Raw genomic sequence first — 60,948 nt, 5'->3', positions numbered from 1 at the left:
GGACTGCCCCAGGAGAACCGGAGCGATCGCTCCGAGAACCGAGGCAGACGAATTACCTCCCTCCTGGGAATCGGATGACTCAGCCATTGGGCGACCGCCTGGGCCGATCCCCCTCCCGCAGGCCCGCAGGAGCGAGCGAGCGCTCACGGTGGTCCCCAAGAGACATCGGTGCTGATGGGGAATGAACCCCGATGTCACTACTCCCCCTCGACGAAACTCCTGGGGAAGCCGCCCTCCGTGAACCCGCTGCGTCCAGTTTGGCCGGATTATTCTGTCATGACACGAGTGGAGTGACAGGACGCAAACGCAGAGTTCAAAATATAAATAACATTTAATAATAAAACGGGAACAAAACACGAGGAGTACAGGTAATCAAAACACAGGAACATCAAAATGTGACACGGGGAACAGACAGGGTAGTAATGACAATAATCTGGCACGGGCTGACAGAACAAAGGCATATAAATACAAAGACAATTAAACATATGACAGGTGTGGTGTTTTGGCATAATGAGTCAATGAGAGTCCAGGTGAAACGGATAAGTGCAACATACAAAACATGTCACGGACTAGCCGTGACAATTTGATGTCCTCGCTTGGTGTCCAGGGGCCGGATTCACAAAACATTCTTAAGAAGAAAAATCTTCTTAACTGCCATTTTTATCTTAAATTCAAGCTTAAGAAAAAAGTTAAGAATATTTTGTATTCTCAAAAAAGCTTCTTAGGAATGTTCTTATTTGTTTCCTTAAGTATGTTCTTAAGAAAAAACTTAAGAAGAATACCAATTCAAAAAATAAACTCTCTTAAATAACATCTTAAAGTTAGGATAACCTTACAGTAGTCTTAAATCTCAAAATGTAAGATATTTTATAAGTTAATGGGATTGTTTTAAATGTGATGATGTATTTTGTATGGCAATTTAATCAGTTTACTTCACATAGATTAGTTTAAAGAGGAATTCCAAACTCATATAATGAAGTTTAATGGCTTACTCAGAATATGTCATGAATCACAAATAAGTATTAGTGATAATATTAGCAAAAATGTAACTTCCCCCGTAATCAGTGTTGGGAGTAACGCATTACAAAATATAATATATTACAGTAATATATTAGTTTTTGCTGTAACGCAGTAATATAACGCATTACTAATAAAATTTTGGTAATATTTTACTCGTTACAGTCTTAGTAACGAGCGCGTTACAACAATTCATTTCAAAATTAGACTGTGGTATTTTAATTTTTTTATTCTTGACCAATGCGCGCGACCAGCATCCACACATGAAAAAGCTGCGTGTAATAGTTATGGCTGCGTCCCAGGCCGCATACTTCTATGCTGTATGGTGGGCGAAAAGCACTACTTCTCGTGCTCTTTGCCTACTATGTAGTGTGGAGGTGGGCGGTTTGGGACGCAGCGTATGTCTGTTTCCACGTGCTGTATGCAACATGTTAATTTTTACTTTAACTTTGTATTTGAAATGCGTTTTGTACGCGGTGCGCGTCAAATATAGACATGTGGAAGTCCGCGGCCGTAAGCATTGACTAAAGTGGTCGCAATCAGGTCCGGTAGCGCCGCAAACGCATAATTTTGCGAATAAGAGCACTAAGTAAAAGCAACAGAACGTTTCTATCGGTGTCCTGTGCTGCTTGAACCTCAGAAGTAAAGAGACTTTTACAAATGTTGCCAGTAAAATCCATGTCACACCAGCAATGACAAGGTAAGCTTTGCTATGATTACAGTGCTAGGCTATTCCTATGCTATCTACAGTTTTATTACAAACAGCAACCTAAACTACAACATAACATTAGTGAAGACTTAAAGGGATACTTCACCGATTTAGCATTCAGCTTTGTATCTGTAGAAACCCGGCAGTATTACTGAATGACCATGTTTCCCTCCATCATTTCCCCCTGAGAGGAGAGATATCTGCATTTTGGTTCTGCAAAAAAGTCCTCCGATGATGCAAAAATCGTCATATTACATCATCGGAGGACTTTTTTGCAGAACCAAAATGCAGATATCTCTCCTCTCAGGGGGAAATGAGGGAGGGAAACATGGTCATTCAGTAATACTGCCGGGTTTCTACAGATACAAAGCTGAATGCTAAATCGGTGAAGTATCCCTTTAAACATGGTTATCTAAATATAATTTAGTACATTTAAACATCACTGTTTAAAGTTTTACCAGCCTTTGTATGGGAGCCTATATTCATTGTTTGGCAAAAGCAGTGTTCCTCTGTTTGTCTGTGTTTTATATGTTAGCCTACATGTAATCCTTATATTGTACTGAAATGAGCTGTATTCCTTGAGGCCTGATCCTCCAATAGCACTTTTTGATAAGTTGTGTCAATCCAGTGCATGCCAGGTTTGTGCTGTGAATCTGAATTAAAAGTGATCAAAAGAATAGAAATGAAAAGAGGTTGCGTGTCTTACCATGTTATTAGGCTATAGGTTGCATTATAGTGGGCTCTATTGTGTTTGGTATGTGTACCATAATTTACCAGACTTTTACCAGATCATTTGTCTATGTTTTTGATTCTGACAGTGATTGTTACTGTATTTTGCCATAAATCTTCACTTTGCCTATTCAAAGCTCGACGGCCAACACATAACTTCTAGATTTATAAGCAGCAACAAACTACATTTTAACATTTTATAATGCCTAGTCATACTTCTGTTCTTTTGATGAAAGTAACTCAAAAGTAATGCAAAAGTAGTGTAACTCATTACAGTTCAGAGACAGTAATATTGTAATGTAACTAATTACTTTCAAATGACAGTAATTTGTAATATATAATGTATTACACTTTGGAAGTAACTTGCCCAACACTGCCCGTAATAGCCTACATTCATTGTGAAATTACTTAACAGCTAAAAGTCGCTCTAAGCTGGAGGTGAACCGGTAATCGCGCTCTGTCATGTGAGTCGAGTACCCCGAAACCGCGGACACGCTTCACCCTCCGCGTCCGTCTCTTGATGCGTAAGCGCGGGTCGCGGGAAATGAAGCCGTGGGCATGGAGAGTGAAGCACGCACACCTAGAGCGCTCGACCCGCATGACGGACCGATTGGGTTACAACAGCGAATAACATCCTGTAGTTGTCTTAATGCATCACTCGTTTGTATCACGTTATCATCGCAAGGTAGTCAAAAGATTAATAGATACGTTTATTGTTACCTCATTAGCAGGGTATCTTAATTCATTTAAAAGCTTGTCATTTTATTCTTAAGACACAAATTTAAGATATTCTTAAGAAAAAAATTGAGAACTTCTTAAGAAGTGTCAACAATTTTTATCGGTACGTGTGCACACAGCTAAAAGCTATGCAACTAAACTGGTAGCTGTATATTGCCCTCGTCAAACAGTATGAACCACTGTAAACAAACCACCACAGTGAATTTTCTTAGTTTTTTAACTAGGTGCAACTCTGAGTTAAGATTTTTCACGAATATGGCCCCTGATCCTTAACACAATGTGACCATCAATAAGAAATGTGTGATATACCTTTTAGTAGCTGTTGGTGTTTCTTCACTGAAGTTTGGTGAAACACCGATGGAGCACTCACTATTCATGGACACAATGCTAGTTACAGGTGATCCTGATCTCTCACTAATGACACAAAAACAAAAAGAAATAAAAATATTTTACTACATAATAATCTGTTGAGCAGGCATTATAAGCAGACAACAGTGCATGTGTAAGGGATTTACTGCATACAGAAGGTGGACACTACAGCAACACTTATTCACTTATGTGAATCTACACACAACTGATGCACAACTCTGCTTTAAGTGACATCACAAAAAATAAATTATGCCTAGCCCTTAACGCAGTCTAAATGTGACCAGTAATAAGAAACACATGAAATACCTTTTAGTAGCTGTTGGTGTTTCTTCAGTGGAGTTTGGTCCATCATCTTTGGAGCAGTCATTCTTCATAAAATCAGAGCTGGATGCAGGTGATCCTGATCTCTCACTAATGATGCAAAAACAGAGAGAAAAATACTTTACCACATGAGAAATCTGAAATACATTTGGAAAAAATTCAGAAGGCAAAAACTTGCTCTGGCAGACTACTCTACATAGTTACAAGGGTGATACTTAAAGATGTTTAAAAGACCTTTTTAAGACTTTTTAAGACCATTATGAGTAAAATTTAAGACCAACACGACACATTACTAGAAGCATTCAAATTATCTCAGAAATTCTTAAAACGTTCTATTTTTATTGATTCAGTAATAGAAAAATAGAAAATACACAGTATTAAAACAGATATTTAAAATACATGGATACATTATGCTTAACCCTATTAGACCGCGAGTGTTGGCGCCAACAAATTCTACCTATAGTCCTTTAGAAAGAGACTTCTGACAATGGAAGTCCAAAACGCTCGGCCTTCACGTGATTCATTGTAGCTGACGCTGAGATGTCAGTAGAAGCATAATATATTTATGTGATTTGTATTTATTATATATTGCATGTAAGAATTGGGTCATTGTATTTGGATTGTGTAATTTATGTAAATTGATCATGTTTAACTTGTTCTTGTGCCGGAAGACGTGTTCACGTGACCTCTCATTATTTAACCCGGATGATTGCGCATATATGTGAATAAGTTGAACTGAATTTTACTGCTGGTTATCAGGCGCACACGGTAATGAACTATTTATGTATTCATTGTATTTTAAGGATTGAGTGTGGTTTTGTTGTGATGTTATTTGTAAAACTGAGACTTTAGTTTGTTCCTGGAAGCTCATACTGAGCCATTAAAATGCATTGAGTTAGAGGCAAAGAGCTGTGATTTTTCTTAATTAATAGTAAAGAAATGCATTGATTTACAATATTTATATATCACACTAATATGTGTAAGTAGTATTTTTATAAAATTATATCAACAATGGTTTTTGACAAATAAAAACCACTAATATGAGGTCAGTTAATATGGTCAGCTGCTGGTTTGTGCCCAGTTTTACACTGCCTCATACAACTTTAAAGCTTTAAAAAGCATCACACCCACTGTGTAGTATGTAAGCTTAAAGGGTCAGTTTCCCAGACAATTAGACTAGTAAGTGTAATGTAAGAACGGTCCAAACTGAAAAACAACTTGCACTGACATATCTTAAAATACATCAAAATGCACACAAATAATGTTTTTGGTAAGGCATGTTTGTTACTTAAAACTAGTTATATTTCATAATTAAACTAAGGCCTAGTGCTGGTTTAAGCTAATCCCTGTCGGGAAAACCACCCCATAATGTTTATGCATGTTTATAATGTACAACTGACTCTGTGCTGTGTAGGCCTATCTTCTGCCTGTTTGATTTATAAATATACAAAGAACAAAAGATCACTTTCAATTATTATTAATCCCTAAAAGCATTAATACATGCATTTTACTAATACAAGTTATTAATAAATTAATTTATTGCATTTAATTGAATAAACCAGCAGAATCACAGGGCCAAAAACACTCCAGCCATACGTTTTATGCATAATTATACAACAGTTCTTTCTGGTTCTCGAATCTGATTGGCTAAGAGCTATGCGATATTGCACTGATAACGGCACAGTAACTGCTTCACCTTTCATATCATTCCGCCACCTACTCGTCATTTTAGTATTAGTGAATGAATGGAGGTTCTTATTAGGCTCATCTCTGACTGGAAAAACTGCACGCACAGACGCTCTGCTTTTAAACACTCTCCGTGTGTCTCATTAGTTCACTAGCTTGTGAATCAGTCTGTGAATCCCAATCGGAAGTACTTATCCCATCAAAGATCAGCGCTCTTGGATGTAACTTTAAACTTAAGTGGAGTATTGTCACATCGTGTGGACGATTAACACTTGGAAAAAGGAATGAAAACAATTATTCTCTGACGCGATCTCTCTCCTCAGAACGCGAAAACACCGTAAAACTGCAAGGTAAGCACTGCTACTTTTAAATTGGACAATTGATAATTTATTTTATCGTGACGTGACTATTAAAACACGTTATGAGATATCGCCACTGATATATTTATAAGCAGCATGCAAAAAACATCTGTGACACTTATGAAAAACTGTTTTATATAGTACTGAGAAGAACAAAGTTTAATAATAAGCGAGTGCTCGTATCGCGTTAAGATTAAATGGGAAAGCAACGTTATATAAATATAGTTTTATTAACTTTTACCTCGCGCCAAAACAATAACAACACAAAATATGAATAAGAAAACAAGTAATAGTTTCAGGACAACAAATACTGCTAATTTGATCTCAATTTTGACCATCAAACACAGACCGCGGGCCAACACCAGAGCCAGGGAATCCCTGTCAGAGATGTAGCCCAGAGAGGGCGGTGGTCAGCGGGGCGAGTGAACACTGACGTCCGCTCATTGCTCTGGATCTCGAGTACCGAATCTTGCTAAGCAGACGTTCAAACTGGCGCTATCTTTACTAATCGACTGCAGATTTAAATATAATACATATATATTCTCGACTTAACTAATCTTAAAACTACACTTTGTGACCAATAAATTGTTATATTTAAAAACGGCAAATCCGTTCGAAATCCGAAATCAGTTATTATGATATTCAAGGCAGCCGAAAGTGTTACCTGTCATTCTGGCCTTCAAATGCGTGGCGGAAGAAAGTAGTTCCCAAACAAAGAGGCTTTTAAAATAACTCCGTTGTTGTTTTCCTGTTTTCGTTTTTCAAACGTGTGCCGTCGAACTGTTGTATAAAAGCAATATCGCTCTCGGAGTCATGTGATATAGCTCTATATCATCACGGCTGTGATTAGGCCAGAGGCACGAGGCCGTTATATCACACTCCTACTCGAGCGATATTGCTTAAATATGCACTATATACCGCCATCACGTTTAATAGCCTCTCTAATTACACAATAACGGATTAATCTGCATTAAGAAAACGAAATTTACTATTAAAAGGTTGTTCGTGGTTTGTTATGTGTTTCTAACGTTATCCACTAAGACCGTTTCTCAATCCGAAGGCTGTAGCCTCCAAAGGCTCACATTTCTAGGCTGTATATGCCATAAAGATAATAATGACTATGTTTACATGCTGTAAATATTCGGGTTATGGTCAGGTTAAGGTCGGGTTTCGGGTTTCTGAAACATTCGGAATAAACCGTTTACATGCGTGATCAGAGAGAGTTACCCCTGTATACATGGAATTGGCAATATCCTGATGTAAACTGTGATTAAAAGGTAAATGCGGCGATTTTGCGTGGCTCACTAGCGCGCTATGCGGTTTTACCGCCTTCATTTACTAAAATAAAATTATTATTTAAATCCAGAACAAGCTGCACCGATGTAGAAGCAGGGTAGGCTAAGTTACACGTCTTTCCTTTTTTGAGAAAAAGATTAACAAGCTATACTAGCCTTCAGCTAAATATATTTTTGAATTTTTTTTTTATTGAAGAACACTTTCTTAACAAGAAGTTTTTTAAGTGCAAATTTACAGAACATCGGTAAATACAGAACACAACAGTGTCTTAAAGAAATTAAAATTAGACCGTATTTATGTACCTATAAATGTACAAAACGAATGCAATAGCTTACAGAAGGCAATGAATATTTATTTATGGCATTTTCAATCATATTAACATCTATAAAGTTTGAAAACGAATAAATCATTATTTTGGCTAAATTAAGGTGGATGGATAATTTTTATAATTGTCATCCTTTCAGAACAAGCTTATATGCTATCTATAATAACTTACATTATATCCTGAGTGTTACTTGGCCGAAAATATGTAGAAATACATGCAAGTAAAAAAGTACAGAACAAATAGATAAAACTCTTTGGAACAAGAGTGTGGTAGGGACACCCCCATAGGCTATGTTATTTTAATTTTATTTTTGAGTACATTTTTAACAAAGTCATGTAGAAAACATTTATAAGCGCACTAAACAAAGTTCTTGTTCAATATTACTTATTAATTAAAATTATAACAATAATAAGCATTGTTGCATGAAAAATAAATACATAATCCACCCTAAAGTAGTTCACCCAAAAATGATCCCCATTGACTTGACCATAGTAATTTTTATTCCAATGAAAAGTCCTACCATGAAAAAATGGGCACCATTATTTGAGTTAACTACGCCTTCATTTTCAAAACCTGGCTATGTTCATGCTGCATCTTTTGAATGATCCAGAATTCATGCAACAACAATCTTACCTCTGTTCCTCTGTTGCACTCATCTCGGAGGTAAAGTTCAGAACTGATATATGTGTTGATGAGGAAAGTCATGACCTGGAGATCACAATGTTAGTGCTAAATACAAAAATGGCCTCACCTCACAATGATAAATTATGGTAAAAAAAGAAAATGAGTCACAAATAAGCAACAGAAAATCTAAAATAATTAAAAATAGGCTACAGTAGCCTACATGTCTACACAAATATATTGGCCTGCAGCATCACCAAACTAGGTCTTCCCTTCAGATCATTTATTTATTTCAGTTATGCAGTAGCCTATACTGTTTGGTTTAACAAAACATAATGTAACGTTGATTCCTGTATAGACACAATTCATCTTTCAACATTAACAGATACAGTTTTAAGGATATAAACTACAATTTTTAAACTGTACGTCGGGGTAATGGTTATATTTAATTCATCCCACTATAAAAGACAGTACTGACATAATTTGCATATCTTTACTGTTAAATCAGTTTTTGTTTCCTGGCTGATTTTTTTCACAACTTCACTTCTTTAAACGAATTGTGGTTTCTGCCAAGCTTCCGCTGTGTGAGAATGGAGATGTGTTACTTTATATTTGCCCATATAAAGCGAAAATGGCCGCTCCTTGCATTCGGCTACAGATAATATAAAAACTACAGCGCGAAATGTTCAGTTTTCTCGATTATGGAGGAAACCGACAAGTGACATCCGAAACACCTCAATTTCTGAGGCCCGAAGCTCAGGGAGCGTTTGATGGAGTGACAAGAACAGAAAGCTGTAGTCCCTGTCAGTTCTCTACTAATCTTTGGCCAACCCAACCTATATTATTTTAGATTTTATCTGTTTATTGTCACTTCATGTAGTGAGGGTCTATTTATTTACTTCGGAAAAGACCTCCCACAAAACTGACTTAAAATATATGAACACAAATATACTTTACACCCATATTACATTTTATAACATTAATTTGACCATTAATCTAACCAATCTAACAAAATCTGCTCATTTACTTATATACGTTAAATTGGTTTTGTCTTTCTGTTGCAGTAGTAATGTTTGCGGAGAAAAAAACGAAATACTTTCGGTTTCAGTTTATCACAACATATAAGTAAAAAATTAACGATGTGTATTCCAAATTTGTATTAATTTTGTTTTGCCTTATGGGGTTTGTTGTAATTTATGACAGCTTCGTCACTTTTAAATCGATCAAACCTATTTTAAACCGTAAACCATTTAGGTTTGAATTCGATTACTACACGTGAGTAGCTGTAGCCTCAATGATCACGACACAATTCTAATCACACTAACATAAAGAAATTACGATTCCATATACATCTGTAATTATTTAAGTACTGAACTTACTTTTTAGTAGAAGCATCGTTAGAAAATGTTGGGGCTTTCTCTTTTGTAAAAAATAATCTGCGCGGCGGGTAATAAAATACTAGTCGTAAATACCAGAGGTGGGGGACAAGTCCCTTAAGGGGTGCCCCTCTTAATATCATTAAAACCATGCATGTTATAAATAATATAGAGATATATACTATAAACAATTGTGTAAGTAGTAAAACAATATAAATGCAAACGGGGCAAAAATGGGTTTTAATTTTTTTAACATTTGATTGCCTCCCTCGATCCCTTGCCTCTCAGTGGTTTAGTCCGCTGCATGATTTCTTCCGTTATCTTACAGTGAAACTCCACTAAGTAAACTGTAAAGGTAATTTATTAAATTTAAACATCCGATAAGTTACATTGATTCTCTTCAATACGATTAATGCCGTTTCATTAATAAATTTGTCATGATGACCATTTTTTCCATTACTATGATAGTGATTGTGTTACCTAGCAAACAGTCATTACGTTTGCTTTAAGTTTAATTGTGGCTTTTTTTCCTGTGTACATTGTGGGGAGTGACATTTATCAACAGTAAACATTGTTAACAACATAGAACTCGGACAAAACTCAAAAGTATGTGCATTTCGATTTGTGGGGTGCTTTTGTGGAATGGTCTGAGTAATTCGATCAAACAAAGTGTTAATATGCTGCAATTTAAAAAAGGCACAAGACTTTTATTTTTCATAAGTACAAAAGTGGTGAGGGTGAATGATAATTCATTATTGATGTAAATGCTGCTTGATAATGACTTCTGTTTATGCTTCTTTATCTTAATATTAAGGTAAAGCATTACTTTAATTTAGTAGGGTTTTTCCTGTATTATTTAAAATGTTATGTTTGATTTATCTTGTTTGATTGTAAATTGTTTTAGGTAGTTACTGGGGGGAGGTCTTGATAAGCCTCTACCTATACCTTTTCGAACAGGGTGTTTACTATGCAAAATTTGTTTTATTTAAATCTATGCATATTTCATACGCATTGCTGTCTTTTTAATTGTTAATTGTTCGAAATAAAGATCTCATTTCATTTCATTAACAGATACAGGACTGGGTACTCTGTGAAATTAATTGATTTTCCATGTAGAATGTGCATAAATTAAAAACAAACTGAATAAATAAAAAGCACCTTCTCACTCACATTTCATTTCTAATGGGGAGATTGGGGGCATCTCAAGCTTTCAGTGCGGATACAAGTCAGAAATCAGCAATTGCACTTGAATTGAATTGCACTCTCAGAGTCAGAAACACATGCACTTCCTCTCTTCCTGTCAGTGATGTTATTTGAAGTCACCACCCCCATTCAAGAGGTTCTAGATGCAGCACTTGATAGCAATTGTCACAAAATACATTATTGTTAGTGATTATTAGTGACTGATTTGGTGTAAATGTATATTTTGGCAGTTTATAGTAGCTACAAATTCTTTCCTTTTAAAGTCTTAAACGCATTACAGTAACTTTCTTAATATGTACTGTTATTTAAAACACCCTCTCTGGTCAAACTTAATACTAATAAATCAACACAAATAAACTAAACTGATAACTTAAGGCAGTATTTATATAGAACAGCAGTGTATCATACAGAATACAGACTTTTTTACTTGACTCAAACTCTGTTTTCTGCACATACATTCTAAAGGATCTCTACACAATCTTCAACAGGAGGTTCAGTACAGCATCTTTATTTCATCTGTCCTACACAAACACATTGTGTTCTGACATATAGAGAGTGGATTTCATACTGAACTCTGCTGTGATTCTGTACCTGCTAAAACAAACACACATTATATTACTGAAGCCATATACTCATAACACAGATAAAATGATGTAAAGATACACTTTTGATAAAGAAAACCTAAAAGTTAATAAAGGAAGTGTATATGTGTTTAATAAACAGCTGCATAACTTAAGAATGTATAATTGATGAATGAGATGTCAGTGATACGTGCACTTGTAGTTGCACAACCTCACCAGCAGATGCCAGTGTTTCATAAAGTGTTTGATAAATGAAAGTTAATCTACATTAAAGGTTCTTAAAAAAAAAATCTGTTCTTAAGAGCAGGAGAACATCCGTCCTCCCGACTAAAAATCCAGACAGGCCTGCTGGGGACAGCGAATGACTGGCAGTTAATGGTGGACCTGCACTGTAAAAAAATTCCGTAGAAATTGCAGCTGGGTTGACGGTAATTTACCGTAGATTTACATTTATGTTATTTACTGGCAAGAGTTTGTTCAAAGTTAAATAAACATTCAACATTTACAAGTCTTTGTCTTTACAGATTAAAACTAAAAAAACAGCATCAAGCAAAACATTCTGGAAAACAAAATCTGAAGCAAAAACAGAAAAAGGTTGATGAGGATTTCTGGTTCCCAGAATGCTTTGCATGAGGCTGTTATTGTATAGTTTTATTCTGTAAAGATAAAGACTTGTTAATATTTAAAATTTATTTAACTTTGAACAAACTATGGCTAGTAAATAGCATAAACGTAAATCTGCGGTAAGTTGCCGGCAACCCAGCTGCAATAACATTGTAATTTCTGCTGAATTTTTTTACAGTGTGGGGGAAGCAACTTAAATTCCCCCGAGATATTGTGGAGACCAGTCTTAGACCCGATATGGTTCTACTCTCAGCAACATCTAAGCAGATCATCCTGTTGGAGTTAACAGTGCCCTGGGAGGAGAGGATGGAGGAAGCCAGTGAAAGAAAGAGGGAGAAATATGCGGAGCTGGTGGAGGAGTGTCGGAGTCTGGGGTGGCGTGCACAGTGCCTGCCCATTGAGGTTGGGGGAAGGGGCTTTGCAGGAAAATCATTATGCAGGGCATACAGCCTCCTGGGAATCACAGGGGCACAGAAGAGAAGAGCCATCAATGCAGCTTCAGAGGCTGCAGAGAAAGCCTCACGATGGCTGTGGATCAGGAGGGACAAACAGTGGGCGAACGAACGCTGTTTGGACACAGGCCGGGAACTGATCACTCCTGGTCGGGTCGCCTGGGTGAGGGGGTCTGAAGTTGAAAGACCCGAAACCCCCCATGACCTCAGGTACTATCACTGATGATGTGTCCAAAGTGCATCACAAGATGTATGTAATAACCAACTTAAATCAGACCGAGCACCAAATCATATAAACACTTTTTATCTGTAGTAATCCAATCGCTTCTGATTTGTGGCTATGAGTTTTAAAATGTTTTATAATGAAGGTCTTATATTTGATATATTAACCACTCGTGATCCTGGACCACAAAAGCAGTCAAAATGGATGGTAAATGTTTTGAAATTAAGATTTATACATCATCTGAAAGCTGAACAAATTAGCTTTCCATTTCCCCAAATCTGGAATCTGAAAATGAAAAAATCTAAATATTTTGCTAAATGTCACCGGGTGACTATGATGGGGCGGAACCAAAGGTGGCGGAGAAAGGTTCCGCCTGAAGATGGTTTCCGCCCGGGCCCGATTTCTAACTGCACTATTTTACTTCCTGGTCTCCCTGACAACACAGATTACGAGGGAATGAGCAACAGGTGTGGGGCATCAACGTGACGACCCGTGATTGGAGGAGGAGTAGAGACAAGACACATTAAAAGGTCCAAAGAAGCACAATGAGGAGGAGTTGTTTTTGGGCACGAGCTCCTTTTACTGCCTTGGGTGAGACCTGTTCACACGCTCCGTCCTTAGAGGAGCCGGAGGGCGCCGTTGATCCACGGAAGCGCTTATAGCGCGAGGAAAGAGTGCGGCAGCCCAGAAAAGCGAGAAGGACGGAGCGGTGGAAAATAAAGGAGCACTACACCGGAGCGGGTTGTTGGTGGCACTTTGTGCATACGTTGCTTGTGCTCGTTGTTACGGTGGAGATCGGCTGGGTTGACTCACACTTATCCCTCAGGGAAGACGAGAGGTTGGAGACGTTGGAATAAGGAAGTTATCATGTGATTTGGATGTGGAGAAGCAAACACGACGCTGTTGGATGTATATTAGGAAATCGGTTGGACAACCAAGCGTTACCGGCCCTGCGAAGATTGAATGCGTAGGTGAGCCGAAGAGGTAACTAGGAGACATAGAGGGGCGTTGTGGAATATATTTACCTGTGAAATCTTTTCTCTTTCTCTGTCGTGTACAACGCCCAACCCGCCTCTCGAGCAGCCAAGACCTAGGCGGCCAAGCCTTAAACTTCACGTGGAGTGCGTGTGCAGAGTGCTGTGGTGAGAAGAAGAAGAAGAAGAAGAAGAAGAAGAAGAAGTTTAATTTATATAGCCCCTTTCCAAAGCTCAAGGTCGCTTTACATAACAATACATCAAGAATTAACAACTACAGAAATATACATACATTTCATACAACACAAAAACACCAAAAGTTTACAATATTACAGAGTTTGTCCGAAATGTAGGCTAAAGAGGTATGTTTTCAGTTGTGTCTTAAAAGATGACAGAGATGACTGTTTACGTAATGTCAAAGGTAATGAGTTCCACAGTTTGGGGGCAGCTATGCTGAAAGACCAGCCGCTTACAGTAGACAACCGGTAACAGGGGACAGACAAAAGACCCTGTTCAGCTGATCTAAGGGATCTTGCAGGAGAGTAGTTGTGGAGTAATTCAGCAAGATAAGATGGTGCTAGACCATTCAGTGCCTTAAACGTAAGTAGCAGTATCTTGAACTGTATACGAGAAGCGACTGGTAACCAATGAAGTTCACGTAGCAAAGGTGTTATGTGGTCTGTGCGCTTGGTGGACGTGAGAACCCTAGCTGCCGAGTTTTGAACGTATTGTAGCCTCGCAATACTTTTTTTGTGGAGACCAGTGAAAAGAGCGTTACAGTAATCCAGGCGTGATGTGATTAAGGCATGAATAAGGATTTCAGTATCAGTTTGAGTTAGAGAAGGTCGAAGACGTGCAATATTTCGAAGATGAAAAAAACAGGTTTTAACAACAGCAGAGATGTGAGGGGCAAAAGAGAGAGATGAGTCAAATAAGACACCAAGGTTACGTACAGAGTTGGTTACTGGAGTTGGTTGGTGAGTGACTTTTACCGTGTGTTTCACTAAGCTTGCTGTGTGTGTGCTGTGTTGACAGTAACTGAAGCCGCCCGGGCCCCGTGCAGATTGTGCGAAGAAATAGCACGTTGAGGCCCGAGCCAGAGGAGAGAAACCAACCATTACCTGTGCAGTGTATCACTTACCTGTGTTTGCAGTAACGCCTTGAAGAGGATCAAACAGTGTCAGTAGTGAGAACCCATTACCTCTGTCTCCACGAATGCTTTGGAGTGAACTAAAGGCCCCAGTGTTGTGAGTAACATTACCTGAGCAGTGTATCACTTACCTGTGTTTACAGCAACGCCTCGAAGAGGACCAAGCAGTGTCAGTAGTGAGAAACCCTTTACCTCTGTCTCCACAGATGCTTTGGAGTATATTAAATGTCCAGTAGTGTGAGTAACCTACCTGTGCAGTATATCACTTACCTGTGTTTACAGCAACGCCTCGAAGAGGACCAAGCAGTGTCAGTAGTGAGAAACCCTTTACCTCTGTCTCCACAGATGCTTTGGAGTATATTAAAGGTCCAGTAGTGTGAGTAACCTACCTGTGCAGTATATCACTTACCTGTGTTTACAGCAACGCCTCGAAGAGGACCAATCAGTGTCAGTAGTGAGAACCTCCCACCTCTGCCCCAACATATGCCCTGGAGGCGAGAAGAAGGAGATTGTTTTAAACTGCCCTTCCCCATTCCCCTTATGTTTTAATTATTTAATAAAACTTCAGTTTTATGGTAATTTACGTGTCTGTCTGGTCATTGGGGTGGTCTTGGGAACCTCCTCGAGGTGGGAACTAGAGAGGGGCGTGACTTTTTAGCTATCTTGGGTCCGCCTCGGCCGTGACATAAATATTTTTGAAATTAAGGAAAATCCCAAATTCAGTATCTTAGAAAATTTGAATATTACTTTAAGACCAATACAAAGAAAGGATTTTTAGAAATCTTGGCCAACTGAAAACTACGAACTTGAAAAGTATGAGCATGTACAGCATTCACTTAGTTGGGGCTCCTTTTGCCTGAATTACTGCAGCAATGCGGTGTAGCATGGAGATGATCAGTCTGTGGCACTGCTCAGGTGTTATAAGAGCCCAGGTTGCTCTGATAGTGGCCTTCAGCTCTTCTGCATTCTACTGCCTTAATTCTACGTGGCATTGATTCAGCAAGGTGCTGAAAGCATTCTTTATAAATGTTGGCCCATATTAATAGGATAGCATCTTGCAGTTGTTGGAGATTTGTGGGATGCACATCCAGGCCACAAAACTCCCATTCCATCACATCCCAAAGATGCTCTATTGGGCTGAGTTCTGGTGACTGTGGGGGCCATTTTAGTACAGTGAACTCATTGTCATGTTCAAGAAACCAATTTGAAATGATTCGAGCTTTGTGACATGGTGCATTATCCTGCTGGAAGTAGTCATCAGAGGATGAGTGCATGGTGGTCATAAAGGGATGGACATGGTCAGAAACAATGCTCAGGTAGGCTGTGGCATTTAAACGATGCATAATTGGCACTAAGGGGCCTTAGGTGTACCAAGAAAACATCCCCCACACCATTACACTGCCACCACCAGGCATGATGGATCCATGTTCTCATTCTGTTTATGCCAAATTCTGACCATCTGAGGTTGTTTTCACATATGTTGGTGCGCACCGTGGTGCGGCCTCGGAGCGCACCAAAATACATTGTATCATTTTTCAGTTAATGCGGTCCGTGTTCACATATATATATTTTTTACTTTACTCGAAATGCTGCACCGTATGCCATGTGACAACGGTCAGCGCTGTCATTGGTCTCTGACAGCTCTTACCGTCTCATGACCACCCCCACGTTTCCACGACAACCAGCCTGACAGGGAGAGCGCAGCTATCAAGATGTGGAGATAAACGATGCACGTCTTTGCAAAGTTTCTTTGCTTTAACGCGAAATTGCGTAGCTGTTCTATTAAAGCCTTTCTCACGGAGCCGTTTGCTAAAAAGCCCGTATTGTCACTATTTGTGTGTGGAGGACAGCTATGCATTTATAAAATCATCAGCTCAAACGTAAAGGAGACAGCGAATCTCTCTGCAACGGACCAGATTGGCTTGTTTGTTGTTAACCCACAATATAAAACCCGGCTCACGTCACAACGGAAGCCCAGTGGCTCAAACATGTGGAGAACTTCCTGTATTTGGTTCGGTCCGAGGTCCGGCAGTGTTCACACCACAGGTGGGTCGCCCCAGAGTTCGGCAACAGCCGCTCCGAGACCACCTGTTTAGAGCGGTCTCGGAGCGGCCGTTTAGTGCGCACCCGAGTGCGGCTGTTGTATTCACACTGACCCAAACGCACCGTACTCGGAGCAACACGTCATTTGGGCCGACCTAAACAGTGTATATGTGAAAACACCCTGAATGTCTCAACAGAAATCGAGACTCATCAGACCAGGCAACATTTTTCCAGTCTTCAACTGTCCAATTTTGGTGCAAATTGTAGCCTCTTTTTCCTATTTTTAGTGGAGATGAGTGGTACCCGGTGGGGTCTTCTGCTGTTGTAGCCCATCCGCCTCAAGGTTGTGTGTGTTGTGACTTCACAAATGCTTTGCTGCATACCTCGGATGTAACGGGTGGTTATTTCAGTCAAAGTTTCTCTTCTATCAGCTTGAATCAGTCGGCCGCCTGGCACCAACAACCATGCCACGCTCAAAATTGCTTAAATCACCTTTCTTTCCCATTCTGACATTTAGTTTGGAGTTCAGGAGATTGTCTTGACCAGGACCACACCCCTAAATGCATTGAAGTAACTGCCATGTGATTGGTTGATTAGATAATTGCATTAATGAGAAATTGAACAGGTGTTCCTAATAATCATTTAGGTAGTGCAGTTATAAGTTAATGGTCAAGATAATGCATGCTTTTTTTTCTCTGGCCATTGATTTGATTAACTTTCAATTTGAGAAGTGCACAGATCCAATAGGCTATTATGCATTTAGTTTTGAAGAGTTTCAGTGGGACACAGAAAGTTCTTCATCAGGTTTCATATTGGTTTTCAAAGCGTCAACCTTATCAAAATCTCATTGTCACATAAGACATTAATTCACACTTGTTAGTGGTTATTAGTGACTGATTTGGTGTAGCTACAAATTCCTTCTTTTTATAGTCTTGAACGCATGACTGTCGTTGTCTAAATATGTATTGTTATTTAAAACACACTGTCTGGTGAAAATTAATACCAATAAATCAACACAAAGACACTAAACTGACTTCTTAAGGCAGTATTTATTCATGTTTGACTTGTTCACATGAATGTTGTGTATAGAAATAAGCAAAGCATGTCCAGTAAGAGCGTATAGAACAGCAGTGTATCATACAGACTTGTATTTAACTTGACTTAAACTCTGTTTTCTGTACATACAGTCTGAATGAGCGTCACAATCATCAACATGAGGTTTAGTACAGCATCTGTTTTTCATCTGTCTCACACAAACACATTGTAATCTGACCTTACATTCACATTAATCAGAGCTTATAAAAGTATAGAGAATATTTACAGAAATGCATCTTACAGTACTGTATATAATATGTACATTCTCATTTATTTATCAGTCAAGAGCTGCTCCATTTTTTTAATAAAAAATACAAACATGAATCACATGAAAGCAAAGCATATATGTTTGACATTTGCTTTAAGCGTTGCGGATGTTGAACAAACTTAAGGTTATACTAAGGAGAACTTTGACTCTTTGTCTCATTCAGTTCTTGTGTCTCATCTTTTGTATTATTCAGTTTTCTTTTTGTGGAATCTATAAGAAAAAAATAATACACACACACACACACACACACACACACACACACACACACACACACACACACACACACACACACACACACACACACACACACACACACACACACACACACACAATAATATAATAAAAGACCATATTTCATTTACACCTTTTGGTAAAGACGAAGTATTAAAACTCAGCCAAATGCATTTATTTATAACATAAATAGAGAAAAAAGAAATGATTAACAAAAATCACAAATGCAAAGTTAAACACACTTTGATGTTTATGTAAAAAAATATTCTGTTCAATTGGTGTATTAGTATTGTGTTAAAAATGAATAATGTTTTTTATCTTGTATATATTCTTTAAGTTAAAATTTATTTTTATTGACATGAAACGTTACGCAATAATTACATACAGTAGGCATTCAGTACACAGGATGTATAACCAGTATAACCAGTATGATCAGTAAAACATAAACTGTTACTTACTGTTCTTGCAGTGACAGATTATACCAACTGCAAGTGCAGCTAGACAACCCAATACTGCGCACACAGAGGAAACTATAGTGAGTGTATTCCATTTTGAACACGGCTGTGATTCTGTACCTGCTAAAACAAACACACATTATATTACTGAAGCCATAAGATACTCATAACAGATCACATACAGTAAATATACACTTTTGATTAAGAAAAACTTACACCTTTATATAATACATTTATATGTGTTTAATAAACAGCAACATAACATTAAAGTAAATGTATAATAATTGTTGAATGAGATGTCTGCACTTGTAATGGCACAATCTCACCAGCAGATGTCATATGTCTAGAATTTCCTTTTTTGATTAATGAAAGTTCATCATCACCAGAGGTATATATAAAAAAATGTATTATGTAATGCTTGCCAGAGGCTTTAATCTCTTTGATTTGAATTTTAAAGTGATTTATAATGAAGATGTTATATTTAACCATATGTCTTACACACATACCTAAATAACAAGAATGAACAATCACTGTAAACATTAATATAATTATTAACAAAATTATTATTTTTAACACATAAGAACTGCATTTTACAGATACATCTGACTGAGATGATGAAAATGGAAATAAAACAATATTCTGGACATTGATGTTATTTGTCATAACTAAAGGCTCTGAAAAATCTACAATTATATTTAATTTAATATAAAGTAGCATATATAATAATTAGATGAATATATACTTACCACTGACAGTAACACTGAATGCCCTGTATCGATTCTCATTGTTTCCGCTGATCTGTAGAACATAATATCCGGTGTGTTGAGTTCTGGTATTTCTGATGGTCAGATCTCCAGTCTGCTTGTCCATCGAGAGATTATCAGTGAATAGCTGATCTTTACCATTATCTAGTGAGATCTCTTGAGTTTCTCCGTCCAGTTTGGCTATATCAGTGAGATCGCTGAGACACGGGTAGTGATGGATCGAATTGTACGAGCATTGTTTGGGGGCATTTCCAAACTTCCACAGCATCAGATCATTTTTCTTCACTGTAACATAAGTTTTAAGTTGGACAGATGTTCCCTCCATTACTGACACTGACTTCAGTTGATATGAATGTGGATCAAACACACCTGCGGTACAAACAGACACAGATCAACACGATACTCATGTGGAAGAGACTGGGGCTTCAGTTTTATTATATTTTTGTATAAACTTTTATAATCCTTGATAAAGACTACAGCTCATATGACAGCTGACCTACATTGGGGCATGTTGTCACATTATATGTCACGATAGAAATCTTTTGCATATTTAGTTTTTAAATAGTTCAGAAACATGCTCACCAATAACAGTGACATTGAAGAGTTTTCTGATTGTTCCAGATTTAATGGAGGTCAGCTCAGCTTCATAAAGTCCTGAGTGGTTGGTCCTGATGTTTTTGATGGTGAGAGATCCAGTCTGAGGATCCACATGCAATCTGTTTCTGAATATCCCATCAACACCATCATATAGAGTGATGCCATCAGAGGGCTTTTTATTCATTTCCTTCTCGGCAACACGCGAGGCTACAAATCTCCACCGTATCACATCTTTCTGGATGGTATCCTTAACACACGGGTTTAAAGTGACTGAATCTCCCTCCATCACTGACATCATCTTCGCTTCATCAGTATCAACACCAAATACACCTGCAGACACAAACACTGCTACTCCATTGAAATCTGATAGAATTTCTATTTATCAAAAATGTTTTTTTTAAAGACCAAAACGCATAGAGAAGCTACGGTAGCCACAGAACAACCCTGTTGTGGTCTAAGACAAAATACAGTGGTGACAAAACGCACTATAGTTTGTCCATTTAGGGCTACTGTAGAAACATGGCAGGGCAAAATGGGAACTTCCATGTAAGGACACCTGTGTTGTTTGTAGATAAAAACACATCTAAGGTAATAAAAACAATACAGTTCATTATAAGGTTTTTATACCACTGATGCAGGAAAAAAATAAGTCATTGAAATTTGGCTCCCCTTGTGATGTCAAACGGGGATCTTCTTATAAAAATATCGCTCCTTAATCTGCACCATCAACACTGCCATTTAGTGCAGAGAGAGAGAGAGAGAGAGAGAAAGAGAGAGAGAAAGAAAATAATTGACAGCATAATTGAGTTTCAATTTCAACAAACCACAATTATGGTGATCAGTGTTTGCTTTATCGTTAGCTCATTTGCATTTAAAGGATTAATCCATTTTCTCAAAAAAATCCAGATAATTTACTCACCACCATGTCACCCAAAAGGTTGATGTCTTTCTTTGTTCAGTCGAGAAGAAATTATGTTTTTTGAGGAAACATACCTTTTTCTCGTTTTAATGGACTTTAATATGGACCCCAATACTTAACAGTTTTAATGCAGTTTAAAATTGCAGCTTGAAATGACTCTAAATGATCTCAAACGAGGCATAAGGATCTTATCTAGCAAAACGATTGTCATTTTTGTTTTAAACCACAACTTCACAACTTTTCTTCTTTCTCTGGTCCTGTGATGCACGAATGACGAATGTGAAACTACGCCCCACTGTTTACAAGTGTGGAGAAAGAGAACCGTTCAGACGTTGTTGTATGTGGAATGATACTAATTAATGTCTTTGTGTCAGTTTATAGTTGAAAATGGTCCGCAAATAACACGTGACCTTTCCACGGCATCACGCAATTACGTGAGGTCGCGCTGGCTCGCCACACAGCCGGAGGAAGATGAGAAGTTGTTGTTTAAAAGTGCATATTTTTATTTTCTTGCCAAAAATGACAAGATTAGCGTTTCGCTAGATTAGACCCTTATGCCTCGTTTGAGATCGTTTAGAGTCCTTTGAAACTGCTTTTTTAAACTGCATTAAAACTGTTAAATGTTGGGATCCATTAAAGTCAATCAAAACGAGAAAAATCCTGAAATGTCTTCCTCAAAAAAACCAATTTCTTCTCGACTGAACAAAGATTATAACAAAATGGCCGCAGCTGCATGTGCAGATGCTGCAGACAGAAGTAAAATTCGAACAAAACCTGAAATCTACCACACAGAAACCGGGAAAATGGTTGTGGAAGATGAGTTTTTAAAGCTCCCGTTCTGTCTGTGATTTTGAAGCTGTGATTGTGTTTATAGTGGGCAATATAACATGTGTTCATGTTTCACGTGTAAAAAAATGCGGTATTTTTCACACAATTTATCTGTATAGTGCTGTTTTCACTGTCCTCCAAGCAGGCTGATGTCTTCCTTGTTCTGTGAAGTCCCTCCTTCAGAAATACGTATCGAGTTCTGATTGTGTAGTTTGTTTAGTGTGCTGTGATTCGATAGCAGCGTAGCTTAGCAGAGCCGTATGAGCCAAAGCTGGTGACTGACGTATTCATGTGGGCGGAGTTTAGTCAACGAACAGTTTTACTGACGTCATTAAAGCATGAAATAGAGAGCTGTAGTCCAAACCGACCGTTTGTTGTAGGCTTTTAATGCGGAATTCTATTGAAGAAAATATATCGCCTGGCAGTGAACTTTGAGCTTTATCATTTTACAGGTATTATTTATGCGATTATAGCAACATTACACACTAACTAGGGTTTAAAAAATGTTATCAGGGACAACGTGACCTTTAAACTTTCTTTCTATTAAGATCAAAACTGTGAAACAGGACGAGATTGTTTTGATGGCTGTGGATCATTTTGGATCAGAATGGATGACAAACTCCAAGGTACTACTCGCAAGCTTGTGGCACATACTGGGCCGCAAAAAGATTCAAAGAATGTTAGGAATTGTCTTTGGCTTCTCGATGAAGCTGGTGAAAATGTTCCTCGGTTTGTTTCTCACCATCCTGATGAACTACCACCTGTGACTTTTAACAGCCTTGATGTTTCCTGTTTGCTTGGGAAGATTGAACAACTAGGTGCAGATATTACCATCATGAAACAGGCTGTGTCTTTGCAGACAACACCTGTAACGATCTGCGGATTATCACCGCTGACATTAATCAACGTATGGGGGCTATTGAGCAGCCTAGACTTAATCTGGAGAGAGGGCCTATTTTCCAAACCAACAAGCCTGTAACAAGTCAGAGGTCTGTGAGAAGACCAGCGAGAAAGACTCAAGGCAGAAGGTAGAGAGTTCCTCCTTGGGCCTGGATTGGCCAGTCAGCACCGCAAAGGGAGACCCTCATGTCACGTGGAGTGGCAGCTATCCCACCCTGGAACTTGGTTCAGGACAAGAGGAGCAACAGCCGTTGGAAAAAGGTCCCCGAAAATGCTTCATTTAAGGCCAAACCACGTCTGCATCCTCCCAAAGGGAAAAAAACATTGTTGGGACTGGTACTGTTGAGAACATCCAAGTCAATAAATCTAAGCTGGTGAGCGTATTTGCAACAAAATTCTCACCTGATTTAAACCCTGAGACTTTGTCTAGTTACATGAAAAATAAACTTGTGCGTGATGCAACTTGTCAAAAGATAGAAACTTTACAAAGCCGAGTGCAAAGAAGTGTGTGAAATGTATAATCCAGAGCTATTGTGGCCTGAAGGCACTTTTGTGCTGCGATTTTATCCTGTTCAAACTATACATGCACAGCCTGTCGAAACAGTTGGGGAAGTGTAAGACAGGTTGTCTGATAGGGAACACTCTGTTAAACCATCTGATGTATGTCCCCAGCACCCCAACTGTTGGGTTCCAGCAGCTGTATGAAATATCTTGGGCACCTCATCACTGACAGGATGGAAGATGATGCAGATATGTTTAGGAACAGACGAATGTTGTATGTTCAAGCAAACATGTTAGTCCGGAAATTCCATCACTGTTCTGATGATGTGAAAGTGAGCTTGTTTCGTGCATACTGCACCCCATTGTATGCAGCCCCATTGTGGGTCAACTACAAAAAGGAGACCATGCGCAAACTTCAGGTGGCATATAATGCCTGAGGATACTGCTGAAAAAGCCCAGGAGTAGCAGTGCAAGTGCTTTGGGACTTCAGGGCTAAGCACTTTACAGGCTCTATTGAGGAACCTAATGTTTAAGTTCATGTCCAGACTTGATGAGTCTCAAAATTTTATTCACAAGCCCCAGGTGCAGTTCAGTTAAATATCAATCATATTTGTGGAAACATTGGTATGGGTGCCAGTTAAGACTCTCATGAATCAAAGTATGTTTTTATTAGGGCTGGGAAAAGATTCATCGTGATTAATCGCATACAAAACAAAAGTTATTTTTGCATAATATATGTGTGTGTACTGTGTGTAATTATTGTGTATATTTAAAAACTGTGTGTAATTATTGTGTGTATTTATATGTACATAATAATTACACACAGCACACACTCATATATTATGCCAAAAAGCACTTTTATTTTGTATGCAATTAATCACGACCAATCCTATCCCAGCCCTAGTTTTTATGTGTTTATGTATTTATTCCTTCTGTATGTCTTGATGTTGGGCCTAGAGCCTGTAATAAAGTTTATATAAAGAAAGACAACATTTTGGATGTCATGGTGGTGAGCAAACCATCAGAATCTTTGTTTTAAGAAAATGGACTAATCCTTTGAAAAGGACACACCTAAAAATGGCACATTTTTGCGCACACATACAAAGTAGCAATTTTAACATTATCTATGTGGTATTTCAAACTGAAACTTCACATACATACTCTTGGGGACACTTAAGAGTTTTTTAAACATCTTTAAAAAAGTCTTGTGAAATGTCCCCTTTAAATATAAGTCCAACAAAATAAATTCTTCAAAGGGATAGTTCACTTCAAAATGAAAACTCTGTCACAATCCACTCATCCCCATGCTGTTCCAAACCTGCATGAATTTCCTTTTTCTGATGAACACAAAAGAAGATACCCTGCGAAATGATGGCAAACAGCAGCAAGTGACCATAGACCTCCATAGTAGGAATAAAAAAAAAGATGGAATTTAATGGGTACTGTCAACTGTGTGCTTACCGTCATTTATCAAAACATTTTATTATTCAATTATCACAATACTTCAAAATATTTTTTTCCTACTATGGAAGTCTATGGTCACTTACCGCTGTGTGTTTACTATCATCATTTCTTAAAATATCTTTTTTTTGTGTTCATCATAACAAAATCATACAGGTTTAGAACAACATGAGGATGAGCAATTTTCATTTAAAAGTGAACTATCCCTTTAAAACCAACTTAAAATAAATATGAATACAGAAAGACACATTAGGATCAACAATACAAATAAATAATCAAGATAGAGATAGATATTTAAATCTGCATGCAAATAAATTAATTATTTGTATTATTACTGAGAATAACAAATAAACAAGCAATATAACATTTTTTATCACAAGATGAAAGAAAGAAATACAATAGATTATGTAAGTTATACATTAAAAAAAATCTAACTGACAGTAACATTAGATTTTAAAATTGCCAAATCATTAGGCGTGTTCGACTTCAAACACGCCTGCACAGACGGAGCGGCATCTGACATCACAGAGATTCAAGAACCTACAATCAGATCTCGCGATACTTGAGGTTATTCATCGATCGATTTGCTCTGCATGGCCTCGAACAGTGAACAGTAAACGCAAAATAACCACGAGCAAATTGATATTTGCAGTAAACCTCTGGTTAGACAAATTGATACCAACCCGCCCGATTAGTAGCCTTTTAATATGTTCAAACTATGACAAATATGTAGTACCACGAGTTCAGAATGAAACCGAAAGTGTGAATAAATTAAATAATTTACTTACCTGCAAACAATAAAACAATGAGATGTATTGTTTTCTTCATAATGCAGTAGACTCACTGTATGCAAGATCAGGTCAGGTGATGTTATTAATAAGCTAAAGTCCGATTCTGCTGGTTTACAGTCGAAGCCGCACCGGAAACGCAAAACAGAGAAAAACAATGAAGAGAGATTTTAACTCACTGATATTAATCGAGATCTCTTCGAAAATGAAACAAAACAAATCTGTTTTTAATGCTAAATGAAAAGCGGTTGTTTTTGTGTATTGATGTTAAATCTCAGGTAAACGTCAGGTCTGCAGTCTCCTCACAGCGACACATAGTGAGGAAACATCACGATACTGTAGCACACTGTCTGTACAACACATTCGGTTCCTCTGTGCTATTGGATTGTTATCTCGATGTTTATGAATTTGTGTTGTTGTATTTCCCATTTACACGTGTAGTGTAGATATTACAACCCTCACAGTCTCATGAACTGAACCCTTCAACGTTTACTTATTTCTCTTTTTATTAAAAAAACAAAACAAAAACAATATAGAACAAAGATCTTTAATGCTGAATTATGAGTCATGTAAACACATGAGAACCAAAAAAGTCAAGGCAATTGGACTATACATAAACAAAAAGGAAACTTAAGGAGTTTGTAATAAAAAGTAAATTTGGCAATTATATTACACAATGAATTTCAATTAAAAAAAAACACTTTAAAAATGTAAACAATTAAGATGGACTGAAAACGGAAAAAATAGGCATGTTCATCGATTGTCCACTAGAGGCCAGTAGTGTATATACATCTCAATAAAGGCCGTTTCCCAATCCGAAGACTGCACCCTCCGGAGGTCGCATTTCTAGGCTGCATACGTCATCAAGACTATCTTAATTCAGAATATTAACAATTATAAAGTTGACTATTAATCTTAGTTAATCCTAAAGTGTTGTTATAAGCTTATGACTTGCGAATGTAATGCTCTGTTAACTTAAATAAACCAGCTATGACGTTTGCATATGCGACCTCCGGAGGATGCAGCCTTCGGATTGAGAAACGGCCAGAGTAACATCAGCATGAATGCAGATCAATTATAACTGAAAACACAGCCTATGTGATACTAAAAAAGCAAAGTGTCCTGGCGTCTTTACATCCGCTCGCAAGACAGTATTTACATTCAGTAGCTGTGACTCAGGAACACAACTACTCATCAAAAACAGCTGCTTATAGGCATTATACATTATAGCATGATGTTTTTCATTAGAACTTTTATATCGGCAGTCCCACAACATGAAGCATGAGCAAGTCAAACACCAGCCGATAGACATAAAGAAATAAAAAAAAAAACATTTAAATTTTAACATCAGCAATAAATGCAACAACCGGAGATGCCCTTCAAAAGCACATCTACAGCACACAGCGAGTTGATGTTATTAACCACAAACTGATGCTATTAATTACTGCTTTTCAGGATGTTGACCATTATCCTCAATAGGTACCCCTGTAAGAAACCAGAAAGAGTTAAAGATGTTAGACAGCAGCAGTGATGTTACACATCCGGTAATCTTCAAAATAAACTCATAATATTAATAATCCTCATATATGAACATATATTGTATTACATTGCAACAAAAACTCTTGGTATTTTGCCTGGTTTTAGTACAAATATTAAAAAAATTCTTAAATTAAGATGCATTTTCTTAATGAGCAAAATGATCTGAAAATAAGGTAAAAGCTTTTAGACAAAAATATCAAAGTTAAGTGTATTTGTGCTTTAAAAAATCTGCCAATGGGGTAAGAAAATATTTATTCAATTAAATGTTTAAGAAAAAATGTAACTTATTTCAAGATATTTTTCTTAGCCCATTTTTTGCTTGTTTTAAGCACAAATTCACTTAAATTTTATTTTTTTGTCTAACAACTAGACTTATTTTCTTAGGTAATTTTTGCTCATCAAGAAAATACATCTTGATTTAAGAAATTTTGGATATTTATACTGGGAAAACAAAACAAGAATACCAAAAGCCATTTTTGCAGTGTAAGCCTACTGGTCCTATAATACGCAATTACCAACTGGTAATAAACCAGAAGAATAAAAAGCAAAGATGTACTTGGGTACAGACCCAACCTGGCTCATCAATATTTATAGGGTCACTTGCTATTGCTTTTGTTTAATATTTACTATTTTTTACTAAATTTCTATTGCATAAATGTTCATTGGCACAGACAGAACAAACTTATCAGTTTATTATAATTACAAGCCAATAAGTCAATAAATTACAACAATACATGTTAAAGCATTATTTACTGTCGTCCATACTTGCCTTTTAGTTTTTTGGTTTCTTTTAATCCAATAGAATGCCACCCCCAGCGCCCCCACCAGCGCCACCACCCCGACCACGACCACGACATAGATCCATTTTGATGACAAACCCGACCCTACAACAGATTCACAAAGACACAAATAAATACCTTACGGTCTGTATAAAGCAGATGATTTATTGAACATGAAGATTTGATTTACTCACCACTAACTATAAGACGATACGTCCTGTATTTGGGAACATTGTTTATCAACTGTAGTTTATAAAGTCCAGCGTCTGTGGTTGTGAGGTTTGTGATGGTGAGATATCCAGTCTGATCATCTAACTTTAGTCTGCCCATGAATTTTCTCTCTAACGGATCTTTACAACACGTTTGGTTGGAGTTCGGATCTCTTTTGATTTTAGCGATGAGAGTTGTTTCATACATCCACCTGATCAAATTGTATTTCTGTACGCAAGCGACGTCATGAGTCACAATAACAGATTCTCCCTCCACCGCAAACACTTTCGGAGGAATCGGATCTGAAAACAAACAAATTCAACTTTTAATGAAAACCATTCATCACCTCAGTCTATATTTACATAGAAAGAGTCAAGTTTCTCACCGAGGACAGTAAGATTGAATTTCTTGTGTTCACGTGTGTGTGTGCTGTTGAAGATCTTTAGATCATAAACTCCAGTGTGTTTGATTCTGGTGTTTCTAATGGTGAGATCTCCGGTCTGACTGTTCAGCTGCAGTCGGTTATTGAATATCCCATCAACGGTGTCATATATTAAACCATTTTTAACTATAGTAACACCGTCAGGGCCACCAAACTTCCACTCCCACTCATCTTCGGTCTGTATTTTGGGAAAACAAGAGTCAAGAGTAACAGACTCGCCCTCCATCACATCTGGTGTCATAACTTCATCTGTAACACAACCAAACACATCGTGCAAAACAAACAGAAACATTAAAAACATTTAGATTTAATAAGTTACTGTATGCATATTGACAAACCTCTGTATGTTATTTCTGTATGTTTAATTATAAAGTATTACCTGTGCTTCTACTATAGTAAAAGTGTAGTAACTATATTTTGTTTGGCAGATTTGTTACTTGATGTATAGGCATAGTTTTACTATAATAAAACCATGGTAAATATTCATGAGGAACTTTACAAACTGTAAGACTATTAATACGCTTGCTTGTACGGTTTAACCTTAGCCGCTATGTTCTACTGCTTATATTATCTATTGATTTTCTGTGTTCTCCTTTACATCTACTCATGTAAAGCTGCTTTGCAACAATTAACATTTGTGAAAAGCGCTATATAAATAAAATTGAATTGAATTGAAGTTTAATTACAAATATCAAACTTGTGGGTCGTTAGACAATGTTAAATTTATTGTTACTATGGTTTAAATACAATGGATACTGTAGCAAAACCTTTTTGAATTGCTTTTCCATCTTATTTGCCAAAAAAATAGACTGTTTACTAAAATGTGTTTTGATATTAATATAGACATATTTCAGATGAAATAAATAAATAAATAAATAAAATGTATATTCATATAAAAAAAACTGCACTTATAATGGTAACAACATATTTACCACTGTCTTACTATATTAACCGTAGTTTAATCATTACATTTTTAGTAAAATTAGTAACTACATGTTAACTATAATAAAACTGTGGTTAATTTTAATGAGGAAATTCACAAACTGTAAATGATAAACTGATTAATGGTCAATCAGCAGAATCATAATAAATATGCATATAAATATAATAAAACATTCTTAATATCAAGCTAAGAAAATGGTAAATTTGTGGTTACTATGCTTTTAATACAATAGCAAAGCCATTTCTACCTTATTTGCCAAATAAGAACAAACTAGATTTTTTACTAAAATGTACTTTATATAGGCATATTTCAGATGAAAACAAAAAACAAAATGAAATAATCAAATTTAGTCTTATACAAAATATGCATGTATAATTGTAACCACATATTTACTATAGTAACCATAGTTTACCCACTATATTTGAGTAAAACTATAGAAATACAAATGATTATAAATCCGCCAAAAACACAGTTACTACACGTTTACTATAATAAAACCATGGTAAATATTCATGAGGAACTTTACAAACTGTAAATGATAAAAGGATTAATGCAGGCATAGGCTACTTTAGATTAAAAAAAACAATAAACAAATGTATAGTCTTATAATTATGGTTTTACCATAGTATTTGTAGTAAAACCATGGTAATTACATATTTACCTCTGTCTTACTATAGTAACTGTAGTTTAACTACTATATTTTAAGTAAAACTATAGAAATACAAATGATTCATCCGGCAAAAACACGTTATTACACGTTTACTATAAAAAAACCGTGGTAAATTTCAAATCTGTAAATGATAAAATGACAAATGTTCAATCATGATATCAATACTTTATATATTGCGGTCTCTTAATATAAATGTAATATATTTTGCCGCAAATTAATCAAATACAGCTGATGTTTCTCCCGATACACTTATGTTTGATATTCAAGTTCAAAGTGAAATCTCGCGAGATTGTGGAGCGCGAGTAGGAGACGAATGCGGAAACTCCTGAACGCAGATATTAAAAATGAAACTGTATGATGGACTTACTGTACTGCTGCTTCACCACCATCGGGATTTAATTTTACTTCAGTTTTAATGTAAAGGATTATGTAATTCGTATGTTATATTATACAGGCAGTTTAATATTGACGTTATGGATTTATATATGTGCTATATTAATGTTATTTTAATGATATAAGTTAGTTCTGTACGTAAGATGCAGTTGCGGGGGAAATACATAATAAAGACGTTTCAGTGTGACGGATATTCAACAAACTACTGTAACCTGATAAGAGAAATAAGTTAACCTTCTAACAGACTGACGCTGTTTTGAAATGCCCTTTGTTGTCACGTCAAACGTCTGACCTGAAATCTGTCATCCGAAACGTAACGTTAATGTCCTGAATTCACTGTTAAAGTTAATCGTAGTAACTGTATTTTCTTAACAATATAATCGATAACCACAGATATATGTATTAATCTGTGAGTCAGGGGCATTTATTTGGATATTTACCCTCTTCTGGGGTAGTTGTGGTTTGGGCGGTTAGTGCCTTATATTTTAAATACAAAGTGCCGCCAGGAGGGCGCGCTGCGCGGCTCAAAGACGAAAACTCTCAATGTGGAGCATTTCCTCTGTCAGTCATGCTTAAAACTATTGTAGATAAGAAATTATTATTATTTAAACGTAGTATTATCTCCGAATACCGTTCTTGAAAAAAGCGAAGCCACCCCTGCATTGCCTACAAACAAAAACTTGAGTCAAAGGGCACAAACGACTGTGATTGGTCACAGCACAACAGCGCTAAGAAAAGTAACAGGAAACACGTGACAACCTCGTTTACCTGCCCTCAAGGGCGTTACATGCCGCATGGCTGTTATGAAATGAATAAAGTGTCTGTCAACTAAAACAGAGAATAACAAATAAATTACATCATCCATGTGTATGATTAAAATCGATAAAAATATTCTGAACATCATTTTAAAGCAATGTAAAGGAAAAGCACTGCAATATGGACTGCAAAATGTGCTATAAAAAAATAAAATGATATTCTAAGATATTTGATAATAAGACGACTACAGTAAATAGAGTCACAACAATATGTGTTTGTATGTGCAAATGTTTGATTTGTTCAGTTTGCTATCTTAAATTTCTGTAGTATACAATTCTTTAATTTCTGTATCTTTTTATTATTATTTTGGATGCATCACATAAACTGATCAAATAAACTGGAAAAATAATAATAATATTAATTGTGATACGGTTATTACGGATGTTTTCTAAACAGTTTATTTTAGTTTAGAAATATTTTTATGCATTATGGCTAAGCCTAACATTAAGCAGCCATTAGTCCAGTCTACTGAAGTTCATCATCGTAATGTTCTCATATGGTACTATGATGCCTCCATTCATTCACAACAACAAGAGAAACATCTATGAGTATTTTTGCTGTGAGAAACTGACTCCTCACGGCTCTTAAAAGACCCTTTAATGTCTAACATTAAAGACAAAAGACCCTTTGATTCGGGTATTTTCAAAGACAAAACCACATTTAACCCTGGCAAACAACAGTAGAATTGTATTATAAATGAATTTGAGCTTATTACAAAAAAGATTAATCTTAAGTTTGTGTTTATGATCAAAGCACAATGGCTCAAACTTAAAGATCGCAAAGACAGTAAACATTTACTGTAGGTTTTTTAATGCAAACATGTTGAGATGGAAGCGTAGGCTTTATTTAGTGGTTTTCAAAACTAGTGGCCGTGGTAACTTGGGGTTTTATGATTTTTATAAAATAAATTAATTTATCATAAATTGTGTGTAATTAAATTTCAGAAAAATAAGGCTACTAACAAACAGCACTACACTGCATATGTTTTAATATGTTTTGCTTAATTCAAATTTAAAGTTTTGTAATGTTTTATGTCATACATTTGCTTTGGGGTCGCACATGAGATGCATGGGGGCGGGGGCCGCATGCCTAAAAGATTGAGAACCACTATTGTGGTTCTGCAGTTTGGTGTTTGAACATGAGTTCAGATTATTTGGTTGTGCCTGAGGTTGCTGGTTAAATGTCAGTCATGTTTGGACACGTAAGCCATTCCTGTCTAATGTGCTCTTAAGTTTAACTCAAGCCTCAGTGTTTCATTATATCCACGTCTATACTGAAATGTCAGTTTATTAAAGAGACAATCTATTAAATATACAGATGCACAGAATTCCTGGCAACTGAAACTGTTTGGTCGAAAAAAGCAAGAATGCATGTTTCACAGACACACTGTCGACATATGTTTGCTGCATTTATAAAGCCACGTGCCTCTCACTTTACACTGTTTGCTAACTGAGCACATTATCAAAAACGCTTTTGTTTGGTTAAATTCATTCTGTCTTTTCACTAATTTGGCCAAACAACGAAAGGCTTTCTTTGGATACTTTTTTGCCAAATAGTTTCGGTTGCAGCATCCCTAAAATATACTGCAAGTTGCAGAAGTCTGAATTTTCTCCCCAGTTCAAAAATAGCATTCATTAACACAAATCCTGCAAATAATGCTTATTCTGGAATTTCTGTAAATTGATTACTTAACACGTGACCAGTCAAGTTAATAAAGCCTAATACATGTTAATAGACCTGGCTCATCCAATCCAAGTAAGCTCAGGATTATGTACTGTATTACACATGATTAATATTTTTACTAATAAATAACTGTTAATGTAAAAATGTGGTAGAGTCAGTCAGACCAGTTTATCCAGGCTGTGCAAAATTTTTAAGCTACAATCATTTAACTTTAAAGTCATAAAATGTTGGATAAGATAAGAGTCTGCAGAAGAGTCTGAGCTTCCTACTTTTAATGATTAACAGCTGTCATTTATTAACAAACATCATCTCATTGTTTCTAGTTTACTCGCTAGAAACGTATGTGATGAGAATACTACCAACCAAGAACCACACTACTCAAATTACATATCAAACTCCAGCACAGACATGTCTGACACATTGATGACACTGGTGCTTATAACAATATCCAGAAAAAAGCCACAAAGCTTGACATGAGAAATCCATCTTTGCATAGACAAAATTATTAAACAATCCAGTCACACAAGTCTTCATGTTGCTGACTACTAGTTATGCATTGCAAATATAGTTTTCAATAACTGAAAGTATTTGCATGTGGTCCCCTATTAAAAATAACCATGTTTTTGTTTTATCAAACTACGGTAAACACAAATTAGCCATGGTAAACACAAAGTAGCCATAATGTGTGTAGTACACAAATAATAACACTTTTACGATAATAAAAACATAATTTCCCTACAGGCTGTTTTAATGTAATATCGTACTATTTTAACATTTAACGAAATAATAGTAGTTTATATTAAAATTGATGTTTACATTGGTATTTATTAAAACCGCTACTATATAATATAATAATATTGAGTATTATAACAAATAGTGGTTTGTAAATATGAAGAATGACTGTTAAATTATCTTTATAATAGCCAGAATGTTATGGAAATTATCAACGTAAACATCTCACGTCGTAGGTGACGCAGCAATATTTCATAAAAAGCGCTATATGCACCGATACAGTACATTCATTACACTGAATTACATTACAATATATGCGTACTTGTAGACACATGCAATGGCGTCCAACTATAAACCGAAACCGTTTATCACTTAAATGACGTTGCAATATGACATTTGACCATAAGGGCTATTAACAAAATTTATCAAGGTTATTATAGCCTCTAAAAACAATAACAACTATAATCGGTGTACAAAAATATATCTGACACGTAATATAACATAAAACATAAATAAAATATATTCTACAAATGGATAATAATACACAAAAACACATCAGGTATGCAAAGGCCTGTTAACGCTCATAAACTGAAAGATAAATAAAAAATCCAAAACTCAGAAATAACGCGTTTATTTGAATAATCCGCAATCATAATACATTCGTGATTTATTCCCGACATTAAGCAACCTTAGGTTATTTTTTAAGGCCTGAACTTGAAGCCGATGCGAGGACTAAATATAAACCATAGCTTTAGAAGTAAACGCATAAACATTTCACATACTGTGTAAAACAGGTAAATAAATATAGTCACCATATATACGTTGCGAGGCTAAAGGAATGTGAAAAGACGCGTTTTAAAGACAATGCGCATTTTCTATTTCCGGTTCGATTAAATAAAATTGAAAGTAACGTTACAAGCATAAATTGAACATTTAACTTACCGTGCACGAGTAGTAAGACGAGCAGATATGGACGTATCATGTTGATTGCGTAGATGAAGAAAACAGGTGAAAAACGTAAAAATTGTAGTTATAAATATCCGTATAAATCCGTTTTGCCCTATCAGAGCCGCACCCACAATGACAAATAGCGACAGTTATTAAAAACCACACCGATGAGCGACGAACTGAATTGAATGTGTACGCAGATTTCCGTGAGATTTGTATTTTAAATTGATTATCTTGTAAAAGACAGAGGTGAAGCGAAGAGCACTTGCTCGAAATGGCTGAATCTTCCGTCTGCCAGGTAACGTGACACGACACGAGCTCTAAACGCCACCTAGCGTTCAACACTAGCACATGCGCACCCAACATTCACTTTGTATAACACTGCTGCTTCTTTGAGATCTGCACCGACCTGACCAGACCTGACCTAGGCCTAGCTCACATCCACCACCAGAAAACCGTTAGATTAAATACATTTAGTTAAAGTGTGTCACGTGAAACTTTAAACTGTACTTATTAAATCATATCTTAATTATGAATAAAGTATTATATACATATTTCATATCTTCTTTCTTTCGTGGCAAAAATTTTAAAAGAAATCGTCAATACCTGAATATGCTTTTAACCACAGAGATTTTGTGTCCGAGAAGAACAGCAGTCAGGTTTTTAGTAGCCTACATACACTACACTTGTCAGCGTAAAAATGTCTAATTTTTAGCACACCCTTGGGGCTGTAATTCTAGTACTACTACAGGACCTTTGGCCTTCCTTTGACCCCCACAGACCACAACATTCCTTATGGGGGAACTTGAGATGCACGTTGCCAATTGTCGACAGGTGCTGGCCCGCTTAAGCTTTTATCTGTCAGATCACTGCTACTTGCGTTGTGTTAAGTAGGAGCTGTCAAACCTAACGTATAGAATCTGGCATGCCACAAGGCTTTGTCTTTGGTCCTTTGTTATTCTTCTTGTACATGCTTCCTGCCAGGAAACATGGTTTAAGCGTTTAGTGTTATGCATGTCACACACATATATATTTCATCCAATGGTGATTTATTGCACCAAAAAACATTAAAAACTACATTTTGAAGAAAAATCTGTTAATTTTTTTATGTTTTATTAATTGGACTGAGCACTTTTAAGAAGTTTTGTCTGTCAGTCATGGAGTCATGCAGTCAGTCTGTTTTGTCTTACAATGTAGTCTTTATGGCATTCTTGTTAAATTTCTTGATGTATTTGGATATTCTCTTTATTTACAGGTTACAAAAATTACTTTACACATTAATAACTTAAACACTAGATGATTTTAAAGCAGTATTGCCACAATCTATCAATTAATAAGCTATACTTAAAATCTACTATAATCAGATTTGCAGTACAAATATGATCAATAGACCTACTCCACAATAACAGTTAGATTCTGTATAGATACTTACATAAACGCCATTTATTCATTTAATAGAGATTTTTATCAAAAAATGAAAATAATAGTCCAAACTGACTAAATGGTATAGCCTATTGTCATCTCCTATCACTATGATCTATGGTCCTTTTCCATAGAAAAAAGACCTTTAAAATACTTGATATTTTAAATGTCTTATTCTTATGAATATCTTGTTTTTGTGCGTTTTTTTGCAGATCCAGAGCATCTCAACTGCAGTTTCACTCATCAGGTCCCAATAGCAGCATTATAAGAGATGACTGAGTGAAGATTAAACTGAAAAGAAAGACATTTTAATGCACCTAAATTATTAATGCATGTAAATATATCAGTCTGAATTTCATAAAAGCTATTAAACATATTCCAAGATAGCATGCAACCATTGAAACAATGTTAAAAACAGTTGATTTGTCAACGTTAATTCCAACGTTTGCACCCTCCATAAATATTGAAAAGATATTGAAGTTTAGACGGACCGCCATTGTTATGATCAGTGTTTGCTTTAAATCTTTCTTTTCATTTTTTAAGTGTTTGTATGTGTTTATGTAGAAATGCATGTGCATTGGAAAAGAAAGATGTGTTTCAAAGTTAAGTTGAAACTGCTTTTTATGAAGAAAGATGATATAAAATTAAGCTGCTTTACATGATTATGTTGATCCATTTTTTTTACCATTATAATTGTTCTGGGGAGCGTTTCCTGAAAGCATCGTTAGCCAACTACTGTCGTAAGTTTCATCGTTACCGACAAAGTTAAACGATTTAAAGTTCAAACGAACAAGTTGCATCGCAAAGTTATGTGGTTTGAATGACAGCTCTTTACCTGTCATTAGAAGCATCGTTCCTTGTTACTATAATATGTAGACTTATGTTAATCATGCTTTTTAGCCAAAGCATGTAGTACAATGTGTATCCATCATTCTAAATATATTACAATTTTATTTTATGTCTTTAAGTTTGTAAACAGAATTAAAGCGCTGCATTTGAAACTGCGCATGAGCGCAGCCTACGAGCTTTAAGATTCTGGGGAAATCCCTGGGAGGAGTGACGTAAGAGGGAACTTGCGTGTGAATTAAATTATTTTAAAATTAAACAACAGATCTAAATCACAACTAAATCATGATAACAAAATCAGTCTTCCGATGCAATATATGTTATTTACAGCAATAATCTGACATTAAATCGATTTGCACAGGTTAATTAGTACTTCACCTCCCACGTGACATCATCAACTATGTTGTTAAACCAACATGGTTGAAAGACGAATGTGCGACAAAGTTACTATGCTTTCGGGAAACAGTCGTGACAAGGTAGTTCGTTTCTCCAACTATGCATCGTACTATGGTGGTTCAGCAGCGAGTTACGTCGTTGTTCGGGAAACGCACCCCTGGTTCGTAAATCCACTGTGACAAAATAAGCAGAAAAATTGCTGACACATTCAGACATCATTACTCATCCTAGAAATCTCAACAATTGTGACAATCATCAAACAAATTCCGATAAAACGATCAACTGCAATGAATGCTGGGAGTCATAAATTAGTTTAGTACTACAATGATATTCTTTGCAGCGTGAAGCTTTCTTTTGTTGATCATCACCATTGATGAGATTCATAGACCGATTCATGATGTCAGTAGTTTAACCTTCTACATGTGTTTTTATAATTCTCAAAATAACAGACCTGACACCTTAGTCACCTTTCCAAATAATACTGTAATATCCATTTCTTACACATCTTTAACAGTATTTCATTAATATTATTTAGGTATATTTACAAGAATTAAACTACTTGATAACATTAGATCTTTGTTTTCTTTGCAATAGCAGATTTATTTTAAAACACTGCTTCAACAGCCAAAGAAAACTTACCATTAAAACACGAGAGTCAGGGGCCCAACTAAAGCAAATACTGATCACGATAATGGTGATTTGTTGGAATTTTATATTTTTTTTCAATATTAATGGAGGGTGCAAACATGGTATTGATTCAATGGTATTAACATTGTCAAATCAACGATTTTTAACATTGTTTCAATGCTATCTGGGATTATGACATATAAAAGCATAAACATAAAAAACTATTATGAGTTTGTTGTGTTTGAGCATTCAGTACTAAATTCATAATGTGATTCAATGATTTCAAGAAGTCACTAAAGCAACATTTCACCACCCTGTTTCTTTGGGGAAAACCAAGATTTCGCAGTTGCTTCACCTGAATTGACTTATTGGCTCCATAAGCTTGAAAGACCTGAATGGGTGTGTCAGATAAATGAGATTTTGGAGAACTTTAAGAAACAGGGCTGTGTAACACTGATCTTTATACAAAATTTAACAAACTGAGCTTTGCCCCATTTCAATTAATTTAATTAAGGAACTAATTGAGGAAACTGTAGTGTAATAATTTTCTATCTTGTGAATATCTTCAGAACTGCTGTAAGCTGTATTGTATGCCCTACCCAGTCTCACAAAGTTTCGTGATATAGTCACGTATTTTTTTGATTCTTTTTTCGTGCTATTATCACGAAATTTCGTGTTTTTTCGTGACCGTATAACGAATTCCTGTTTTCGTGTGATTATCACGTATTGGTTGCTCAACTGCTTTTTCCTATTTTTAAACCATTGTCGCTTCGGTTTAGGGTTAGATTTGGTGCTTGCATTAGAATGTCACTTTATATATTGGTTTATATTATTTTTTCTGATTTATTTTTTTAAATGTCGCCTGGCATTAGGGTTAGAGTTGGGTTTGGTTAGGGATGTCATTTTATGTAAATCTAACCCTAAACCGAAGCGACAATGGTAAGAAAATAGGACAAAACAGTTGAGTAACCAATACGTGATAATCACACGAAAACAGGAATTCGTTATACGATCACGAAAAAACACGAAATTTCGTGATAATAGCACGAAAAAAGAATCAAAAAAATACGTGGCTATATAGCGAAATTTCGTGAGACTGGGCTGTGTATGCCCGGGGTTATCAAACCTCCACATATGATACATTTTATAATTAACAAGTGAGAGACCCCTTTTCTAAAATATCCATATTTTTATCCATATTTTTTATAAAGAAACATTTAAACTGTGTTAGATAAATAGTAATTGGGATATTATAACAACAGCGAATTGGCTTCACATACACTGCAAAAAAGGAATTTCTCCCTTAGTAATTTTGTCTTGTTTACAGAACAAATATAAAAAAATTGAGCATTTTTTTCTTGATAAGCAAAGTAACCTTTGAACATAATTGTAGTTTTTAGACAAAAAAACAACAACATCAAATTTAAGTGAATTTGTGATTAAAACAAGCTAATATCTGCCAATGGGGTGAGAAAACGAATATTGAACTTTTTTCTTAAACACTTCATTCAAAAAACTCAAAGCACAAAAAAGCACAAATTCACTTAAATTGTTTATTTTTTTCTCTGGAAAAAATTATTAATATTGATTTAAGAATTTTTAGATAATGATTTTTTTCTGAAAACAAGACAAAAGTACGAAATAAGAAAGTCATTTTTTGCAGTGTAGACTTTTACATTTTTTTTTGTCTTTTTTCCCTTAAAATGTACTGTGGACCCCTTGGAACCTTCTAGGGGTCCAGGGACCCCAGTTTGAAAACCCCTGCTGTATCCTACTCTAAAACATTTGTATTTTAAAAGGTGTTGAAATACACATATTGTTTTGTAACAGTGTAAAAGTTATTGTTGTACACAGTTCATTTTGTGTTCAGTTTATGTTTTTTTTTTAAATAAAAGACCAATACTTAGATTTATGATGTCTATTTATTTATTTATTTATTGGGCAAAGAGTATAGGTGTTGACTAGATCTCTTTAATAACACTTTAAAGAATGAAAGCTTGTTGTATTGTGTCATATTAGTATATTCATAATTACACTGTACGAATAATAAATCAACATACATTTTAAAATTACTTTAACTTAACAAATAAAGTTAAACAATTTTTGTTTTAGTAAGTAAGTGTATTGTTTTTATATTTCTTCTATTAGTAATTGACTGTTACAGTCAGCACTTTGATCTCTCTTACGATGGGTGAAGACAAAGTAAAAATCAAAGAACCACACAGGCTAATCCTAAATATAAATCAATAAAATGTCTACACACAACAACCCCTATATAAGGAATCAAAGACTTTAGAATATAAAACTAATTAAAATAAATGTGAGTCAGATTTTATAATTGTATATTTAACAATACAAAACAATAGTTAAGATTAAAGTGATAAGTGACTTCCGTCTTAGATAACACAATGAGATAATAAGAAATAAACTAGAAACATTTCTTAACCCTTTCAAAGGGCATTTAAAACAGTAAGCACTACTATTATGAAACAAATGTTTTCTGATCTACACACATTCACTACAGATTTACTGTTTGATCGACTTCCTCAGTGACTTGTGCGTGTGACCAGATTCATCATTGTCTGTGATCTCTTCTGTTCATCTCTTCTGGATCTGATGTCATAAACCAGAAGAGCAACAGTAGCCACGCCCACCAGAACAGAGGCGACCAATCGGATCACAGCTTCATTGAAACCACAACAGTGGACACGATCTTAAGACAAACAGAAACATTAAGTGAGGAAAACAAGTTATCATTTGTCATTATAAGCTGCATGAACATCAAAATATCACAACTCACCTGAACATGGCTGACAGACTTCATTGATGTTGAGATGTTGAGTCTGATTCCTGATGGTATTGTTGAGTACACATCTGTATGTGTTGTTATCCTGATATTTAACCTCCAGAGGTAGAGAGATGCTGTTGTTGAGATCAGACACACTGATGATGGACAATAAACTGTTTCCTTTGTACCAGGACAGACTCACATCTCTCACATTCATCACTGAACACAATAATGAACAATTTGATGATGATGAACATTGTGAAGAAACTCTGCTGATGACAGGAACGGGCAGACAAGCTGTAAAACATAAAATTAAAAACCACACGTAAAGTCAAAATGAATAACTCTTTTAATCTGACATGTTACATTTTTGTCATATTACAACATTTAATATAAGTTTCTTCTTCAATTTTGCAAAACACGCATAAGTTAGAAAGGACCAACTTATTTTATGCATGTAAACGCATAGATATGTATAAAGGCTAGATGGCTCGTCCGCGCTGCTGGCCAATTGAGTGCAACGTCCGCATTTTGGCGGCCATCTTGCGACGGGGAGCTCGCTCACTCGTGGCGTTGAGTTTTAGTGATGCAGGTGCTTTTGGATGACCGTGGCTTGCTTAGTTTTTTACCGATTTTCAAACGGTTTGGTTTGTTATAAACGTCAAAGATGTACCTATGACACTGCATACCTATACTAAAAATAAAAAATAAATTCATGAAACATGTTAAAGCATCCAGAATTATAGCCACGTTAATAACGTTAGTAAAAACCCAAACCGTTTGAAAATCGGTAGAAAATTGAGCAAGTTATGGTCATTTAAAAGTACCTGCACCATTAAACTCAATGCTACGAGTGAGCGAGCGCCCTGTCGTAAGATGGCCGCTAGGTGATGTTGTTAGGGACTCCGCCTTGAGCCATCTAGCCTTTATACATATCTATGTGTAAACGAGCAGACCAGCACGTGTATGAGATCACAGTACCGCGAGAGCGATTTAAAAAGTCATTCGCTCTCGCGTTACTGTGATGTCATACACGTGTCGATCTGCGCGTCGCCGCGTGAAGTCGAACACTGCAGCCTCCAGAGGTCTCATTTGTAGTCTGCATACGTCATCAATTTCAGAATATTTACAATTATTAAGTTGACTATTATTCTTAGTTTATCGTAAAGTGTTGTAATATGCTAATTACTTGCGAATGTAATGCTTAGTTAACTTAAATAAACCAGGCGTGATGACGTATGCGACCTTCGGAGGTTTTGGTCCGTTGCTGTGATACGTCAATGACGCTGCCATATTTGTCCGGCTATAGACGGTTTCATCGGACGCACGTGCGCTGACGCAATACACGTCTGGATCAGAACTTTATTTCCGGTTTCGTTTTTTTTAATGGTCTGACTAGTTGCTAAACTGATCTCTTGAACAAATGCCTCGTGGAAAATAACAAATGTTTTGGTTTCCTAGGTAATCTATGTGTTGTTTTTTTTGCTTGTTATATAAATAAACTATACGTTTAAAGAACTTTGTTGTTATTTATTCTTAGCGGAGTTTACAGTAAGTTATGTGTGGACCACGACAGATGCTTGTTTATGTTGTTACTGCTGAAACCGTCTATAAACACAATTTAATTGAGGAGCTGTGCTTTTCTAAATAAAGAGCACAACAATGTTTACATTTACCATTTTCTATTTTTTTAATAGCTCAACATTAAACATGGATAAAAGATTACTTGTCTTAAAGTATTGTAAAAGCCAAATGCATTGATTTGGCTTATATTTTGTTTATGGAGACATCCCTAATGTAATATATTTTAAGTACATAAAATGTACATGGTCACAACACAGTGTTAACTTTAAAAATAGTTTACTACAAAAACCTTTACCACCATAACTGCTTTCCGATTTATTATCTTATATAGGGTGACCATACGTGCCATTCTTCGCGGACTCATCTTGTCCAGGATTTCGGGTGCGTCTTTTGGAACTCGTATTTGTCGACCGCATACGTCATAGAGGATTATTATTATTATTACAGAAAAGCAACCGTTACATTTTAAGGTAAGAATGAAACAACGATTGTATATCTTATGTTTTTAACTGAATGGCGTATGCGGTTAACAAATACGACTTCGGGAAGATGCACCGAAATCCTGGATGGGATGCGTCTGGGAAGAATGGCACGTATGGTCACCCTATCTTATAACATGTCAAAACAGAGGTCAATGTCCACCCTGCTGAAAAAAAAATAAAAGCATTACAGAAAATTCCAATGGTTTACATTAAAATATCAATAGGAACCATTAGCTTTTACCATTAAAACCATTACACTGTAGTGTGTTTTCGGCCATATTCCATTAGAACCAATACAATTTCCAATAAAACCATTAGAATTTCTGTAACGGTGTCTATTGTTTTTTTTAGCAGGGCAGTCTAGGTATTTATTATGTCTATGTTGGAGGAGGAGTGCATTAATTCAACTGTCATGAAAATGATCCAACGTGGGATTGCCCAATACTTCCCAAAAACAACACAAGGCTGAAAAGATAACCCAACTACTCAAAAGTCTCTCAATCTATCATGTAGGTAGAAAAATCTGTTTATCATCTTGTATTTCTGCGAGCATGCGGTTGCACTGACTGTGTACCAAATAAATAAACATCACATGACTCACCTGAACCTGGATGACAGACTTCATTGATCTTAAGATGTTGAGTTTGGTTTGTGATGGGATTGTTCACCACACATCTGTAAGTGTTTGTATCCTGATATTCAACCTCCAGATGAAGGGAGTTGTTGAGGTCAGACACACTGATGATGGACAATAAACAGTTTCCTTTATACCAGGACAGACTCACATCTCTCACATTCAACACTGAACACAATAATGAACAATTTGAACTTAATGTTTCTTCTGGTGATGGAGTTTGTGGGCAGTGTCTTTGGATGACAGGAACAGGCAGACGAGCTGAAGGATGAATAAATGTTAGCAAGCAGCACAAAGGTCATGTGTTCAAACCCACAAAACACACAACTAATGAGAAAACATTAAATTTCTCTGCTTACCATAGACAGTAACGCTGAATCGCCTTTTAGATTCTTTACCACCACTGATGATCTGTAAATGATAAAGTCCAGTGTGTTCAGTTGTCAGGGGTTTGATTGTGAGAGTTCCGGTTTCATCGTCTAAATCCACTATGTCTTTGAATCTCTTATCAAAAGGGTTTTTAAAGAACTTTGCTTCATCGAAATCTATAAGACCTATGACAATCCCCCGAGGTCCAAACCTCCACTCTATCTGATGACCTGTCTGTATTTTAGTAAGTCCAGTGGGTAGAGTAAGAGACCCTCCCTCAATTACTGACACAGACTTCACTTCATCACCAAACACACCTGCACACACAAACATTATAACTCAAACAAATCAATTTTACTGAAACTTTGAGTAAGACACACTGTAAAAAATATGCTTTTGTCAAATCAACATTTTTATGTTACTTTAACTTATGTCATTTTTTTAAGCCAAAACTTAAAATAGTATTGACTTGCAAAACCAATTTACGCTTCATTTTTTTTTACAATAAAACAACCCGAGACGAAATATTCCCTGCAGTTAAACAAATAAATTAGAGAATAAATTAATTAAATTACTGCACTGTAAAAAATTCTTGGCTGCCTTAATTTTTTAACCAACTCATAATTACAAATCATTCAACCTACTAATTTTATCATGACTAGAGATGAGTTGTTATAACTTATAAAATATAACAAATTTTATATGCTAAATGGTGCTAAATAGGACTAAAAATCTAGAGGCTGACACTACTTGAGTACTTTGAGTAAATTTTCCAAGCATCTGTGCTTTATCAAAGTGTTTGTCTTGTGAAAAAATGTACTTTACTAAAAAATTTTCACTATATTCTAAAGCATAGAATCATACAGTGTATTCATTATATATTGCATATTAAAATTGATTTAATACCTAATTACATAAAATTGTGTACTTTCACTTTCTTGAGTAAAAGTACAAAAGTACTTTTTACTTAAGTTAAAGTAAAAAAAACTAGATGTTTAATGTACATAAATATTAAATATAAACCAAAAACTTGAAATTATGAAATGGAGTAAAATTGATAATAATATGCTTTGGAATGTATGTTTTACAGAGAAAAACACTGATAAAATACGAATACTTCAACATTTACTTTTATGTAGAAAGTAAAAATCCTTAAGTAGTGTCCGCCTGTAAAAATCGTAATCATAGGGGAACCATTTTTAGTGCTATACAGCACCTTAACCCTGTATCACGAAATTATGTACCTATAGTCACGTAATTTTGTATTTTCCGTGACACTGACACGTTTTTGTTACTCTGTTTTGTCCTATTTTCAAACCATTGTCACCTCGGTTTAGGGTTAGTTTGAGTTAGTCACTTTAAGTGTATTGGTTTATTGACCTTTTTTATGATTTATTTTTTATAAGTTATTATTTTTAAACCATTGTCGTCTGGCATTAGGGTTAGAGTTGGGTTTTGGTAAGCATGCCATTTTATGTAAATCTAACCCTAAACCGAAGCGACAATGGTTTGAAAATAGGACAAAACAGTTTAGTAACAAATACATGACAGTGACACGTAAACAAATATGTGACATGTTCACGCAAAAAGGCGGAAAAACGTTTCAGTGTCACGGAAAAGACTCACAAATTTACATGACAATAGGTTAGTAAATTTTGAAATACTGGGTTGAGCACCTATTGTATATAGCGCCTAAGAAGAACCATACGGCGTGATATAACACCACTTTAGCACCATATGGTTCTACATAGGTGCTATATGGCAGCGGTTCTCAAACTGGGGGCCGCGAGATGGTGCCAGGGGGGCCCCAGTTTTATGAGATTTGATAAAATACAATAATTTATCATGAATTCTGTGCAATTAAACCAAAAAATACAAGGCTACTAACCAACAGCATTACTTTGAACAATTGTATATGTTTTGTTTAATTCAAATGTTACATTTTAGAACAAATTTGTCATAAATTTTCTTTGGGGGGGCTGCAAAGAAATGCATGGTACACAAGGGGGCCACATGCTAAAAAAGTTTGAGAACCACTGCTATATGGCACTTAAAATGGTTCCCGTATGATTATATGCCAGTGAACTGGTGCTAGTTAGCACCGTTTGTTTTTAGAGTGTTGTAGCAACTCATCTCTAGTTAAGAAAAATAATAGTAAGCTGACTTGTAAATCTGAGCTGATTCAACCAAAAAATTCTTACAGTGTGTCTTAAGATCTCAATAATAAGTTCACAGTATATTGTAAATGTTTTTATAAAGGAACTGGTGATGGTCTCACCGAAACTATACAAACAGCATCAAGAAACTTTGACCATCTTTACACTTTAAACGTTTGCTCGTATCGGTCCATGATCAAGCAGAGATCCTTAATGCAAAATATCATTAACATTTCTAATAATCATTTAAGATTTGATTTATTAATTTGTATCATCTAAAAAAGTGAAATATAAAAGCAATAACTTACCAGTGAAGTACAAACAGCAGAAAACAAACTTAAGAGACATCTTCATATTGGAGATACAGTGATAATGTGTTATTAATACAGGTCACAGCTGTCCTTAAATCTTTGTCGCTGCTGATGTTGTTGTGGTTTCGTCCGTCCACTATCTCATGAGCTTTGCAGTAATGCACAGTTTTCTGTGCATGCACGTGTTGCACTTGCACTCCTGACGCCTTTGTGCTTTATAACAGGGTTCAGTATATGTAGCTTAAAATACTGCAATGTTTATGAATATGCAACGTATATAATACTGCAAGAAATAATCACTGAATTTAAAAAAAAAATTGGTTTTGACAGAGAGTGTTTTTAAGATTCACACCTGATACCTCTGGCTTTCTTGGGGTTGGAAAAATGATGTCTGAGGTTCACAGAAACATTCGTTGAAACTTGTGGTTAACACATTTAAGCATAATAATGTCCTACTGAGAAAGAAGCAACTTATCCATCGAAGTCATCACTGCAAAACAGATGATAAATGGTTACAAAACTGTGATGTTCAGCTGTAATGGTCACATTATCAAAAAAGATTATCTCACAAATAAGTAACAGTGATGACAAAAACAATAAATGCAAAGCTTTGAGTAAACTCCAGCATTCATTTTCTTTCAGCTAAATTTAACAATGTGTCTCTTCTACATCTCTGTCAACATGCAAATGACTAGTTATATGTTATGTCCATTATTTATAATCATCTGGTTACAAATGATAAATATCATAATGCACACGTTGTGTTGGAGGCCTTAAATGTGTCTAGTCTGAATCACTAGTGGTTTCTTATCTGTTTGTTTGTATAAAGGGCAAAAAACTGTGAAATGTGGAGATCTGAAAAAAAACGTGGTTGAAAAGAAATGTGGTTTTGTTTTGATGGCTGATGGATGTGTGTGCGTGCGTGCGTGTGTGCGTGTCTGCAGGTGGTTCTTCCTGTCCTGCTAACATGCACCACAAAATGACTTCCTTTTACATAACAAACCTTTATTGTTTAATGACTATCAAAAGATATCACATCAAAACTCCAAAGTCTTAATAAATGTAACCTTTATTCAGGGTGGCTTTAATATGGTTTTTAAAAACATGAAAATACATTTTGATGGATAAAATTTTTTATTTATGTGTGTAAAGTAGTCCTAGTTATTGTGCACAGAAAGATTTTCTCACTTTGACCAGTAGATGGCAGTATAAGATATACACACATCATACGAGTAAAGCCGCGGTCACACTAGACGTGGAGCCCGCAATTATTTGTTGTGGGGAGTGGGTGGGGAGCAACTCATCAATATGATCTTTTGTTTTCGTCTATTTGAGAGAAATACTTTTTTTTTGTTCTTGTCACAACGCTCCACGTGATACGTGTTCACCACACTTGAACTTTGCTGCGGAGCGACCTGCGAAATATCATCTGCATACGAAACCCAAGGCAGCTGATTTGTTGCCTCATAAAGCAATGAATTTGGAGGAATAAAGGCAGCTCTGGGAAACGCATTCAGACAGCCTTCATAGGCAGCGTAACGTAATTCGGTTTGAAATATAGACGGTTTCATCTGACGCATGTGCGGTGACGCGTAGCACATGCGGTCGGAACTTTACTTCCAGTTTCTATTTGCTTACTTGCTAAACTGAACTCTTGAACAAATACCTCGTCGAAAATAACAAATGTTTTGGTTTTCTAGGTAATCTACGTTTTGTTTATTAGCTTGTTATAAACTACTTTAAAAAGACTTGTTACTTAGCGGAGTTTAAAGAAATAGTCTACTCATTTTCAATATTAAAAAATGTTATTAACTAAGAAGAGTTGATACATCCCTCTATCATCTGTGTGCGTGCACGTAAGCGCTGGAGCGCGCTGCGACGCTTCGATGGCATTTAGCTTAGCCCCATTCATTCAATGCTACCATTTAGAGATAAAGTTAGAAGTGACCAAACACATCAACGTTTTTCCTATTTAAGACGAGTAGTTATACGAGCAAGTTTGGTGGTACAAAATAAAACGTAGCGCTTTTCTAAGCGGATTTAAAAGAGGAACTATATTGTATGGCGTAATAGCACTTTTGAGACTTTTTGTACCACCAAACTTGCTAGTATAACTACTCGTCTTAAATAGGAAAAACATTGATGTGTTTGGTCACTTCTAACTTTATCTCTAAATGGTACAATTGAATGAATGGGGCTAAGCTAAATGCTATCGAAGTGTCGCAGCGCGCTCCAGCGCTTACGTGCACACACACAGATGATTGAGGGATGTATCAACAATTCTTAGTTAAGGTAATAACATATTTTAATATTGAAAATGAGTAGACTATTCCTTTAACAGAAGTTACGTGTTTCAACGAAAGCCGCTGGTTTATGTTGTTACTGCTGATCGTAACGCCATTGGGACAACTAATCCTATATTTAAAAATCTGAAATAATTTTTTCCCTAGAAATGCAATTAAGTTTGTACTGTCACTAATACTTGGACTACAACTTGGCTTGTTTGACTTCATTCCGCGGTGCAAGAACCGGCAAGTGGATGACGTCTTAGTTCTGCGAACGCAATTTGACTCCTCCGTATGATTTCTTGTATTGCTCTCACGGTACTCTGACGCCATCCACCTGCCAGTTCTTGCATCGCCACATGAAGTCAAACAAGCCTAATGTCTCATGTGAGACGAGGAGATCAAATGTTAAGCATGCAGCATGTCTGCAGTGCTTGCTGGGACTTGTAGTGCAGTGCTGCATATTCCAAATTAAAGCAGGCCAAGATCAATAAAAAACGTATATTATTGCACGGGCCGAATGCAAATGTGCAGCCCCCAGACCTTGTATTTGACACATTAGTTCTTGATAGAAGCATTGGGAACCCAGTTATAGCACTTAAACATTTAAAGGGGCCATTGTACAAGACTTTTTTAAGGTCCCCAGAGCACATATGTGAATGTTTAGTTCAAAATACCATATAAATAATTTATAATAGCATGCTAAAATTGCCACTTTGTAGGTGTGTGCAAAAATGTGCCGTTTTGGGTGTGTCGTTTAAAATGCAAATGAGTTGATGAAATTCCCACACTGATCACAATGATGGTGGTTTGTTGCAATTAAAACTCAATTGTGCTTTTCTCTGCACTAAATGGCAGTGATGTGGTTGGACAGTGCAGATTAAGGGGCGGTATTATTATAATAATAGCTCCTTATGACATCATAAGGAGAGACAAATTTCAACAACCTATTTTTTCATGTGCTTGTAGGAGTGGTTTACCAAAACTAAGTTACTGGGTTGATCTTTTTCACATTTTCTAGTTGATAGAAGCACCGGGGACCCAATTATAGCACTTAAACATGGAAAAAGTCAGATTTTCATCCCATGGTCCCTTTAAATATTTCCCCCTTTATTGAAACCAGACACAAATTACCAGGTATCACAGAATTTTTTTTTAACAAAAGGCAGACTTAATATAAACATCCCTTACTAAAATCTTTAGTTTTTTGGTAAAAGAATACTAACCATTTTTTTGGTGTCTTGATTACTATTAGCTAAACCAATTTTAACTTTTGAGTTTAACTATGATTTTTTTTTTGTGGTAACTATGGTTTTACTACCATGTTTTTTTAACTGTAGTAAAAACATGGTTAATTTTCGTAATGGATGAGACATTAGAAATTGTCAGATAAATAGGTAACAAACATAACAAAAACTATAAAGTGTAACAAAGTAGTTTGCAAATAAAAAAGAAAGAAGAATCACTTACATAATAAAACGCGTTTTGAAACCACCATCCCGCTTGGCTTGGTTAGTAATGGAATGGAAAAGAAACCCTTCACACAATACATATACTCAGTCATAGACATACACACAACATGTCACTCAAACCAAATCAGATTTATTTAACACATTGCAAAACACATAATACACTTTAAAAGAGGAAGAACTACCCATCAAATGTTTTAAAGCTTTCACTTCTCCAAAATGGTCACAGTTTTGCCTACTTAGCTGCCAAAAAGGGAAATTGAGAATGAGCTGAGATTGTTGTTTGAAAGCTGCTAAATGTTTTTAAGGTCTACACGATTTACACATTAACATTAGTAAATAAAAGAAGCTTCTATAGACAATCATATCACTTTTAATAAAAACACAATGATACATGTAATTTTAACTAGGAGTACAAATCGTTCGTTAGCATTTATATTTATTAAAGTTTAAACATTGCCTCAAACATAATTTAATTTATTCAATAAACACATTACTGATAAACTTCACAATAGTATTTGGCATAGAGGACAAAAACAAAGTATAAAGAAATAGCAGAGTATATAAACATACAGTATGTGCTTTCCATCAACTCTTCATCAAATTTCTTACATGCTAGATATGATTTCATAAATCACCACAGCAACAGCAGCCACGCCCACCAGAGCTGCGACGACCAATCGGGTTATCGCTTCAGGTACACCAAAGTAATGGACATATTCAGATTCTGATTCTGATGCTGAAGTGGAAAATAACAGGAACAGAATAAATTATTTCAAGAGTTTTATTTAACAATAAAGAGACGTATACAAAATGAGTTGTGCTTTTAACATTTTGGCCACTTTAATAAACGTATTAACTGATCAAAAGCTCAATAATACAATTGTTAACATACCTAAAATTGTGCGACAGAGATGAGTGATGTTAGGATGTTGAGTTTGGTTTGTGATGGGATTGTTCAGCACACAGCTGTATGTGTTGTTATCCTGATTTTCCACCTCCAGATGAAGAGATGCGGTTGATTTAATGTTATACACGCTGATGCTAGACAATAAACTGTTTCCTTTGTACCAGGACAGAATCACATCTCTCACATTTAACACTGAACACAATAAGGAACAATTTGAGGATGTTGATGAAGAACTTTGTGATGAGTATCTGGAGATGACAGGAACGGGTAGATGAGCTGAAAAACAAAAAAATAAATAAATAAAAATTAATGTATTCTATAGTTGCATCTGTGATATTTAAAATATATATTTTGAGGCTTGACGTCTCTGGTTTATCATCATTGCATTCTTGTTTAGGACTACTGTATACTAAAATGTTTTCATATTTTGAAGGATTAGCTGTCACACAGTGAATATTAATAGTATTATGGATATTAATGTCAATAATACCATATAAACAAATATAAGACTCTACTTACCATAGACAGTAAGAGTAAAGTTCTTCTTTAAAACTTTATTTCCAGTGATGATTTCTGTTCGATAAAGTCCCGAGAGATCTGTGCTGATGTTTGTGATGGCGAGATCTCCAGTCTGATCGTTCAGCTTTAGTCTTTCTTCAAATCTTTCAACACCACCATCCTTAAAGATCTCTTTCTGCAATCTGTTGATTTTAGCCAAGTGAATGCTTTTAGCTCCATATGTCCACAGTATCAGATCATCTTTCAGTATTTCAATAAGATCGGTGTTTAAGACGACAGATTCGCCCTCCGTCACTGACACTGACTTCATTTCGTCTGTATTTACGCCTAGGACAAACACAGATTCTAAGTCACAAATGATGATACTTTACTAAAAGTATAGTTTATATATACTGTAGACTTTATTTCTCAAACTTACCAGTTAGGTACAAAGAAATACAGAAAATAATAAATGCATGAAACATTTTTTCAGTAGTTGACTCAAAGGAAAAAACTTTCCAAAAGTAAAAAAAGTATTTGAAATATGAAATGAGCTTGACAATAAAATGTGACCTTCACACGGACACCCAGAAATAAATAGATGAGACAAGATGAGGTGCAGTTCCTTATTTCGCAGCAAAGCATGCAGAGATGTTTAAACTGAATACAAAACATCAATCATTCAATCATCAGTTTACATCTTCATTTAGTTTTAAAATATATATATATATTTTTTAATAAAAGATTGTGTCATTGAATTTATAGAATTCACATATTAGTAATAATTTCAATCCTATATCCACACAAACACAGTAATGAACACTATAGTGGAAGTGAAACAGATAAAGTAAAGAGTAACCAAGTCACAAGCTGAAATCAAGTTTTAGTTTAGTTTTATTTTAATCAGATAACTATGCATGGAGGTTTAATGTATTTTGCCTGCACTGCACATTCATGTAAACACATCAAGAGCAAACTGATTTAATAATAGACTCACTTTCACATACAAGCTTGTGTTACAGAACAAACCTGATTTCTGCAAATAAATGCCAAATAAAAATCATATTTTTAAATCATATCTATATTTCTCTATTTTATAAAAACACACAACAGTATAATGATTCAGTGCAGGAAAAAGACAACCGAAGCATTTACTTGACACAGTACATTAAACAACCTAGACTAGCTAATGACGTCAAAGTACCGCGAAAGCGATGCGCTAAATACTAGGAAGAAGTTTAATTTCGATTCGCTCTCGCGGTAGTTTGACGTCATCCGCACGTCAGTTCTACCGGCGCCACATGAAGTCGAACAGACATGATCACTGTGAACTCTTCACTGCACCTCAACTCTGCCCCCTTCCGGACATGATAGAAATATATCGAAATGAAATCTAAACCATAATTTTCAAATAAAATATCGCTACTTATTAAATATATATTTACAGTAGCACGATATATATTGTTTAATAATAATAATGATGATGTGAAAAAATACTGTTATGCATTTGCTCTTTTGTGTTTTGTTGTGCTGCCATCGCGTGTAGAAGCAGTGCCAAGCGCAAGCACACATACGTGGCATGACAGATATTATTTATCTTACCAAAATATTATATGAATGTGTGAAGCAAAAATAAAATGCGTTTGGTTGTCCCACATTTTTTAAATATTCTGTAATAATCGTAATAGATCGATTAACTTTTATTTTGTGCTAAGATACTTCACATGCAAACTGTAGCAGTGATTGATCTGTACTAGTCTAACTTGAAATCATAAGTAAACCTGTCAACCTTATAGGTTTGCTGTCATTCTGGTTTAGTCTTAATCACTCGGTAAATATTTGCTGTTGTTTGCTATTGTCCTTTTCCTGGAACATCGCTATCACATCGCGTCACTCAGTCGTCTTTCTCACAGGAATGTCTTTACAGCATTATGAAGAAACTGTTGCTGTTTTTCATCTTTATCTTAAGTTTAAACGGTAGGTTTGTTTAGACCTTTTCAGTATTATGAAGAAACTGTTGCTGTTTTTATCTTTTCCTTAAACTTAAACTGTACAGTTAGTTTGTTCAGACTTTTTCCTTTCGCTTTCACTTTACACCGAAGAAACTTCGATGTACCAATCCTCACGCGCATTTATAAGCAATTGTTAAAAAAGACTTTATTTATTTAAAACTTGATAAAAAAATTTAGTCCGGAATCTATGAATGACATAGGCTATGCATTTTATGGGTCTGGCATAGAAAGTTTAGAAGTAGGGGCCGTATAGAAACAGAGCGCAGCGCGTCATAACCTGAAAACCACGCCCACCGGGGAAAACAATCCAACCGTCTCCATTGACTTTGTATTGCGAGAGGACGCCTCCTTGTCATTTCTGGCTTATAACAAAAAACTGAATAATGCCTAAAAGCTGCTGTGTGACAATATGTACAGCTAACAAGCCAAAGAACCCAGAAATAAGTTTTTATAAGCTGTCGAGCCGTAAAACCCAGCCTTTAAGGAGAATAAAGTGGATCGCCGACTACGTTTCCCCCTATTGGACACAGTTTTACTAATAGTAGTAATATGAAAAGTTGCCTGTATCTGTCACGGTGGAATACACCGAATAAAGAAAGACTAAAGAAGAACCCAAACGCAGACACGAAATACAAAAATAAACAATGATTTATTAATAAAGAACATAAATACCCACGAGGGGGTAAAACAGAACATAAACTAAACACTGGTAAGACACGAAGCAAACACTGGAACTAACTGGAACTTGTAACAGAGCACACGAAGGACATGAAACTCTGACATACAACATTCGACAACGTACGCGCACAACACAGAGGACGCGAGGGCATTATAAAGACAGCACATCAATGGGGAACAGGTGAACATAATTAATCACGTAAGACACGAGTACATAAGGGAGTAGGGTGAAAGTGACAAGACACTGGGAACACGTGTCACACATACATGATGTGAAAACACACGTATTCCCACATAAACACAATGCTGCCCTGACCTTGCCCTCAGAACATAGACCTGAACCTATACTCAGGTCTGGCAAGATCACGACAGCAACAAGACACCGGGAACATGTGGAAGCCACACACACAATGTGATTCCACATATCCCCACACAGAACATAATACTGTCACGGTCCTCTCAGATGCACTCAGACCTACATCTAGCACAGATGTCTGACAAGACCGTGACAGTATCCATTTCTGTGTCTTTAAACGCTCGTTTTTTGAAGTCGAAAGCTTATAAAAACGTATTTGTTTTTTTGGATTGTTAAATGTACACCTTGTCACACAGCAGCTTTTAGGTATTATTCTGTTTTAAAGTTTAATCTGTAAATAAGGTTGAAATTTGCATAACTGCGCTCCGTCTCTATGCCAGCTATGAGGTCACCACGGTTCGGACCTCGGTTAATTTTACATATACATAAAAGGTCAAGTTCTGCAACCCAGCAGGCATATGACCTTCGACGTTAAAATTTGATTGAAATAAGGTCAGTTGTTTGTTCAACGTTGAAACAACAGTGAATGGTTGCAAAAGGTTAATAAAATGCTTAAAAATCAATGTTGAAATTTGATTGAAATAATGTCAGTTGTTGTTTAGCGTTGAATACATTTGCAAAATCAAAAGGTAATTGATGCAACCTTGTACTTGCCATTGATTCACCATTGAAATATCTGCTGGGAAATTACTTATTAGTTTTTCAAAAAGACTCATATTGGCATCCGCATATATAATTAAGTTTGGACATATTTTATAGTTTAGTGAAAAATGAACTGCTAAAGCGCAGGTGCAGAATTTAAAGTGTTGCCAGATCCCATTATAAAAAATCATCTTTTGACGTAATGTTAGCAAATAATGTGACAATTTAGGATATATAAAGTGATTATTAGGTGTGTACCCCATTCACAAGACGCTGTACAAAGATTAAAAGTCCACGCATTGAAAAAAGATAGGTATGTATTAATTGGTCTATAAGTTGAGGTAAGAACATAGTAAAATATATAAAAAACGGTGGTGTTTTAAAAACTGAGGTAAGCAGTTTAACTGTGGTAAAATCACGGTAACGTCTCTAATAGATTATTGCATCATTACGCGGGTGAAATTTGAGTATCTGTTTTTTGTTTTTCAGCTGTGTTTGCTGAGAAAGTTTCAGTGCTGGAGGGAAATGTAGTCTCATTTAAAACTGGAGTTACTGACATGCGTAAAGTTTATCTGATCTGGTTATACAGAGATGCTATTATAGCTAAAATGAATGAAGGAAATATTAATTTGTATGATACTGATGATGGGATATTTGAAGACAGACTTCAGTTGGACAATCAGACTGGATCTCTCACTATCAGCGATATCAGAACCAAACACGCTGGACCTTATCAACTAAAAATAATCACAAATGAAACCTTCATCAAAACATTCAGTCTTACTGTACAGGGTGAGTAACTAAGATAACTAGCAAAGTATTTTCTTATTTGCAGTCCCTGTTATTATTATTATTTATTATTATATAATATTTTTGTGTCAAATGTGTTTTTTCCAGATGTGTTTTTTGCTGGAGTAGAAAACAAAAGAGAAGGAGATTCGGTCACATTAAACACTGGAGTGACTGAAATAAAGAAACACAATCAAATGCTGTGGTGGTTTGGACCTTCAAATCCAGAATTCCTTCTAGCTGAAATCATCATAAATCATAACATCTCATATGATTTTGATGAGAGATACAAAGACAGACTTCATGTGGATCATCAGACCGGATCTCTCACCATCAGAAATCTCAAAACTAGAAACACAGGAGTTTATCAACTACAGATCTCCAACATCAAAGAGACCATATACAAGAGATACAATGTGTTTGTGGGTAAGATCAAATCTTTTAAGTTTCCTGATGACTGAAGTTATTCATAATATTAACATTCATGATTTTCCATGACACATACATTAAAGTTAACTGTCGTCTATTAATGTTTGTCTATAACCGCTGCAGAACCAGGACTGTCTGCATTATATATAGGACTGATATGTGCTGCTGTCCTGTTGCCTATACTGGGAGCTATACTGGCTGTGGCTTTACTATATCGATGGAAATACTCTCAACTCAAAGGTATTCATATTAAACATAATCTTATCATATTAAACATAATTTTATAGTAGAGATGTATGTTCTTTTAGATTGATGTACATGATTGTCTAATTCAAATTTCCTGAAGGGTGCGAACTTTTAGGAAACAATTTAGCAAAATAAAAGTATTTCAGTCTTGTGAGATTCATATGATATCTCTAAAACTGTTCTCGTATGTTTTCTGTTTGTCTGAGACAGATGAAATGAAGACCGTGTCAGTGATGGAGGGAAATTCTGCAACATTGAAAACTGGAATCACTGAAATACAAGACCATCATAAAATAATCTGGAGGTTTGGAGCCAAAGGTCCCATCATAGCTCAGATCCAAAGGACCAATGATGTCGCATATGGTGAAGATGAGAGATTCAAAAACAAACTTCATCTGGATAATGAGACTGGAGATCTCACCGTCAGTGATATCAGAATCAGGATCTCTGGAAATTATCACCTAGAAATCACCAAAAGAACCAAAATCACTCAATCAAAGAGTTTCAAAGTTGTTGTCCGAGGTGAGAAGATCAAATATTTTAATCCCATAATGATTTAAGAAGTTTTTTAGTCTGTGGGGGCCTAAATGTGAAAGCTCAAATTGGCACTTTAAATCCACGCAGGACTTTGAACAGTGTTGTGTGTAAACATATTTGTCATTTCCCTCATTGTATATATTGTGGAGAGTTGTGGCTCTGGTGTGTTAGTTTCTACGCAGCTTGATTTTTGGGCATCGCAAACAAAAAGTCTCACCTAATCTACTCCAAAATTGTTCTGATAAACTTTAGAGGGTCAAAATGTCATGTAGATGTTGTGTTTAGATTATGCTTGCTTTCATTTCAGTGAGCTAGCACAATGGCAAATAGTAGCTGACTTAGCATATGACACACAGTGCATTAAAAACTATGTTTTTTAATATGAATAATTTCTGGGAATCAAACCCATTACCTTAGTGTTGCTAACATGGTCCACCAACTGAGCTGCTGTAACACTATCATCACATATGCATATCGTCGCTGTCCGATGAAAATCACATATGTTCATTTTGACGATTTTTGAGATTTTTCGACAGATTTAATGTCCAGGTTCATTTCCGTATACAGTATGCGTCACATACCTAAATGGCCAATGAAAACTTGTGAAATCATCCCAGCTAACACACGACGTCCTAGTTACGTAATTTATTTGTCATTTTTGGTAATTTCATGACTTACCAGCTGGCAACGTAACTGTTACGTCCTAGGGAGGTAATTTCATTACCATTACAGTACCAAATCACTACGTCGCCAGTACGGTCTCCTAACGTCGCGAGGTAACCAAGTACGTTCCAGTTAGGTAATACATTCGTACTATTTTGGTAATTTCATAACTTACTGGCAACGTAACTGTTACGTCCCAGGGAGGTAATTTCATTACCATTACAATTATATTAACATTTATTTTATTTTCTATTTAGGTTAGCATGTTAAAACTTTTCAGTCTCAAAGTTTCCCTTAAATAAGTCAAAATAGAATAGATATTTAACCACCATACGAGCTGCTCTTTACATAGGAAACAAAAACAGCACGCGTCTCCCTCCTTCAGCTGAACTCAATCAGAGCGTGTAACCGCGCATGCACAGCACGGCATCTGACAGGACCGGTCGTTTTTCTGACTGAGAGACAAACACAAAACTTACCAACACAAAACTTTTAATCCATTACGTTGTCACGACGTGCCCACGACAGGCAGATTACGTTGCAAAGTTACGTCGAGGCGACGAATTCAGGAATTTCACTTTTCCGGTCGCCACGACGTAAGTTTGGTCATTACGTAACAGTTACGTATTTGTGTTAGCTGGGATGTCATCTGATTTTCACGTATATCCATTTGGTGTCAAAGCTGTCAATCACGCCGCATATCTTCCGCCTGTGAAGCATCTCGCCGGTCTCGTAAAGTTTCATCGAACCTCAGCACTGGATATAGCCGAATAAACATGACAATGACTTTCCTTCGAGGTAAACGTTTCCCCCGGACGCCAGACTAACATCTAGGAGTGACTTAAATACGGTAGGACTGTGCAAACAAAGTATCTGTCTAGCATTGGTGATATTTACGCTGGGAATATCCCCACCACTTTTTGAAGGCGTTTGGTTAAAATGTTCTGAAAAATCAAGCGATGCTTAAGACTGGTTTTGTGGTCTAGTGTCACATATGTTGCGTTGTATGCTTATGGTGTGTTTTTTTGTACATGTGTAATTAAATTCATTGTAATCATTGACTTAACACGCTGCTGTTTTCTACGGTATGGTGCTTTGGCACTGTTCGGTTGAGCTGGTGTTGCGGGGACTGTTACATGTGCAGTCGACATTGTTGAGGGTTTTATGCGGAGTATTTTCTTGTTGTTGACTGGCCTACCCTATGCCCATTTTTGATGCGCCGTTATTCAATATTTTTTCTCGTCCCACTGTAATGTTTTTTCATCTGATCTTTTGTTCCCACCACTTTTCAACACAAACTGACGCCCCTGCTGTGTAGCATTACCATGTCAGTGTATTGATTCATTGTCCCTTCATAGTTTGCAAGAGACATTTAATAAATGTATAATTAATATTAAATAAAGTAAGCGTATTTAACTAAGACGTAGGCTATTTAATGAACTGAGCGTATTCATCTGTCAATACGAAACGCGACTTGGCCATTCTTATTAATGATCGGAAGAACGCGTATCGATCACAGTTACTGTAAAATATGCACGCATGTCCATTTAAACTCAATTTTGGTAAAATGTGGATTATATCAAGACACTGGCAAGAATATGGTTACATGTAAATATGCCGTACCAAGTATGACAATGCTACATTCAACTGCTTTTGATATTCGGTGTTTTTTTCACTTTCTGAAAAGTAACCGTTTTGGACATACGTGAGTTTATATCAAAATCTCTTCATACTGTATGTCAATATTTCTTTATTTTTGTGTTTCTGTGTGAAAAACAGAGGACACATTAAAGGTCACAGAGGGAGAGTCTGTTAAACTACAGACAGGCATTTCCAAATTACAGGATGATGATAAGATACAGTGGAGATTTGAAGTAAATGGAAAGAGCAATGAGATCTCATTAAACTGTGATGATGAGATATTCGGAAACAGACTGACGCTGGATCCTCAGACTGGATCTCTCACAATCACAAACATTAAACACTCAGAGACTGGAGTTTATGAACTACAGTTTAAGAATGGGAATACAACTTCATATAAGAAATTCAATGTTGTTGTCTGGTGTGAGTAGCTCAAATTTTATAATAGATAAGTAATACTGAAAATGTAATAAATGTGACATGTTTACTAATGATCTTATATTTCTACCTGTTGACATGCAGACAATACATTGAAACATTCAGTGGGAGATTCTGTCACTCTACAAACTAAAGTCTCTGAACTAAAGGAAGACCGGATACTGTGGACATTTGGAAATAAAAATACCCGTATAGCTGAAATCAATGGAGTCAACGGTCAGCCATTTATATATGACGGAAATGATGAGAGATTCAGAGACAGACTGACTCTGAATGAACAGAATGGAGATCTGACCATCAGAAACATCAGCAGAGGACATTCAGATGTTTATAAACTCCAGATCAACAGCAGCTCAGAGATCAAAAGTTTCATGCTTATTGTAAATGGTGAGTCACGTGAATCAGTATGTTTACAGGGCTCGCAAAATTTCAAAATGCCTGGTAGCCCTTCGGGCAGGTACTCTTAAATTTTTGGTAGCCCGACAGGAATTCACAATAGCCTCTGAACATCGGGCTAGCGATTTTTTGAGCCCTGGTTTACATGTAACAGAGCAATCTATTTGTAATTGTATTTGGTATGTTTACATGTAACTAGGGATGCAGCGATTAACCGGTTTCACTATTAATCGCGCTTTAAAATGTCACGGTTAAGTAACCGTAAAGCCTCCGCTACACCGCGTGTTTTTATTTCACGCACGCACAAACCAGATCCACGAACCACCAAGAGGCGCGTGCGGCATGCGACATGCTCGTTAGCGCACTGTATAACAAAGCTCCGCGTTCAAAAGAATATGTGCGCGTGACACGTCTTTGGTTGTTCGTGCATCTGGTGTGTGTGTGTGTGTGCGTGCCTGCACGGGTGCGTGAAAGAGCCACACTCCAATCGGTCTGTGCAGCATTAAAAACCTCCTCCTCGCGGATCAAATCTGGGCGGGGCTCCTGGTGGTCTGACTGCATTTAATAACGTTGAATTATTTTAACGCGTTAATGATTTATGAATTAATAGCATGAGTTAACACGTT

General features: G+C 36.1%; 4 protein-coding genes and 1 long non-coding RNA gene across 8 annotated transcripts in view; 1 reads left to right on the top strand and 4 right to left on the bottom strand.

Annotated features, from left to right (window-relative positions):
• Nucleotides 1-3,868: 3,868 nt before the first annotated feature.
• LOC141359534 (uncharacterized) lies at nucleotides 3,869-9,656 on the bottom strand. The gene is made up of 3 exons (XR_012366026.1): nucleotides 9,550-9,656; nucleotides 8,183-8,257; nucleotides 3,869-3,973 (listed from the first exon to the last, which is right to left on the bottom strand). It is a non-coding gene; the product is annotated as an uncharacterized lncRNA (long non-coding RNA).
• An 8,170-nt stretch (nucleotides 9,657-17,826) lies between these two features.
• Nucleotides 17,827-26,060, bottom strand: LOC141359529 (uncharacterized). Of its 3 annotated transcripts, none has more exons than XM_073862139.1 (5): nucleotides 25,604-26,060; nucleotides 20,192-20,551; nucleotides 19,592-19,978; nucleotides 18,849-18,965; nucleotides 17,827-18,369 (listed from the first exon to the last, which is right to left on the bottom strand). In XM_073862139.1, exons 1-5 carry the CDS (start codon nucleotides 25,641-25,643, stop codon nucleotides 18,290-18,292), a joined length of 984 nt encoding a protein of 327 aa, XP_073718240.1. In that variant the 5' UTR covers nucleotides 25,644-26,060; the 3' UTR covers nucleotides 17,827-18,289. The 3 variants fall into 3 exon arrangements, with proteins under 3 accessions (XP_073718240.1, XP_073718239.1, XP_073718241.1); XM_073862138.1 differs by having other exon boundaries at nucleotides 18,849-18,968; nucleotides 25,604-26,059; XM_073862140.1 differs by having other exon boundaries at nucleotides 18,849-18,968; nucleotides 20,192-20,536; nucleotides 25,604-26,058.
• A 76-nt stretch (nucleotides 26,061-26,136) lies between these two features.
• On the bottom strand, nucleotides 26,137-28,843 carry LOC141359530 (uncharacterized). The gene is made up of 4 exons (XM_073862144.1): nucleotides 28,517-28,843; nucleotides 28,116-28,433; nucleotides 27,912-28,026; nucleotides 26,137-27,088 (listed from the first exon to the last, which is right to left on the bottom strand). Exons 1-4 carry the CDS (start codon nucleotides 28,812-28,814, stop codon nucleotides 27,076-27,078), a joined length of 744 nt encoding a protein of 247 aa, XP_073718245.1. The 5' UTR covers nucleotides 28,815-28,843; the 3' UTR covers nucleotides 26,137-27,075.
• An 11,523-nt stretch (nucleotides 28,844-40,366) lies between these two features.
• On the bottom strand, nucleotides 40,367-52,151 carry LOC141359528 (uncharacterized). 2 transcript variants are annotated; one of them, XM_073862136.1, is made up of 10 exons: nucleotides 51,975-52,151; nucleotides 51,557-51,883; nucleotides 51,023-51,313; nucleotides 50,129-50,866; nucleotides 46,733-46,863; nucleotides 46,371-46,656; nucleotides 43,897-44,223; nucleotides 43,505-43,798; nucleotides 40,850-41,134; nucleotides 40,367-40,762 (listed from the first exon to the last, which is right to left on the bottom strand). In XM_073862136.1, exons 6-10 carry the CDS (start codon nucleotides 46,414-46,416, stop codon nucleotides 40,596-40,598), a joined length of 1,119 nt encoding a protein of 372 aa, XP_073718237.1. In that variant the 5' UTR covers nucleotides 46,417-46,656; nucleotides 46,733-46,863; nucleotides 50,129-50,866; nucleotides 51,023-51,313; nucleotides 51,557-51,883; nucleotides 51,975-52,151; the 3' UTR covers nucleotides 40,367-40,595. The 2 variants fall into 2 exon arrangements, with proteins under 2 accessions (XP_073718237.1, XP_073718238.1); XM_073862137.1 differs by having other exon boundaries at nucleotides 46,371-46,586.
• A 1,083-nt stretch (nucleotides 52,152-53,234) lies between these two features.
• LOC141359527 (uncharacterized) overlaps nucleotides 53,235-60,948 on the top strand; it is a 10,953-nt gene continuing 3,239 nt past the window's right edge. The window contains exons 1-7 of the mRNA XM_073862134.1: nucleotides 53,235-53,512; nucleotides 55,673-55,975; nucleotides 56,081-56,398; nucleotides 56,525-56,641; nucleotides 56,858-57,169; nucleotides 59,627-59,911; nucleotides 60,011-60,313. Coding sequence (XP_073718235.1) covers nucleotides 53,467-53,512; nucleotides 55,673-55,975; nucleotides 56,081-56,398; nucleotides 56,525-56,641; nucleotides 56,858-57,169; nucleotides 59,627-59,911; nucleotides 60,011-60,313 — 1,684 coding nt within the window. The 5' untranslated portion in view covers nucleotides 53,235-53,466. The remainder of the gene's footprint in view (nucleotides 53,513-55,672; nucleotides 55,976-56,080; nucleotides 56,399-56,524; nucleotides 56,642-56,857; nucleotides 57,170-59,626; nucleotides 59,912-60,010; nucleotides 60,314-60,948) is intronic.

The sequence above is a fragment of the Misgurnus anguillicaudatus genome, chromosome 23 (assembly GCF_027580225.2).
Source record: "Misgurnus anguillicaudatus chromosome 23, ASM2758022v2, whole genome shotgun sequence".
NCBI lineage: Eukaryota > Metazoa > Chordata > Actinopteri > Cypriniformes > Cobitidae > Misgurnus > Misgurnus anguillicaudatus.
This window is presented reverse-complemented; position numbering and strand designations above follow the sequence as displayed.

What these genes read in the sequence shown, in the direction of transcription:
- LOC141359529 (XM_073862138.1), bottom strand. Translation starts at nt 25,643, where the DNA reads ATGAAGAAAACAATACATCTCATTGTTTTATTGTTTGCAG. An exon ending in ATTCAGTGTTACTGTCAGTG is followed by an intron (nt 18,969 to 19,591) that starts GTAAGTATATAT and finishes TGTTTGTTTTAG; the next exon opens with CAGGTACAGAATCACAGCCG. An exon ending in AATCTGTCACTGCAAGAACA is followed by an intron (nt 18,370 to 18,848) that starts GTAAGTAACAGT and finishes TTTTTCTTATAG; the next exon opens with ATTCCACAAAAAGAAAACTG.
- LOC141359528 (XM_073862136.1), bottom strand. Translation starts at nt 46,416, where the DNA reads ATGAAGATGTCTCTTAAGTTTGTTTTCTGCTGTTTGTACTTCACTG. An exon ending in ATTCAGCGTTACTGTCTATG is followed by an intron (nt 43,799 to 43,896) that starts GTAAGCAGAGAA and finishes TTCATCCTTCAG; the next exon opens with CTCGTCTGCCTGTTCCTGTC. An exon ending in AGTCTGTCATCCAGGTTCAG is followed by an intron (nt 41,135 to 43,504) that starts GTGAGTCATGTG and finishes TATGTTTTACAG; the next exon opens with CTTGTCTGCCCGTTCCTGTC.
- LOC141359530 (XM_073862144.1), bottom strand. Translation starts at nt 28,814, where the DNA reads ATGACACCAGATGTGATGGAGGGCGAGTCTGTTACTCTTGACTCTTGT. An exon ending in ATTCAATCTTACTGTCCTCG is followed by an intron (nt 28,434 to 28,516) that starts GTGAGAAACTTG and finishes GTTTGTTTTCAG; the next exon opens with ATCCGATTCCTCCGAAAGTG. An exon ending in GTATCGTCTTATAGTTAGTG is followed by an intron (nt 28,027 to 28,115) that starts GTGAGTAAATCA and finishes AATCTGTTGTAG; the next exon opens with GGTCGGGTTTGTCATCAAAA.